The 72,089-nt window shown below is 42.3% G+C and overlaps 1 long non-coding RNA gene across 1 annotated transcript; it reads right to left on the reverse strand.

The window, feature by feature from the left end:
- Positions 1–751: 751 nt before the first annotated feature.
- Positions 752–26,752, reverse strand: LOC117356856. Its single transcript, XR_004538723.1, has 3 exons — positions 26,642–26,752; positions 6,811–7,118; positions 752–879 (listed from the first exon to the last, which is right to left on the reverse strand). It is a non-coding gene; the product is annotated as an uncharacterized LOC117356856 (long non-coding RNA).
- Positions 26,753–72,089: the final 45,337 nt, after the last annotated feature.

Raw genomic sequence — 72,089 nt, forward strand, 5'->3', positions numbered from 1 at the left:
CAAAAAAGTCATTACAGCGGGAATGAAAGGCAATGAATCAAAAGTAAATACGGACGGGAGGCGATGGATTGGAAGGGGATGGGGACCAGATTATGTCACTATGTAGACCTTGACATGGAAACTGGACACCAACACCTCAGCTTAAAAAAAAAAAAAAGATGAAAACTGGTGTATGCATTCAGCAGTTTTAACCATGAGGGAGAGACCACTGATTAATGAATATTCTCACCAGTTTGTTTATTTGTTTAGAGCATTTGGGCAGAATATAATTTCCATTGAGCTAGTCTCATCTATATGATCGATAATGACAGGGCAGGATTAACCAATAGGCCAAGTAGGCACGTGCCTAGGACCCGAAAAGGTCAGGGGGGCCCGATGAAGGAGGGCATCAACATTGTTTTTTCTAAATGACGATGGGCGCCTCCAGAATCGATTGGCAACACGGCCCCCCCCCCCCAATTCGGTAATGTAGGCCCCCCCCCACCCCCATCGACAGAAAGTAAGACAAGCAAGCAACACGGGTAAGAAAGGCAACGGGAACTGTAATTGTGCAAGCGGTGCTGCTTGCCCAAAGCTTCCCTCTGACGCAGCTTCCTGTTTCCGCCTGGGTGCAGGGGGCCCTTGACGAATTGATCCTGCCCTGGATAACGATAGTGATTATCATGCTGGGTTTTGAATTGGCTATGTCCACATCTCACCTAAGGCCTCAGTACTGACTCATTTCGCACAGGAATTACACCCTGTGACTCACCTGCCTTGTCTTCGAGTAGTAAAGCTGCTGCCTCAGAACCTTGAGGTTGTGAATCGAATCACAGTGCTGCTCCTTGTGATCCTGGTCAAGTCGCTTAATCCTCCATTGCCCAGGTACATAATAAGTATCTATATTGTAAACAAAATGTGTAACCACAATAAAGCAGAATAAGTCCCATTCACTTTACAATGTGTTCCAAACTTTTAAAGACTAGTCTTAATAGTTCACTTTTAAACATTATTTCTAGTATATGATAAACTTTTTATCTTATTTTAGCTTGACTGCAAACTTTGGCTCTCTTTTATCAAGCTATGTAAGCGTTTTTTAATGCAGACTGCTGCGGTAAAAGCTCCGATGCTCATAGGAATTCTATGGGCGTCAGAGCTTTTACCACAGTGGTCTGCGATTTAAAAAACAAAAAACAAACCCTTACACTGACTTGGAACATTGATTTAATAGAGTAGAATACCTGTAATAGTTGTATCCAAAATCCTCTTATTTATACTTTCATAATGTTCTTTCTCTTGACTAACACAGTGTTTTACTCCTCAGTACTTTTAAACCAATCCCATACGATAGTTTAACTTTAAAAGACCAACCACTAAAGGAAAAATTATAACCAATCCCAATGCACTAAACCTTTGGGCATTACGGTTTCCAAACTAAGGGCTCCTTTTACAAAGGTGCGTTAGGGCTTTAACATGCGGAATAGCATGCGCTAGCCGCTACCGCCTCCTCTTGAGCAGGCAGTAGTTTTTCAGTTAGTGCGCGCTAATCTGGTGCGCGCGCTAAAAACGCTAGCGTACCTTTGTAAAAGGAGCCCTAAATATCCATCACTGCTCCTTATACAGTAGTTTAAAAGCTGCTCAGAGTTTCCGCCCTCCCACCCATATCAACATACACACTTTCAAGTCTGGGGTTGGCTCACATCATAATGCTGGGTCACATTGTAATTCTGGGTCTAAGGAGAGTACACATCGTAATTCTGGGTCTAAGGGGAGTACACATTGTAATTCTGGGTCTAGAGGGAGTACACATTGTAATTCTGGGTCCAGCGAGAGAACACACATTGCAAACTGCATTAAAGGTGTCCAAATAGCTCAAGCGGGACCATCCCCACTGAAGAGTAACAAACGTACAACATGGAGGGCTATGTATGTAAACGCCCACATTCTGGGAAACAAGATCCTAGAATTGGAAACAGAAATGAGGAATGCCGACCTGGATGTGGTGGCGATATCTGAGACCTGGCTCACAGACTCCCAAGGGTGGGACATGGTCATACCGGGTTACAACTTGCTTCGCCGGGACAGGGAGGGCAAAATGGGAGGAGGTGTAGCATTATATACTAAAGATGACATTAAGGTCACCAGAATCACAGATGTCCACTACACTGGGGAATCCCTTTGGGTAAATTTGGCCAGAGGGAAGGACAAATGCCTGTATCTTGGCGTAGTTTACAGACCCCCAAGACAACAGGATGACCTAGATATGGAATTAATCGGAGATATAGAGAATATCACTTTGCATGGGGACACAGTATTGTTAGGTGATTCAACATGCCTGATGTGGATTGGGACACGCTTTCCTCTGCTTCCGGCAGCAGCAGGAGGCTATTAAACTCTATGAAGGGAGCAAGACTCAGGCAACTGGTGTTGGAACCAACAAGGGATCAGGCAATACTGGACCTGATACTTACCAATGGAGAAAGTGTCACAGATGTCTCGGTGGGTGACACTTTGTCCTCCAGTGACCACAACATGGTATGGTTAAATCTCAAGAAAGGTTTCACTAAATCTACCACACTGACCAAGGTCCTCAAATTCAAGGACACAAACTTCAAAGAAATGGGAGACTTCGTTCACCAGGCGCTACAAAGCCAAGCAGAAACCGATAACGTGGAAGAAATGTGGTCGACTTTGAAAGCCACCATACAAGAAGCGACTAACCGCTATGTTAAATCAGTAAGTAAATGACGAAGGAACAATAAGCCACAGTGGTTCTCTGCGGAGATTTCGGACCTCATCAAGGAGAAGAAAAAAGCATTCATCTCTTACAAACAATCAGGACTCTAGTGAAGTCTATCTGGCCAAGTCAAAAGCCGTCAAAACAGCAGTAAGGGAGGCCAAATTCCGCATGGAGGAGTCTCTAGCGAAGAACATCCAGAAAGGAGATAAATCCTTCTTCAGGTATATCAGTGACAGAAATAAAAACTCAGGCGGGATAGTACGTCTTAGGAAACCAGACGGAGACTATGTAGAAACGGACTCGGAAAAAGCCCAACTGTTAAATGAATACTTCTGCTCAGTCTTCACTCGCGAGGCGCCAGGACTCGGCCCTCAGCTACAGACAAGGGTTGACGCAGTTGACCTGTTTAGTAATTTTGAGTTTACACCCAGCGGTGCCTACTGCGAGCTATCAAAGCTTAAGGTTAACAAGGCAATGGGGCCAGACAACCTACACCCCAGGGTGCTCAGGGAGTTGTGTGATGTCTTGGCGGAAACGCTATCCGCGCTCTTCAATCTTTCCCTTAGTACGGGTAACGTCCCGTTGGACTGGAAGACGGCTAACGTCATTCCACTCCACAAGAAAGGCTCCAAGATGGAGACGGCAAACTACAGACTGGTAAGTCTCACATCAATAGTGTGCAAACTAATGGAAACTCTAATCAAACGCCAATTGGATATGATCCTGAACGAGGAGAATCTACGGGACCCCCGTCAACATAGATTTACTAAGGGGAGATCCTGCCAATCCAACCTAATCAGCTTCTTTGACTGGGTGACGAGGAAGCTAGATGTTGGGGAGTCCCTGGACATCGTATACCTGGACTTCAGTAAAGCATTCGATAGCGTACCACACCGCAGGTTGCTGAGCAAGATGAGTTCTATAGGATTGGGCGACACATTGACGAAATGGGTTGGGAACTGGCTTGGAGGTAGCAACCTTGAAAGAGACCTGGGAGTGATGGTAGACACAACATTGAAGGCGTCGGCGCAGTGTGCAACAGCCTCAAGGAAAGCAAACAAAATGTTGGGTATCATTAAGAAGGGTATCACGACCAGAAAGAAGGAAGTCATCCTGCCACTGTATCGTGCTATGGTGCGCCCGCACCTGGAGTACTGTGTTCAATTCTGGTCGCCGTACCTCAAGAAGGACATGGAGGTACTTGAGAGAGTTCAAAGAAGAGCAACTAAGCTAATAAAGGGTATGGAGGACCTCTAATATACTGACAGACTGAAAAGGCTAGGGCTTTTCTCCCTGGAAAAGCGGAGACTTAGAGGAGACATGATAGAAACCTTCAAGATCATGAAGGGCATAGAAAAAATAGACAGGGACCGATTTTTCAAATTAAGGTGATCAACAAGTACAAGGGGGCACTCAGAGAAATTGAAAGGGGAGAAGTTTAGAACAAACGCTAGGAAGTTCTTTTTCACACAGAGGGTGGTGGATACATGGAACGCGCTACCGGAGGATGTGATAAACAGGAGCTTTGGAGAGGTACTTGGAAGACAAAGGGATTGAGGGGTACAGACAAGAGTAGAGGTAGATTATAGGGATGGGATTAGAGGTAAGTTATAAAATTAATCAGGGATCACTGTTCAGGCACTAGGCCTGATGGGCCACCGCGGGAGCGGACCGCTGAGCAAGATGGACCTCTGGTCTGACTCAGCGGGGGCAACTTCTTATGTTCATATGTTCAGAGGATGGTGGTGAACGGCACCCCTTCCGAAACGACGGAGGTGATCAGTGGAGCGCCGCAGGGCTCGGTCCTGGGCCCGATCCTATTCAACATCTTTATAAGAGACTTGGCTGAAGGGCTGCGAGGCAAAATAACATTATTCGCCGATGACGCCAAACTAAGCAACATAGTGGGCAAAAGCACAACAGGCATAAATTTAATGCCTGACAACATGATGCATGACCTACTCCTACTGGAGCACTGGTCTAGGTAACTCAGCTTCAATGGCAAAAAATGCAAAGTCATGCACCTGGGCAGCCAAAATCCATGCAAGACTTACACCCTTAATGGTGAGATCCTGACAAGAACTGAAGCAGAACGAGACTTAGGGGTGATCGTCAGTGAGAACATGAAGACTGCCAATCAAGTGGAACAAGCTTCATCCAAGGCAAGGCAAATCATAGGTTGCATACGCAGGAGTTTCGTCAGCCGTAAGCCTGAAGTCATTATGCCATTATATAGATCCATGGTGAGACCCCACCTGGAGTACTGTGTGCAATTCAGGAGGCCGCATTACCGTAAAGATGTGTTGAGACTTGAGTCGGTCCAGAGAATGGCCACTCGGATGGTCTCGGGACTCAAGGATCTCCCATACGAGGAACGGCTGGATAAATTACAGCTGTACTCACTCGAACGCAGAGAGAGGGGTGACATGATCGAGACATTCAAGTATCTCACGGGCCGCATCGAGGTGGAAGAAGATATCTTCTTTTTCAAGGGACCCGCGGCAACAAGGGGGCATCCGTTGAAAATCAGGGGCGGGAAACTGCACAGGGACACTGGGAAATTATTTTTCACTGAAAGGGTGGTTGATCGCTGGAATAGTCTTCCACTACAGGTTATTGAGGCCAGCAGCGTGCCTGATTTTTTTTTTTATATTATTATGAATTTTGAATATATTTACAATATCCAATAATTCTAAAGGAAAAAGGATAAATACATAAAACAATACATAATCAAACCATACATACATAATTCCTTTTAAGCCCACATTAATAGGGAGCACATATTGCTATTTCTAATCAAATAAATTCAGGAAAATAAAGGACAATAATTCTCAATTCGAACTAAAGAATCTTGAATCATTCCTTAAAGTGGGATATTATTTAAATTAATTCTCCTCATATTCTCAGCTAAGTGAAACAAATCTCATTTCTGTTCTCTTGCAACTAAAAATTGTTGTAATTGTATAGGATCCCAGAAGACATACTCAATATCTTGTAACTTAACCAGACACTTACAGGGAAATTTCAGGTAAAAGGATGCCTCCAGGGCCAAAACTCTATCCTTCAATTTCAGAAATTCTTTCCTCCTCATTTGAGTGGTCCTGGATACATCCGGGAAAATCCTAACCAAATCCCCACAAAATTTCATTAACCTATTTTTGAAGTAAAGTCTCATTATCAACATTTTATCCATCTCGCTCATACATATTATTACCAGGGTGGACCGACTCTGAATCACATCCTGTGTATCTTCCAAGAATTCAGTCAAATTTACCTCTGGTGTGGTCAGATGGTCCACTTCCTGGGCAGATTCAACTTTTTTTGGAGGAATATAATAATTATTATTTATTGGAAAATTCTCCGCATTGGCCATTCCCAGTACTTCTTTAAAAAACTTCCTTAGTAAGATTTCAGGTGACAATAAGTGAGTTACTGGAAAATTGACCAAGCGGAGATTTTTCACTCTATTCATATTTTCCATTGATTCAATTTTAGAATGTATCACAGTAGAATCTTTTAACAGCTGATACCGAGACAGCTTGTAAATTATTACATTGAGTTTCAATAGTGTTTAAACGTTTATCCAAACAGACTAAGTTAGAATCCACATTTTCTAATTTAGAAGAAACCGACTGAGAAAAATCCCCCATTTGTTTCATTGTTACCCTGAAATACCCTTCAACTCTAGTTATTCCTAGCCATAAGTCCTTTAAAGTAATATCCTGCGTTTCCTCTGTTCGTGGATTTTCTTCCACTCCTCCAGAAAAAATCAATGGTTTAGGTATTTCAGCATAAACTAGTTTACTTGTCTGAGTAGATGATACCACTTGTCCATCGGATATAGTAGGGTTATTATTCCTACTATCACTGGATACTGGGTGAAGGGGAGGAGTCCATTCGAGGGGACTTATTGAAGCTCCTGACAAAGAAGATTCAACATTTAATGGTGCAAGTGGTGGATTATCAGATAATAAAGTTAAATATCTGTCCATGGGACCAGATACCATTGGTGTTGAGCTTTTGGGTTTTATTTTCCTTTTCCCCATATTCAAACTAACATAATAAGGAGTTTATAAGATAAATAATATTACCAGTCAGCTCCAGGTCCCGGACTCCCCGTGGCTCCAAGTGGCTCCCAAGGGGCCACGCCCTGCGGCCGCGCGGTTGCGGCCACAACCGCAGCAGCGGCTTCCTTTTAAAGAATAGAAGTAGGAGACGGACTCGATGACGTCAGGGGGTCCGTCTCTGTCACTGCCTGTCGGCGTTGGTGGTAATCGAGCAAGAACTGCTGCTGCAGGGAACCGGGATCAAGAAGACAGCCCCTCTGCCAATATCCACCCGTCAGCTCAGGCTCCCAGCGTGCCTGATTTTAAGGCCAAATGGGATAGACACGTGGGATCTATTCACAGAAAAAGGTAGAGGGAGGGTCATTGAGGTGGGCAGACTAGATGGGCCGTGGCCCTTATCTGCCATCTATTTCTATGTTTCTATGTTTCTAACTTTATCTAGCAGCCTCCAATTACTATGATTCTTGTCTAGCCAATGAGCCACCAGGGGGGTCTGTCAAAGCCCTATTTATTTACGATATATGTTCATTCAGCCTTAGTCAAACATGGGCAGGTAATTACATAAATAACATCTTTGCTATCACATGCAGTACTGACACTCACAGTCATGATGGGGTTGATGTACAACTTAATCCTTCAGTTGTAAGGTTACACCACCGCAATGCCCACATCGCAAATGTCCAACCACTAAACCTATAATCTTCCTTTTAAAAATCAACATCTCTGCTATGGTCTTTTATTAGGCTTGTGTGCTATGATTGGACACTCTGTGAAACACTGATGAATTTGCAAAATTGCCCAAAATTTATGTATTGCTGAAGTAACCACATAGCTTTCTATTATAAAAGGTGTTACCACTGTAACTCTTATTTTGTATTTCTGTGCTGTTATATTGAAGAAGCAAATCCTGCTGGGCATATTTAGCCTGGAGATGATTTTTTTCCGATAACACATATAGGATATTTCCTCTGTGAAAACTGCCTCTTCATTTCTAATGCCTGCTGTTCAAACTCAATCATAGTGATACAAATGTGTCCTACTCTTAGGAACTGGCTTCTAGGTAGGTTCATTAACACATTTAATGGGTAAATGTAATAAATTGTTTCTTGCTACTTCCTTACGATATACGGTGGTGTATAATTTGTAATCTTATATACATGAACAGCTAAAAAAAAATCTGTATCAGATTCATAGTTTGCAACCACTCCAGTGCCCACTGGACCATATCTTTGCATATCTCTCGCATTTGTCTGACGCAGGGCATAAGACAAACTCTGTCAGATATCCTCTATCAGCAATTTCAGCATACCACTCAGTCAACAATAAACCAATCTCACAGCATCCTCTTATTGTACATTTCCTGAGAGGTCTCAACAATCTTAGACTCCATTGAAAACTCCTACGCTAGCTTGGGACCTCAATGTAGTCCTGGATCAATTGGTGAAAGAGCCCTTCGAACCACTGGGTATTGCCTCTCTCACTTTCCTTTCCTGGAAGACTGTTTTTCTTGTAGCGCTCACATCAGCTAGAAGAGTAAGCAAGCTCCAAGCCTCGGTCACGTATTATAATTTTTTCCTGCACATGCTCAAGCTCAAAAGCTTACTATAGCTAGGCTCAGTCAGAGACTTCACCATCAAGTGTGACTGCATTCCCCTGCTGTCTACAGAGAACACCTATTACAGGTAAGCAACCTTGCTTTCTTGGTCCCACTAAGGTGGGGATGCTCCCTGGTAGGTAAATTTGTGATAATCCATTATCTTCTTTTCGCTGCCTTAATTAGATAGGGGTTCAAAGAGTTTCCAAGCACTCTGCATTCCAAAAATAGCAAAGCGTCAGCAAATGATGCTCAATTTCCCAGCAGTATTGAGGAGCCTTGGGCTTATGCTGCCTTTCCGCCTGGTGATACCACTTTCGCCCCAATAGATCTTTTTTAAAGTAATTTCTGTTGATTACACAGCACTTTTTTCATGATTCATGAAATAATATTCACCTAATTGGCACCAATTTTAATTTTTATTGCCATTTAGGGGGTCTTGTACTAAGGTGTGCTAGCTGATTTAGCACGCACTAAATGCTAACGCATCCATAGAATATAATGGGCGCATTAGCATTTAGTACACGCTAATATTTAGTGTGCGCTAAAACAGGTAGTGCGCCTTAGTAAAAGACCCCCCTTAATGCACTTATATTGATTACCTTTGGTTTGATCACCATTGCCCTTTGAGTTTACCAGTTGAACTGGATATTTGTGGAGGGGGGTTCCCCCCCACATCACTTAGCTTCACTACTCATGCACAGTTTCTTCATGTTTCCTACACACCATAGTATGAGGACTCCTGATGAAGGCTTACAGGCTGAAACACTGCCTGTGTTCAGGTTCTATGAAATTTAATATCATACTTCTGCATCCGAGTTGGGCTTTCATTAAAACTGTGTAAAAATGCCCCTCTAAAAGTAACATGTACATAATAACTCTAAAATGTAGAAAAACAGCATTAACCACCCCCTCCCCCCACACACAATTTTACTAAGCCGCGGTAGAGGTTTCTATTGTGGTGGCCCAGAGCATCGGAACATTTAGCGCCCCAGGCTACAATAGAAACCTCTACTGCGACTTAGTAAAAGAGGGCCTAACAAAGAATCACACCACCCAAAATAGGATCACAGTAAATTAATTTTCTTTATTTTCCTTTTCCTTTTTTTATGCTGTAAAGCCACCTTACTGTGCTTCTGCTTGAAGATCTATAACAATTGCTTATCTACTATAATAAAATGTTAAGCGCGCATGCGCACTCTTACCACCGTGTTCCCTGATCTGTCGGGCTGTGGCAGGTAAGAGTATGCATGCGCGCATTGTTCTTCTATTCTAACGACCGACAGCAAGTAACATGCTGCGACTCCCCCCCCCCCCCGCCCCCTGGCGCCGACCCTACCTGGCACACCCGAAACCCCAACCTCCCGGCTCCAGCAGTGTCCGAGGCACAGTAAACACGCTGCTTCGCATCCTTCTACTGGCCTGATTTCCTCTGACGCGTCCCTGATGACATCATCAGAGACGCGGCAGAGTAAATTAGGGCAGTAGAAGGACGCAAATCAGCGTGTTTACTTTGCATCGGATGCTGCTGGAGCCGGGAGGTTTGTCGGCCGTCTAACGGTGGGAGGATTGGCTGGGATGGTCAACATACTGCTGCTGGGTGAGTTACTATTTGAATTTTTTTTTTTTTCAATAAGAGCAATAAATACAAGTTAAATCGTCTGAAATCATTTTTGGAATGTTTTGCCGATTCGCTTTATGAGTCGTGACTAAAGACAACTTTCTTTGATTTTCGATCCGTCGGTAAAGGAAACAGCAAAGGGTTGTGTGATGTGCCTACTGTCAGCAAAGGCCTCGCTTAATGAAGTTCCCCAGCAATTGGGTTCCGACGCAAAAACTACTAGATTTACAAATAAACCTCCCCATATTCTCACTGAGGTAAACTGGCATGGCTTTTGCACTGGAGTAAAACTGACGACTCAAAAATAAATAAATGGGTTTCCCTCTCCCTAAAAATGTAACTCCCATATTCCTGCAGTGCTAGAGGAGCAGAAATAGATTAATTTATCTTCAGAGAGCTAGGCTTACAAAAAATGGGTAACAATTGAAAAAAAAGAAGGGAGTTGTGTGGGTGGGGTGGGTGAGGGTTGGTTGATTGGCCAGTACATGCACTAACGGGTTTTAGGTGTGCCGGATAGGGTCGGCGCCGGGGGGGGGGGGGGTTTAAATGGAAACATGCTGCTCAGGGTGATGGGAGGCAGGCAGGCAGGCTTAAATGGAAACATGCTGCTCAGGGGGATGGGAGGCAGGCTGGCATCGGGGGGGGGGCTTAAATGGAAACATGCTGCTCAGGGGGATGGGAGGCAGGCAGGCAGGCTGGCATCGGGGGATGGGGGTTAAATGGAAACATGCTGCTCAGGGGGATGGGAGGCAGGCAGGCAGCCTGGCATCGGGGGTGGGACAAAGTCTAGAAGATAATAATGGGGACATAGGAAGGAGGCACTAGGGCACTAAGGACATAGAAAGGGGCACTGAGGGCATAAAGGACATAGGATTCACTGAGGGCATTAAGCAGGACAGAGGCACTGGGGGCACTAAGGACATTGGAAGGAGGCACTGGGGGCATTAAGGACACAGTACACTGGCACTGGGGCACTAAGGACACAGTACACAAGCACTGGGGCACTAAGGACACAGTACACTGGCACTGGGGCACTAAGGACACAGTACATTGGCACTGGGGCACTAAGGACACAGTACGGAGGCACTGGGAAGGAGGCACTGGGGGCATTATGGACACAGGAAGGAGGTACTGGGGGCACTAAGAACGTAGGAAGGGGTACTAAGGACATAGGAAGGAGGCACTGAGGGCACTAAGGATATAGGGAGAGACACAGACAGAAAAAATGACAGACAGACAGGCAGCGTGTAAGGAGAGAGAGACAAAGAAAAAAAAATCCCAGACACAGATATCTACTCTAGCACCCGTTAATGTAAAGGGCTTAAACACTAGTAAATAAATATAAATATACTTCTTTTATTGCTTTTTCACTTACTCAGTCGCTTTTGGCTCCAAGCATGACCTGCTTCAGGAACAGTAACCTGCTTCAGGTGGCGAGTGTGTCTGGGATGGTACACTTGTCAAACCGTAATGCAGATGTCCTGAGGTGAGCTCGGGGCAGACAGAAATCTCCCATAGAGCAGAAGGGCAAAAGCTCACTTGATCTTGATGTTCAGAATGAATACAGACCATAAAAGGGGGCTCATAATCCTGACTTTTTTGAATTTTAAGCAAGAGGTGTCAGAAAAGTTATCTCAGGGATAATTGGCTTGTGGCAGCCAAGAGTTCATATTGATATTGCTTCAATGTTTACTTTTCCTTTCCTTACGAACATAAGAATTGCCATACTTGGACATACTGAAGGTCCATCAAATCCAGTATCCTGTTTCCAATAGTATCCAACCCAGGTCCCAAATAGTAAAATTTGTGAAGCAGAATGAATTGTTCACCTACTAATAGAGAACTTGAACTGGGTTTAGACCATTGTGAGACAGGTTAGTTTTACCCTACTGATGATGTGAGGCACCAATGAGTCAAAGTTACCATATGTGGGATTATGACGGAACGACTCTAAGTCAGAATCTCCCCTAAAAAGCAAGATACCACAATACATCAGAGTCTTGGTTGACCAGGGATAACTGACTATCCAGCTCAGGACCAGAGCAAGTACAGAAGGGGGCTGTCTCTCTCTCATAGTGCACGTTCATGGTAACCTGGTGCTAAAATATTCATAGACCTGATTCTGGATTAGGGTTTCATACATAGCAAAATCATTAAGTGAAGCTTTTGTCTTTCTCTCACCTTCCTTGCTCCCACTGCTGCCCCTTTTGTGATTCTGGGATGGTGGGAGGGGGAAAGGGGCCATACACCTCCAGGCATGGTGAAAGGGCAAGCCTTCTGCTGAGGCAACAGCTAACATCTCCTTTTAGTGGACATCATGAGAAATTGTTCTAAAAAGATTAGAATGGTCTAATGTTTGGCTGTTAAAATTTAATGTAAAAGTGTAGAGTGATGCACATGGGGTGTAGAAACACTAAAGAACTCTATTTGCTAGGGGTTGAGATACCAATAAACATAGACTGGGAGAGGGACCTTGGGGTGATTGTGTCAGAGGATCTTGAGGAAACAAAACAGTGGCTATAGCCAGAAGGATGTTAGGCTACCTAGAGAAAGGCATATCCAGCAGAAGAAAAGATGTGTTAATAACTTGTACAAGTCATTAGTGAGGCTTCATTTGGAGTATTGTGTTCAATTTTGGAGATCATATCTTGTTAAGGACATCAAAATACTTGGTGGTCGGAAGAAGGCATCGATGATGATATGGGGCTTGTGCCAAAAGACTTGTGAAAAGAGACTTGACCTGAATATGTATACCTTAGAAGAAAGAAGGGATGGGGAATATGATAGAGATGTTTAAATATTTAAAAGATATTAATAAGCAAACTAATCTTTTTCAGAAATGGAGAAGCAGTAGAACTAGAAGTCACGAGTTAAGGTTGCAAGGTGGAAAACATAGGAGCAATGTGAAGAAATACTTTTTCACAGGAAGGATCGTAGATGTCTGGAATATCCTTCCATGGGAGGTTATGAAGACAAAAATAGTGATGGAATTAAAGAATATGTGGGATAAACACAGGATCTCCATGTAGAAAACATATGGAATCCAGTTAAAGCAAATGACCTCATAACTGGAGTGAACTTTGACGGCAGCTTCAGAGGTTGGGATGTAAGACCAATGCTGGGCAGTGTTCTATAGTTTGGCTCTCATAAATAGCTAAGGCAGATCAGGATCAAGACTGGAAATAGGACCAATGTCAGGCAGTCTTCTATGGTCTAGAGCAGTGGTTCTTAACCTTGTTGGAGGTACTGAACCCCACCAGTTTCATATGCGTGTTCACCGAACCCTTCTTTATTGGAAAAATAAAATATGATTTTTACAAATTCAAAACATAGGTATACAGTGAGGGAAAAAATAATATCAATTTTGAAAACAAAAAAGTTCTATATTTCGAATAATAATAACATAATAATGAAATTTACTGCAAATCAGTGTGACTTCTACTGTTGCCTCTCAGAGACCTGTTCAGAAATGCGCAGCTTTACCTTGGCAAATGCCACTCTCATTTAATTTTCGCAACAAAGTCTGTTGCTTTTCTTCGTTTTTATGTCCAGCATCCTCGAAAAGGATTGCTCGCAAAGATATGTTGTAACAAACGGTATGAAAATTTCCAGAGCTCTCTTAGCAATAACAGGGTACGTTACCAATTGTTGACACCAAAATGTTGAGAGCGTTGTTGTTCTGAAGAGTTGCTGTTGAACTTGGCTGCTGAATTTCAATGATTTCATCGACGTATTCATCATTGACATCTGTTGTCTCAACACTAAAAGTGAACGGCTGTCTCACCCATGCTGGATATGACTCTCTTGTAGGGAAGTATCCATCGAGAGACTTTGCAAGCTCATCTAAGTGCGTGGCAATAGTTTGCTTCAGTTCCGCGGGTACAGAAATGTCTCCGATTCCAGATACATCTTCGATCTTACTTACACAGTTGTCTAGCAGGGGAAAGTTTGCGAAGTTATCGTTTTCTGTTCGTCATTTCCATAATGGTAGCTTTTTTTTAAAAGCTTTCAGGTTTTCTTCCGCTTCGATGATGTTGACTCCACCACCCTGCATATGCTTATTGAGATGATTGAGAGCTGCAAAGATATCAGCCATGTATGCTAAAATGAGAATGAACTCAGAATTTTTGAAGCAATCTGCATGACAATGTTGCTGCTCTTGCAAAAATAGAGCTAATTCCACACGCATGGCAAAAACACGATTCAGCACCTGTCCCCGGGATAATCACCGAACGTTAGAATGGTACAGAAGTACCTCGAATTCAGATCCCATTTCTTTACACAGCTCCTTGAAGCTGTGCTTCAGAGCATTATTTCGCACATAGTTCATGCATTCCACAACAATTTTTAAAACTTCTGCCAGTTTTGGAGGCAAGGTTTATGTTGCCAACGCATGCCTGTGCAGAATGCAATGCGTAACAATGATGTGTGGTGCATCGGCATTCACTAGCACACCAAAACCAGACTTTCTTCTGAGCATGGCTGTTGCTCCGTCTGAACAAACTGCAGAAACCATATCCCACGAAAGATTGTTGTCTTTGAAGAAGTCATCTACAAGTTTCTTCACATCAGTTGCCTTAGTTGTTGTTGTAAGAGGCTTACAAAATAAGAAATCTTCCTTTATCACGTCGTCTTTCACATAGCGCACGAATACTGCAAGCTGGCTTAGATTGGAAACGTCTGTGGTCTCGTCGAGTTGAAGGCTGAATTTTGCTGGGCTTGAAATCAGATCTGTAACTACTTGAGCCAAGATGTCTTTGCTCATGTCCTCTATTCTGTTGCTGATGATGTCATTTGAAAGAGGAATTTCAGATAACTGAACTTCAGCCGCTTTTCCCAGCATGATATTCGCCCATCTTCAACACAGCTGGTTTTATGAGTGTTTCACCAATGGTGTGTGGTTTGCGATCAGGTAAGCAACTTCGTACGATGCTGTGAGGATCGGTTTGTTGATGGGTACAAAGCCGAGAACAGGCAGAGTAGCCTTTTCATTGAATCTTGCTCTCTTCACCTTGAATTCAGCGAGCGTTGTGTTCTTGTATTTTCCATCTCCATGCAGCTTAAGGAAGTGTTCCCTTAGTATTGCCGGAGCTAGACTAGAATTACTCAACTTGGCATTGCAAATCATGCAATTAGGACGCTGACTCCCATCACATTCCGTTATACACGTGAATCCATATTGTACATATTCGTCTGACCACTTTCATATTTTGCTCGACATAGTTAGTAAGGGATTAAAATATTAAGATAGGTATCACACGACGTATCATCACAACAGTTACAATTTGACTACTGTGTGCATCAAATCCCCTGCAGCACAGATAGGCCAAGCGATGTTGCGTGATCACCTGCAGTCAATTATGGACAAGCGGGGCGTATCATCGCGAATCATAAGCACTTCGGTCACGTTCAATCATCTATCAGTTAAATCACAAATTTTGATCAGGAATTGATTGATGTATATAAGGCGTTAGTTACAGATTGATAGATCAAGAAACCGAGTACACGATCAGTCTTGATCAAAATCACTGAATAACTGATAGATGATTGAACGTGACCGAAGCGCTATATGAGTCGGAGGTGTGTTTTGACCTCCGCCGAACCCGCGAGACTGACTCACCGAACCCCTGGGGTTCGGTCGAACCCAGGTTAAGAACCACTGGTTTAGAGTTACTCAAAATTGTCAAGAAGAGATATAGATTAAGTATGCCAGTGCTTAATCATGAAGAAGTTGAACCTGTCCAGAGTGCCAGATACAACTCTGCCTACCTTGTTGGATCATGCAGACCTTATCTGCCAATGTATTCTATTCCACACTAATACTGTATTATTCATATGTGAAAAGACTGCAATGTTAAGTATAAATTATTTGTGGTTAAACCTGTTTAATTAGTATTTGATTTACATCCAGTGTCTAAGCATTATGTACACTAATGCATAATTGGTACTCATTTCCTGGGTTAATTTAAATAAGAAAAATAACTTTTACACAATTCTCATACATTATTTACTCAGGTTTTATTAATATAAACTGATCTATACTGGCATATATAGGAATATTTCAGGTAAATATTTGATTGGTTTGTCTGTAACAAATGTTCCATGTCAAATTAATATGGGAAAGAGACCAGCATACATACTTCATTCTGCTAATAACCAACATGAGTCAGGCAGCAAATATCCTAATTACTGATCAGTGACTAAGTTCCTTTCAACTGTATTTCTTAACATTGTTGAGAGCATATTGTTCAGAATGACATCATAATACCATCACCACAGATTAAGGCAGGGGTGTCAAACTCAATCGCAAAAGGAACCGAAATCTAAAACACAGGCTAAGTCGCGGGCTGAATTTTTTTATTAAGATACTTGGGGGTCCTTTTATTAAGGTACGCTAACCAATTTAGCTAATAAAAGTACCTTTTAGTTTTAGTAGAAGTATAGGATTACAACCTCTCCAACCCCACGCAAGCTCTGTGATGTAAACAAAATAAATAAAAAAGACTTTTCCTCTCTCTTTTAGGTCCTAGTTCACGCTTGCTGTCTAACACCAACTCTAGCAGGATATACATTTCAAATCTGACATATTGTAATCACAAAACAGAAAATAAAATTATTTTTTTTTACCTTTTGTTGTCTGGTCATTATTCAAATCATGTTGGTCCCAGGTTTATGTATTTACATGCCATTTTTTATTGAGATCTATAAAGCACTATTTAAATTCCTATTGAATGTTTGAGAACTTTCCTTAAGTTTTACTTATTCAAGTGTAATACTTGTATGATTTTGGTAAAATGCAAATAAAGATAAAAACAATGCTGTCCATGAAGATATATAGTTAACTATAGAAGGGCATGTGAAAAGTTAAATGCTTCACTGATGAGTATGTTTTCCCTCTTCGGCAGCAATGAGAACATTCAAAAACTACTGAATTTGATTGAACATAAACAAATGTAAATTGGCACTAAATAAATCATAACTGGCGTTAGATTACATTTGTCAGCAAGTAGTTTTATTTCCTTACCTGTATTTCATGCATGTTGTGTGGGCTGTACATTCTTCCAGATAGGTTCGCGCCGCATTATCTGTAGGTTCATGCGGCCTGCATAGGATTGCTGGTCGGCAGTAGCGATCCTAGCAGGCTGCCGTAGCCTCAGCTGCACGTTCCCTCTGGTGCGGTCCCGCTGACGTACAGGACCACGCCAGAGGGAACATGCAGCTGAGGCTACGGCCGACCAGCGATCCCTCTTCAGGCTGTGTGAATCTACAAAAGAGTGGCGCTTGTACCGGCGGGGCAGGCCAGCTTTAGGGGAAATTTGAAATTGTCTGGTGGGCCAAATTTCAGCCCACCGCAGGCCAGATTTGACCCGCAGGCCAGAGTTTGACATATCTGGATTAAGGTTTCTGCTGAGTTGTTATTTACATTCTGTTGCTGTCACTATTTGTGTAGTCACAACCTTGATCTATATCAGTGGTCTCAAACTCAAACCCTTTGCAGGGCCACATTTTGGATTTGTAGGCACTTGGAGGGCCGCAGAAAAAATAGTTAATGTCTTATTAAAGAAATGACAATTTTGCATGAGGTAAAACTCTTCATAGTTTATAAATCTTTCCTTTTGGCCAAGTCTTAATAATAATATTGTCATTTATAGCTAAAGAGACAAATGATCAATAAACTGTTTTATTTTACTTTTGTGATTATGATAAACATACTGAGGGCCTCAAAATAGTACCTGGCGGGCCGCATGTGACCCCCCCCGGGCCGCGAGTTTGAGACCACTGATCTATATCAATATTCACATTGTAAAAGACAAGGAATTTGGAACATCAAAAATACTGGAGTTGCAAAAGTTTTTTTAAAAGGTACCACATACATCAAAGGAAAAGACCAATCTATCCCCCAGAGAATTATTTTGGTAAATTTTAAAAAAGTAAAAAAAAAAAAAAGTCACTACAGAAGTTCCATGATGTCCTCTTGCCCTCAGTATAGCTAGAATAATAATCAGGAAACAACAGATTAAGGGGTTTCAGCTATAAAACCTGATGGCATCAGTATGCTTTTTCCAACTGTAGACAATTCAGGTCACAAGTACCTGGCAAGATCCCAAAAGAACATGACAGATTATATGCTGCTTATTCTAGAAATAAGACGTGCATTTTCCCAAATCCATCTTAATAATGGCTAATGGACCTTTCTTTTAGGAAATTATCCATACCTTTTTAAACCCTGCTAAGCTAACTGATTTTGCCACATTCTCTGGCAATGAATTCCAGATTTTAATTGCAAAGTGAACGAAGAAATATTTTTCTGGTTTGTTTTAAATTTACTGTTTAATAGCTTCATTGCATGCCCCCTATTCCTTGTATTTTTGGAAAGACTAAAAGAGCAATTCATGTCTACCCAGAATTTTTTAGATCTCTATCATATCTTTCTTGATCCATCTTTTCTCCAGGATGAAAATCTCTAGCCAATTTAGCCTTTCCTCATAGGAAAATTGTCCCATCCCTTCTATCATTTTCATCGTCCTTCTCTGTACCTTTTTTAATTCCACTATATCTTTTTTTCCAGACTCATTGCTAGAGGATGTAGTAACAGTAGTTTGCATAACTGGATTTAGTATATGATCTCTTCTCATACTCTCATAGCCCTACTCATGGCATCTTGGTACCTTTAAGCCTGAACCTCCTGAGAAAGCTTCCTGCATCCCTTATGCACTGTTCATTCCCTCAAAGACGGGTAAGATGGAGCATATTGGGTTTCCCCGCCCAAATGACTATATAACCTAAGACAGAGGTCTGAACTCATGTTTATCTCCATAGCTTGGAAACTGTGCAGGATAAGGGTACTTGCTGATGTAATGGAAGTAAGAGAGGCATCTTAGAAGGGCAAATTGGCTGTTTACCAAACAGTTGCAGAAGTGAATGCCATATAAAATGGTACCTCAAGCTTGCTTTCATTTTAAAGAATAAAATAAAAAAAGAGTATGGGAGATGTCAGCCCAGCCTTACAGTGCTAGCTGTCAGCAAAGGCCTATGGCAGATTATATCAGTCATATCTGTTATTGGGGGATGTCAGCGCAGATGGACCATCAGCCTCAGAATGCCTAAATTACATCTAAATTATCGGTGCTTAAAAGTAACACAAGACCTTGGCACAGCCCTGAGGTTCAAAAAATGCGCTAAGTTGGACAATAGCCTCAGCTGTATGTTCTGGCACAGATAGTTATGGTTAATCAAAAGCCATTGTCAGAGTGATACTGGAAATTAACAGTAACTCCAGTCAATAAGGGATAGTTTCTCTCTCTTTTCTTTTCCAGTCTCTCATGCCCCACACACCTTATTTACACCTAGTTTACAAAAAGATATGGGTACTTAACAACAATAGATTCTATTTTTAGAACAAGTCTCAAACTTATAAATATAAGAGGTAAAAATCCTTAACCTCTCTCTGGAGCCTTGACCACCTTCTTTTCTCTGGGATTCTCTCTCTATTTTCTCTGGACTCTTTGCTCATTCCCCTGTCTTCTCACACACACAGCCTCTCACCTATCCAGACACACAAATTATTATTATTTTATTTATTTATTTACAATATTTCTTAACCGCCTATAACTAGGCAGTAGCAGGTAAACTGTCCTTTCTCACACAGAGAAGCAGTCTCTAAATCCACTATATTTTTAAAGCTTATTTCTATCTCTTTATGTACATTTGTAACCAAGCATATGCTTGCTGTATCTTTCTAAACAGTCAAAATATTAAATCACTCCTGTAAACTGTTCTGCCTTCACATCTCTATCCTCATCTACCAGGCAGTACTAGAGAGTCGGGGAAGGCCTCCGAAGCCACGGGCCGAACATTGCACCGGAGCTATGAGTAGGAGCTAAGGAACCTCAGCAGCCCCCCTCAAACTTCAGTCACAGTACCCCTCTTTCATACTTTTTTTTTCTGTTTATCCTTTTTTTCTTTTTTAGAATTTACTTTAAATCTTCAAGCACTGGCACATTCCACAATAAACATGAACAAGCAAGCTAATAATTGCTTATCTTATCTACGATGGTTTGCTGCTTGCTCTGGGTCTCTTCACTTCCTTCAGACCATCTTTGTGCAGGTCATATTGAAAACAGGAAATCCTCCTGATTGTAGATCTAAACAGTGCCTTTCTCTAATATTAAGCCTATTTCTAAACAATATATTCTTTATGCAATCACTCTTGGCTATCATTGTCATTAATTTCACTTCCTACTGAACCTTCTATGAGGGCATTGAACCCGGGACCTGGCAAATTGTAAGGTCGCCACCTTACATCATTTGGGGCTTGTCTGCTGCAATATCACCCCCTGCAAAACCTTATAATGTCCTCTTTTTAGAGGACTGTCTTGGTGTCTGGACGTTGGGTTTTTTTTAAAATGGGGGAGTCTGTCCGGATTTAGCCAGCTCTCCAGATTCCCCCATCTACCTCCTTTCCGGCCACTATAATTCAATCTTCAGGGAGTCGACAGCAGCAACAAATTGAGCCTGCTGCTGCCAGCCTGGCCTGGAAGCCACCTCTCTGCTGGTCCCAGCTATGCAGGAACAGGAAGTTGCTGCAGAGAGGCTGGCAGCATCAGGCTCATATCGTTGCTGCTGCCGGCTGCCTAAATATTGAATTACAGCAGCCAGGAAGGAGGTAGGTGGGGGAGTCAGGAGCTAGAGAGGTCATAAGGGGAACCAATATCAGAGGTAGAAGGAGGGAGGGCTGAATAATCAGCATTGGGAGGGGAGGGGGCTGGAGAAACAGCATAGAGGGAGGGAGGGCTGGAGAAACATCATAGAGGAAGGGAAGGAGGACCAGGGCCTATTGCCTGAGCAGTGGTCCCTGACTATTTCTATAACCTACCTCTACTCCTATCCCTATAACCTACCTCTACTCCTATCTGTACCCCTCAATCCCTTTGTCCTCTAGGAACCTATCCAAACCTTCTTTGAAGCCCTGTAACGTGCTCCTACCTACCACAGCCTTCGGAAGCGCGGTCCATGTATCCACCACCCTCTGGGTGAAAAAGAACTTCCTAGCGTTTGTTCTAAACCTGTCCCCTTTCAATTTCTCCGAGTGCCCCCTTGTACTTGTGGTTCCCCATAATTTGAAAAATCTGTCCCTGTCTACTTTTTCTATGCCCTTCAGGATCTTGAAGGTTTCTATCATGTCTCCGCTTCTCCAGGGAGAACAGCCCCAACTTTTTTAGTCTGTCAGTATATGAGAGATTTTCCATACCCTTTATCAGCTTAGTTGCTCTTCTCTGGACTCCCTCAAGTACTGCCATGTCCTTCTTGAGGTACAGCGACCAGTACTGGACACAGTATTCCAGATGCGGGCGCACCATTGCACGATACAGTGGCAGGATGGCTTCCTTCGTCCTGGTCGTGATACCCTTTTTAATGATACCCAACATTTTGTTTGCTTTCCTTGAGGCTGTGGCGCACTGTGCCGAGGCCTTCAATGTTGTGTCTACCATCACTCCCAGGTCTCTTTCAAGGTTACTTACCCCTAGCAGTGATCCCCCCCATTTTGTAAGTGAACATCGGGTTCTTTTTTCCTACATGCATGACCTTGCATTTCCCTATGTTGAAGCTCATTTGCCACTTTTTGGCCCACTCTTTCAGTGTCGTCAGATCCTTTTGGAGATCTTCGCAGTCTGCCGTGGTTTTAACCCTGCTGTATAGTTTGGTGTCATCCGCAAATTTAATGACCTCACATTTTGTTCCCGCCTCCAGGTCGTTAATGAATATATTGAACAGGAGTGGTCCCAGCACCGACCCCTGTGGAACTCCGCTCGTGACCCATTGCCAGTCTGAGTAATGGCCCTTTACTCCAACCCTCTGTTTCCTGTCTGCCAGCCAGTTTTTGATCCTTCGGTGGACCTCCCCTTGCACCCCGTGGTTCCATAGCTTCTTAAGCAGTCTTTCGTGTGGTACCTTGTCGAAGGCTTTTTGGAAGTCAAGGTAAATGATGTCTATGGAGTCCCCTTTATCCACCTGGCTGTTTACCCCCTCAAAGAAGTACAATAAGTTTGTGAGGCATGACCTACCCTTGCAGAAGCCATGCTGACTCGACTTTAGCTGTCCATTGTTTTCGATGTGTTCACAGATGCTGTCCTTAATCAGCGCTTCCATCATCTTTCCCGGGACCGAGGTCAAGCTCACCGGCCTGTAGTTTCCTGGGTCACCCCTTGAACCTTTCTTGAAGATGGGCGTGACATTTGCTATTTTCCAGTCCTCTGGGATCTCTCCAGTTTTTAACGATAGGTTGCATATTTGGCGAAGTGGCTCTGCTATTTCGTTCCTTAATTCCTTGAGTACCCTTGGGTGAATGCCGTCTGGACCTGGTGATTTGTCGCTCTTTAGCCTGTCTATCTGCTTGAGGACATTCTCTTGGCTTACCTCTAGTTGGACCAGCTTATCATCCTGATCTCCATTTACGATCTCTTCGGGTTCTGGAATGTTGGTTGTGTCTTCCCTCGTGAAGACTGACGTGAAGAACTCATTTAACTTGTCAGCTATCTCTTTTTCCTCTTTTACCACTCCCTTTCTGTCTCCATCATCCAAGGGTCCCACTTCCTCCCTTGCTGGTTGCTTCCCCTTAACATACCTGAAGAATGATTTGAAGTTTGTTGCTTCCCCCGCTAGTCTCTCTTCATATTCTCTTTTTGCTTTCCTAACCACTCGGTGCCACTCCCTTTGGTGTTCTTTGTGCTCTTTTTGGTTGTCCTTTGTTTGGTCCTTTTTCCATTTTTTGAACGATGCTTTCTTGTCACTTATCGCCTTTTTCATTGCATTTGTTATCCACACTGCATTTGTTATCCATTTTTTGTAAGCCTAGCCCTCTGAAGTTAAATTAATCTATTTCTGCTCCTCTAACACTGCAGGAATATGGGAGTTAATTTTTTAGGGGGAGGGAGACCCGTTTATTTATTTTTGAGTCGTCAGTTTTACTCCAGTGCAAAAGCCATGCCAGTTTAGCTCAGTGAGAATATGGGGAGGTTTATTTGTAAATCTAGTAGTTTTTGTGTCGGAACCCAATTGCTGGGGCTCTTCATTAAGCGAGGCCTTTGCTGACAGTAGGCGCATCACACAAGCCTTTGCTGTTTCCTTTATTGATGGATCAAAAATCAAAGAAAGTTGTCTTTAGTCACGAATCGGCAAAACATTCCAAAAATGATTTCAGATGATTTAACTTGTATTTATTGCTCTTATTGAAAAAAAAAAAACTCACCCAGCAGCAGTCTGTTGACCCTGCCAGCCGATCCTCCCACTGCTAGACAGCCGACAAACCTCCCGGCTCCAGCAGCATCCGAGGCACAGTACACACGCTGCTTCGCGTCCTTCTTCTGCCCTAATTTCCTCTGCCGCGTCTCTGATGATGTCATCAGGGATGCAGCAGAGGAAATCAGGCCAGTAGAAGGACGCGAAGCAGCGTGTTTACTGTGTCTCGGACACGGCTGGAGCCGGGAGGTGGGGTAGGTTCAGCGCCGGGGGGGAGGGGGGGTCGTGGCATGTTACCTGCCGCCGGTCTTTAGAATAGAATAACAAATGCCCGCATGCGTACTCTTACCTGCCACAGCCGACAGATCAGGGAACACGGCGGTAAGAGTGCGCATGCGCGCTTAGCATTTTATTATAGTAGATGGAAAGGGTTCAGAGTTAAAGTCCTGGGTAAGTAGGTGGGAAGGAAGAGGGATGTGTTCAGAGATGTTTGGGGGTTGCAAAGAAGAAAAACTGTACATCTTTGTTTTGAATTAAAAAAAAAAAAAAGAAATACAAGTGGAAATAAATAAGTAAATAAGAAAACAGATAAATGGGGGTGGGGGTGTGGGCTTGGCAGGGGGGCCCAGTGTACTTGTATGCCTAGGGGCCCTCGAAGAATTAATCCTGTCCTGGGGAGGACTGGAGAAACTCCATGGAGGAAGGGAAGGCTGGAGAAAGAGCATGGAAGGAGGGAGGGTTGGAGAAGCATTATGGAAAGGAGAGAGCATTGGAAAAAAGCATGAAGTAGGGTAGTGCTGGATGGAAAGGGTGAGACAGAAACAGCAGAAGAGGAGGTTGGGACACCCATGTGGAGGGATGCTGGGGATTGGAATTTGAGAGAGAAAGAGAGAGGCAAGCACCCAAGGGAAAGGAGGGTTGGAGAGAGGGAAAGAGAAAGAAGCATTAAAAGGTACAGAAGTTGGAAAGGGAGGCCAAGGAAATGGGTGAAAGGTGTGCATGTGTGTGTGGGGGGGGGGGGAGGGATGTGGGTAGTGGCATGTGTCCTTTTCTTTTATCTTCACAAATATGATAACCCTACCCGTTCTTTGCTTATTTATTGCTCTCCAGCGCTTCTCTTTTTCTACCTTAGCCACTAAACAAATTACTGTGTCAACACATATAGAAACATAAAAAAAAAAAATGAATGCAGATAAAGACCATAAGGTCTACCTAGTCTGCCTAACTATGCCATCCCCAACCCTTCCACTCCCATTACTTTGGTGTCTTTCATTCCGCCATTACCTTGCAGTTCTTAGAAATCCAATGTACTTGTCTTAAGCTTTTTTTTTAAATTCAGATACAGTTTTCATCCCCACCACCTCCACAGGGAGGCCATTCCACACATTTACCACCATGAAAAAGTATTTTCTGAGGTTTCTTCCGAATCTATCCCCCTTTCATAGGGTTACCAGACATCCATGAAAACTCGGACATGTCCTCTTTTTGGAGGACTGTCAAGGTGTCTGGATGGACTTTTCAAAACCCAGCAGTTTGTCCAGGTTTAGGAAAGCCACGACGAGCTCCAGCTGCATCTGAACATGGGTGGATGACATTACACACATCCACTCATGCTCGAGGCCATCCAGATGCGGCCTGGAGGTCGGGGAAGAAGTATGGGAGCGGGACTGGGGGCGGAATGCAGTGGGACTGGGGGCAGAAGAAGTGGGGATGGGGCGGGGCCATGTGTCCAGATTTTTGTGTTTCTAAATATGGTAACCCTATCCTTTCACCTTCATCCTATGTCCCCTCCTTCCAGAGTTTCCTTTTAATTGAGAGACTTTCCTCTTGTGCATTTATGCCATGTAGATATTTAAATGTCTCTATCATATCTCCCCTCTCCTGCCTTTCTTCCAAAGTATACATATTGAGATATGTCATGCCAATAAAGTTATATGGCTCAGTCTCATTTCCTTTTCTTAGTGTCTTTGTGCTGTTTTTGTCTTTCCTTTGGCAGGTGCAGAGAGGAAGTGCCTCAATTCTTGGTTATAGCAGGTCCCTTCCCACTCCTGTCCAACAGTTATACAGTTGGCCAGCAGGCTGCAAACAGCTCTCTTGTACCCATTGGTCAGACATTTCAGGTAATAGGCAACAGCGGGCGCTAGGAATAGAAACTGGGATACAGAAATACTTCTTTCCTGCCTTGTTTTCTTACTGTGCAGCATGGAGATTTCTGCTCAAAATTTAATAAGTATCATAAAAATATTGGGGTGCCCAGGCACCGACAACACTCACAAAATCCTCTAGCTTTCCAATTCAACAGGGCATAAGACAGGACTGACCTCTTTTGCCCTTGCTGTATGCATTGTTTTTAGAGCCTTCTATTTTTTTTCGGTTTAACTTAAATTGAGACATAACCCCTGATTTCAGGAGTATTTCTTGGAGACACAACACATTTTCAGATGACATCTTTTTGTTCCTGACAGATTTACCAAGCTCTTTACTTGAAGTATTGAAGGAATTTGATCATCATTAGCCTTACATGTGAATAATGTGTGGTGCCAATTTTCCTTTTCAATGGAGAGAGGATATAGTTCAGTACTTGGGTATTCAGTTACTATTTATCCAGGGAAGCTTTATCAAGCCAATGTAATACTAATGTTGGAACATATGCACATATTACTGAATAACTTGGCTACCTTGTCTCTTTCTTTGATGGGTAGGATTGCAGAATCTCGGGCTATATGTGAAGGCTTGCCAACTCAAATGGATCATGTTACTGATTGCTTAAGAAACACTCACCCTTCAGACCCACATATTTTTGCATGCCCCAGCTAACAATTACCATAGGCTGTTGAACAGAATAGCTTGGCAAAACCTATTCAGAGGGATTGGAAGCGATATTCTTAATAGAAGCAAATAAACTGAGCTGTGATAGATTGCTTATACTGGGAACCCAGACTTTTTAGCAGGCTTGTTTGTCAAAACCTTTGAAAATAAAGTGGTGAAGGACCTAAATTTTATTAAATACATGTGAGTGAGGAAGGTTAAGTGTTGCCTTATGAACATCTCAGATCTACTTACCAGTTGAAAGAACATGATCACATATCCCCTATTTTTAAGTAATTTTTTAAACAATAAAAATTGTTTCACTTTTACCTATTCTACACCACTCAGAATTTTGTAGACCCTATAGCCCTCTCAGCTTTCTTTTGATTTCTGTATACTGCGGTGAAAAAATGAGCATTATCTTTAATAGGCTAACTCAACTAAATAAAGGAATCTGTAGTCTAACAAATTGTACTTATATGCAATGAGTTAACATCTAATATAACCTCTAATATAATATCATTGTAGATCATGAACTATTCTGGGCCATTGAATCAATTGTATAGTATCCTGAATAAATAACAGTGACTCACCTTAGTTCTTAAAAAAACAATTGGATCAGTTCTTAATCCCTGAAGTCAGTGTTTGTCAAAAATGCCACCCACAGCATCTAAACAGTCCATAAATATTCAGTGCTGGTATCTGTAGAAGTCACAGTGCTGAACATAATGTATGTACAATACACAGCACTGACTGCTGCTACTATACTCAGCTGCAATCAATAAAGCTGAGTGGTTTAAGTTAAGAGCATGAATACCTCAATCCACCTTTGCTCTGGTTTTACATTATACAACAGTGCTTGGGTGGTCATAGTACTGCTGAAAATTCACTATTTGTGTAGTACTGCTGAAAATTCATCGATAAGGGATTTATACATGGAAAGGGTGATTCTGTAACAAGGTGCTCATGGGTACACAGCCCTTTCTATACATAAGTACAGGGAAAATAGCACTTAAGCTTTATTTTATAAAGGTGTATAAGTGCTACAATGTGCATGCAACTCTAAGAGGGCATACACATGGGTGGGGATCAAAATTACATGCATAACATACAGAATATTGTGAATTATACACACCCTTGCCACTTTTATGCATCCACATAGAAACATGATGGCAGATAAAGGCCAAATGGCCCATCCATTCTGCCTATCCGCAATAACCATTATCTCTTCCTCTCTCTAAGATATTCCATGTGCCTATCCCAGGCTTTCTTGAAATCAGACAGTCTCTTTCTCCACCACCTATTCCAGGAGACTGTTCCATGCATCTAACACCCTTTCTGAAAAAAAAAGTATTTCCTTAGATTACTCCTGAGCTTATCACCTCTTCATTTCATCCTGTGCTCTCTCATTCCAGAGCTTCCTTTCAAATGAAAGAGACTCGACTCATGCGCATTTATGCCATGTAGGTATTTAAATGTCTCTGTTGTATCTTCCCACTCCCGCTTTTCCTCCAAAGTGTACAGATTGAGATCTTTAAGTCTGTCTCCATACACCTTATGACGAAGACCATGCACCATTTTAGTAGCCTTCCTCTGGATTGACTCCAACCTTTTTATAACTTTTTGAAGGTGCGGTCTTCAGAATTGTCCACAATATTCTAAATGAGGTCTCACCAGAGTCTTATACAGGGTAATCAATACCTCCATTTTCCTACTGGTCATACCTATTCCTATGCACCCTGGCATCCTTCTAGCTTTTGCTGTCACCTTTTCAACCTGTTTGGTCACCTTAAAATCATTTTATACAATCACTAATTATTAGTTGTATAGCACTGAAAGGCATGCGCAGCACTGTACATTTTGACATTTATAGACAATCCCTGCTTGGAAGAGTTTACAATAACTTGGAGAGACAGACATCACATATAGGGTTGGGGATGCAGAACCCAAGGTGAGAGGAGTTAGGAGTTGAAAGCTCTCTCGAAGAGGTGGGCTTTTAACTGGGCCTTGAACATTGCCAGAGACAGAGCCTGCCGTAGGGATTTGGGCAGCTTGTTCCAAGCATACAGCGCAGCAAGGTAAAGGGATGTAGTCTTGAGTTGGCAGTTGAAGAGAAGGGCACAGATAGGAAGGACTTAACAGCTGAGTGAAGCTCACGGGGAGGGGGGGAACACAGGATGAGATAAGCGAAGAGAGATAGTGAGGGGCAGCTGAGTGAGTGCATTTGTGGTCAGTAAGAGGAATTTGAATTGTATTCGGAAACGGATGGAAAACCAATGAAGTGACTTTAGGAAAGGGGTAATGTGAGTATAGTGGCTCTCCCGGAATATGAGTCATGCATAAGGTGACCATATGTCCCATTTTCAACGGGACTGTCCCATTATTGGACCAACGGTCTCGTTGTCCCGACTTTGGGACGCCAAAATGTCCCATTTTCTGCCACTGCCATCATTCGCGATCCTGCTGCCCTGATCCTGGATCAGGGCAGCAGGATCGCGATGGTGGCAGTGGCAGAAAACAAACGGGACGCGAATCGCCAGTGCAGGAGTGCAGCAGTGCTGAGGACTGAGGAGGAATTGAAGCAGGAGCACTTGAAAGAGGAGTAAGTAAGTAAGTAAGGCCGGGGGACAAATGCTGGAAGGCAGAGAGGGGCAGAAGGCCGAGATGATTTTTTTTTTTCCATATGGTGGTGGTGGTGGAGGGGGGGGGGGATATTGGACATAGTGATGCGGTAAGTGTTTCTGGGGACAAATGCTGGAAGGCAGAGAGGGGCAGAAGGCCGAGATGAGTATTCATATGGTGGTAGAGATGGAACAGAGGGGGTGGGGGATATTGGACATAGTGATGTGGGGACTGCTGCTGGGGACAAATGAGCAGTTCAACAAGGCAGGGGACAAGAAATGCTGGAAGGCAGTGAGGGGGAGGGGGCACGAACTCAGGACATAGGAGGGAATAGAAAGGGACAAAGGTTGATTTTTGGTGGTCAGTAAAGTGGGAGCCATGGTCCCGGTCTTTGCCGAGGCGAGGGAGTCCAGGCCGTGCAGAGGAACCTTCACTCCCCTGACGGAGCAGGTGATGGTAGTTGGCCTGGCGGTGCCTGCTTCTCGCCAGGCACAGAGTTAGATGGAAACCCAAGTGCGCAAAGGAAGAGGCAGTAGGGCCCAAGGTGCAGTGCTCGGGGTGGGTGTGGGTGAGGATGCTCGGGAGGGGGGGGATGCTTGTTCAAGAGTCCTGCTGCACGAGGGATAGGAGGGAGGGAAGGGAAGCTGGGCAAGGGTCCTGCTGCACAAGTGATGGGAGGGAGGGGAGGAAAGATGCTGCACATGTGGGGGAGAGAAAGAAAAGAGGAAGAATTGGGGTGAAGGAGAAGAAGGGAGAGATGATCATGTAAATATCTCGAAAATAAGACCTAGTGCATTTTTTGGGCCTAAAATTAATATAAGACACTGGCTTATTTTCGGGGAAACACGGTATTTGTCTGAAGTTTTGAAGGTTCCAGAGTCTTCTTACCCACCAATATCTAAATTCTATTATATACCATTTGGTAAGAAGAAGTCAGAGAAGGGTCAGTAAGATCTCTCAATGGATAGTTTGGATTTAACAAACTTTTTGGAAAAAATCTGAGACAGAAATGGTGACCTCGGCCACACTTTTTGTCCAGTTCACATTGGATTAAAAATGTTCTTTAAATATCAGAATAAATTGTTTATGAATAGAAAAATTGGAATGTTTCCGGATGTGTTGAGGGTTGCCCAAAAAAAGCGGAGGCAATTTTTGCTTCTACGGCCCTAGGTCATAAAGTTGGGGGCAACTTTTACTCTCAGATTCCCCTGTAAATGTTTGATTAATCTTCAGGGAGTTAAATATATATTTTTTGAAGTATCACAATTAACTAAGGGCTCTTTTTACTAAGGTGCGCTAATGTTTTTAGTGCACGCACAAAATTACTGCATGCTACACCATGTGGTACGCTCCTAGAATAACACCAGCTCAATGCTGGCGTTTAGGTCTAGCACGTGTGGCAATTTAGCATACACTATTCCGCGCGTTAAGGCCCTAATGCACCTTAGTAAAAGGAGCCCTAAATTTTTAGAGAGTAAAGTGGTTGGTTTTTCTAGTACCCCATTTGAAAAGGAAGGCTAGCCCATAGTAAGGTACTCATCTTTTACCTTTTAAAAATTAGAATATAAATTTACATTGATATCACCATCATAGAAACATAGAAAGATAGAAAGATGACGGCAGAAAAGGGCTACGGCCCATCAAGTCTGCCCACTCTTCTGACCCACCCCATCAAGTCTGAGTGCTAATGACCCAGTTCCTTAGCTCGACCCCCGTAGGGATCCCACTGGATGTCCCATTTATTCTTAAAGTCGAGCACGCTGGTGGCCTTGACCACCTGCACCGGAAGTTTGTTCCAGTGATCTACTACCCTTTCTGTGAAGAAATACTTCCTGGTGTCACCATTAAATTTCACTCCTCTGAGTTTGAGCGGGTGCCCCCTTGTGACCGAGGGTCCCCTGGGGAAGAATATATCGCTTTCCGCCTCGACACGACCTGTGATGTACTTAAATGTCTCAATCATGTCTCCCCTTTCTCTACGCTCCTCAAGAGCATAGAGCTGTAGTTTGCCCAGTCTTTCCTCGTATGAGAGACTCTTGAGTCCGGAGACCATTCTAGTGGCCATTCGCTGGACCGATTCAGCTCAAAGCACATCTTTTTGGTAGTGTGGTCTCCAAAATTGCACACAGTATTCCAGGTGAGGTCTCACCATGGTTCTGTAAAGCGGCATTATGACTTCAGGTTTGCGGCTGATGAAGCCTCTATTGATACATCCCAACATTTGCCTTGCCTTGGATGAGGCCTGCTCCACTTGTTTGGCAGCCTTCATGTCTGCACTGACGATTACTCCCAAGTCCCGTTCTTCTGAAGTCCTAGCTAGTGTTTCTCCATTCAAGGTGTAAGTTTTGCATGGATTTCCGCAGCCGAGATGCATGACCTTACATTTCTTAGCGTTGAAGCCCAGCTGCCATGTCGAGGACCAGTTTTCCAACGTGATCAGATCCTGCGTCATACTATCCTTGAGATTGCTTTCACTTACTATATTACATAGTTTGGCGTCATCGGCGAACAGTGTTACTTTACCCTGAAGCCCTTGGGTCAAGTCCCTTATGAATATGTTGAAAAGGGATGGTCCCAGGACTGAGCCCTGCGGTACTCCGCTAGTCACCTCCGATGTCTCAGAGAGGGTGCCGTTGACCACCACCCTCTGAAGTCTTCCACTCAGCCAATCACTGACCCATGCAGTTAGCTTCTCGCCTAAACCCATCGATTTCATCTTGTTTAATAGTCTGCGGTGTGGGACACTGTCAAACGCTTTGCTGAAATCCAAGTATACTATGTCCATAGACTCTCCCAGGTCTAGCTTTCCCGTCACCCAATCAAAGAAGCTGATAAGATTGGATTGGCATGACCTACCCCTAGTGAATCCATGTTGATGGGGATCCCTTAGGTCTCCCTCATCCAAAATCGTGTCTAATTTACCTTTAAGTAGAGTCTCCATGAGTTTACACACTATTGATGTGAGACTCACTGGTCGGTAATTCGCAGTCTCTGCTCTGCATCCCTTTTTGTGCAGAGGAACGACGTTAGCTGTTTTCCAGTCCATGGGGACTCTCCCCGTACTTAGGGAGAGATTGAAGAGCATGGCTAACTATTTCACTAGTACATCGCACAGCTCTCTGAGCACTCGTGGGTGCAAATTGTCCGGTCCCATGGCTTTGTTCACCTTGAGTCTTGACAGTTCCCTGTAAACATCAGCAGTTGTATTATTGGGGGCTAACAAACTGTATAATATAAAGATTGTTTCCTGTTTTATTTTGTAATAATTATTTGTGGTGTTATAATTTCCATTGTACAGTTATTGTGTTTATGATTTGTTATGATCATGAAAACTTGAAATTTAATAGAAATAATTACAAAAAAATATAATTAACATTTTCTCTGCATACAGTGTGCTTTTTTTAAATTTTATGGTTACCATTATCCTCTATAATAAAACCCTTACCCGCGCATGCGCTGTTGACACAGCGTGATCCCTGCTGCCCTGATTACTGCTTCTGTGCCGTGTTCCATTTGTGTGTGACTTGCGGTGGCTTGAGGCGCGTTCGGGCTGCTTGCAGCATGAAGCGGTGAGAGCAGGGAAGCGTCTCAGTGTACGAGGGAAAAGGCTGGCTCACACAAAGGCAAGGGGTGGGGGGGGGGGGAAGCGATCTGCAGAAACAAAAAAAAAAAACCAAACCCATGGCTATGGAGAAAAGAGACGAAAATGTGTGGAATATGTGGCAGAAATGACCACTAGCACAGCGAAGCGAGGGAGGCTCTCACAGACCGAAGAATTAAAAGACTTCTAGAATTGGACCCCTAGAGACATTTAAGCTTCAGACAGAGTTGCCAAATCCATTGAAAAAAAAATAGCTGAAAAAAACCCCAGTGGAATGCAGAGACTTAAGTTCTGCTTCTGAGCATGAGTGGAGCCGAGGCCTTATCTCGACTTGGCTCTTTATCAGCATTTCAGAAGTAATGCCATGAAAGCAGAGAAACAAATTTCAAAAATACAAAAGAGATTTCATGTTATATTAAATCATGCAGTGAAAACTTCCAGGTACGAGACCCAGGCCATGAAGTGATTAAAAGCAGGTGCCTCTTTCTGATGGCAATGAGGGAGAATGTCAACCGGCTCTGATATGACACCATAATGTATACAGCGATATGGTTGCAATTATGGGGAGTGCGATTTATTTTGGAATGTATACACACCCTACATGTTGGAGATAACCTGGGGTAGGGGAAAGGAAGGAAGAGGTCAGATTTGGGAAATGGATCAGAAGGACAGAGGGGCTACAAGGGGGACAGGGAGAGATGGTAGGGGATAGAGAGGGAGATTGGAGGGGGAAGGAGAGGGAGAGATGGCCTCGGGGTAGGATGGAGGGGATGGGAAAGATGGCAAAAGGGGGGAAACAGGGTCAGAGAGAGATTAGAGGGTGTGAAAGGTGGAAAAGGAGAGGTAGGACTGCTGCTGCTTTGGGGCACAGAGGGAGGGAGGAAGGAGGGGTTGGTACAACAGGGCCGCTGCTGCCGCCTCAGATAAGTAATGGGGGTCCAGGAGGCCAGACCCATGTGCAGGGAAAGGCCCTGTTGGGGCAGCCCGCGAATAGCCTGTTTATAGCCCTGCCACTGCTGGTTTGGGTAAGGAATGGGGGGTTGACGGGTCAGGACTGCTGCCACTGCTACTGCTTTGGGTGGGGTACAAGAGAAAGGGTAGAAAAGGAAGAGAAGCTGGGTGGGGATGGAATATAGGGACAGGAAGAATGGCCTGGAGGGAAGGAAGGATAGATAGGAATGGAGCTGGGACTAACGGTGATAAATGCAGTGGAGGATCTATGAGGGCCAAAAGGGTACAGAGGACTAAGGAAATGGTGAAAGGTGAGGTGGTGTGACAGGGATCAGTGGGAGGCAGGGTCTGGCCATGGCAGAGGTGGGGCATGGGTAGGGTCAGGGTATAGGAGGGGCTATTCTAGCACCCGTTACTGTAACGAATGTAACAGGCTTAAACACTAGTGAATTAATAAGATATTGTGTATGCATGAAAAATGAATGGAAGAAATTATGGGCGGGATTGTGGGCAGGGATAGGTGGGATTGGGGCGAGGTTGGGGCAGGGCTAGGGTGGGATTGGGGGTGGAGCTGAAATTAGTAGATGTCCCCCTTTTGAGGAAAAAAAGAAATGGTCACCTTAATTATAACATCCTCAGAACAAAAGGTAGGATCAAAATTATAGGACTATCCCTGAGCCTTGGGTGAGGTGACTGCTTGCTGCTTTCCAGCCCTGTGCTGGAGTAAACTTCCTTCAGGACCATTCAGTCTGTAGTTGGGAACTAGGATGAGCTTCCCTTGGTAAGCTCCCTGCTTCCTACTAACCACTCTCTTTTCAGTTCCCTGGGACTGATTAGCTTTCCAATCACCTGAGCTCCCCTTGCTCAGGCTATCCACTCTCAGGGTTGTTTTGGGCTGATTACAACTCCTTGCATATGAGTTGCTTGGGCTACCCATTCCAGCCCTGGTTTGCCTTGCTCCAACCCTAGGGTATTCTGGGACTGGTAGTTCCTGCCTTTTCCCTATGGTTTGCTGTTTAGGGAAAACACTTGGGCTAATTAGGCTACTCACTCCAGCCCTGGTTTGCCTTGCTCCCACCTTGGGGCATTCTGGGACTGGTAGTTCATGTTCTTTCCCTGTTAGCTGTTTAGGGAGATTAGAACAGGCTTTGAATAGTTTACCAGTTTTAGAACTGGAGGTTAAAGGATTCTGCTGGTGCTTCAGTGCTGCCTTGACAGGCACAGGGGTGACACCGTGATAAATTGACTACTACTGATTCTGGTTCCTCTGTTATCTGGTTACGACAGTCTATCTCATGGAAATTTCTAATTGCCTCATTTTGGATGTGAACAGGGATATTGTTCTAAAAAATACGTATGTACAGCTAAACTTGAACTCTCAGATGAGCCAGAATAAATATTAAAAGTAATTCTTTTGTTTGCAATTTTATAGTCACTATTTATCTAAGGATAAACATTCCCATGATCATAATCCTTTTCATCTTGAATACATTTAACCATTTTCTGCTTCTGTAAATCAGTCTTAAATAGTTAAATCTTCTCCTAAACCAGTATATCAGATAATTGTTTACCAAAGACAGCTGGGACACCCTTAGTTTTCAGTTTGGTTAATTTAAGCCTATTTCTTTTTGAATTCTCTAACAAGATTCCTTCATTTTCTTTATAATTAATGTTGTCAAATCTAAGGAAAATGTGTTCAAAATAGAGACTCACTGGTTCATAAAACATTATCTAAATTAAGCTTAAGTTCCTTAATCTATATATATAAAATCGGAGGTATGTATGTGTGTGTGTATGTATGTATGTGTGTGTGTATGTGCCGCGATCACGCAAAAACGGCTTGACCGATTTGAACGAAACTTGATATGCTGATCCCTCACTACCTGGGATGATATGTTCTGGGGGTCTCGCGGCCCACCTGCACACGTGGGCGGAGCTACAAACAGAAAATCTTATTTCACCCATTCATGTCAATGGAAAAAATGTAAAAAGCTGCCATTCTCACAGTAATTCAAAAATGGCTTGACCGATTTGAACAAAACTTGGTATGCAGATCCCTCACTACCTGGGGTGATATGTTCTGGGGGTCTCGACGCCCACCTGCACACGTGGACGGAGCTACAAACAGAAATTCACATTTCACCCATTCATGTCAATGGAAAAAAATGTAAAAAGCTGCCATTCTCACAGTAATTCAAAAACGGCTTGACCGATTTGAACAAAATTTGGTATGCAGATCCCTCACTACCTGGGGTGATATGTTCTAGGGGTCTCGCGGCCCACCTGCACACGTGGGTGGAGCTACAAACAGAAAATCAGATTTCACCCATTCATGTCAATGGAAAAAATGTAAAAAGCTGCCATTCTCACAGTAATTCAAAAATGGCTTGACCGATTTGAACAAAATTTGGTATGCAGATCCCTCACTACCTGGGGTGATATGTTCTAGGGGTCTCGCGGCCCACCTGCACACATGGGCGGAGCTACAAACAGAAAATCAGATTTCACCCATTCATGTCAATGGGAAAAATGTAAAAAGCTGCCAACGGAAAAACGGCTTGCCCGATTTGAACGAAACTTGGTATGCAGATCCCTCACTACCTGGGGTGATATGTTCTGGGGGTCTCGCGGCCCTCCTGCACACGTGGGCGGAGCTACAAACAGAAAATCAGATTTCACCCATTCATGTCAATGGCAAAAATGTAAAAAGCTGCCAACGCAAAAACGGCTTGCCCGATTTGAACGAAACTTGGTTTACAGATCCCTCACTACCTGGGGTGATATGTTCTGGGAGTCTCGCGGCCCACCTGCACCCGTGGGCGGAGCTACAAACAGAAAATCAGATTTCACCCATTCATGTCAATGGAAAAATTGTACAAAGCTGCCAACGCAAAAACGGCTTGCCCGATTTGAACGAAACTTGCAACACATCTTCCTTTTCAGTTTAAGAGATTGAAAATTCCAGTGATACTTGCATTCTCTATCACAATCAACAAATCACAGGGACAGACTATTACATACTGTGGAGTGGATTTAAGATCCCCCTGTTTTTCCCATGGTCAACTCTATGTTGCTTGCTCAAGGGTGGGTTCACCCAAGAATTTATATGTTCTTGCTCCTGGAGGTGAAACTAAATATGTTGTTTATAATCAAGTTTTGTGTTAGTTGTATTGTATTCATTTTGTCAAATATTTCACATTATAATTTGAATATTGTACTTTTTATAAAGCTGTAAAAAAATAATTTCATTCACCACTATAAAGTATCTTTATTTGAATCCATTTATAGTGTTATTGCTATAATTAAATACCCGTGCAACGCCGGGGCATCAGCTAGTAATTTATAAACCATGAGAAATTATTTCTTAATATATGCAATCAATACAGTCTTATGTAGCTCTGCATATATTTTTTTCTGTTTTGCATATTCAAAATCAGTCCAAACCGTAGATGTTGATATTTCTGGCGTCTCTCCCAGTCTCTCAATCCCCTTCATCTAGCGTACCTTTTAAAAACTTTTAACTTCCAGAGAATGTCAGCAGTGATCAGTGATTCACATATGTTGTTTGCATCAGTCCCAGAGCCTTCCCTGTAACTGAGGTCCCTCCTATGTGGAAATAGGACATTGTGATTTGCTGTTTGCTGTGACTTCTAGAAGTGAAATTTTAAAAAGGGGGGATGGGTACAGTTCTGAGAGACTGGAAGAGATGCCGGATCACCGGCAGGGGAGGGGAGGAGAGGGATAGAGAGATATAGAGAAATATAGAAACTGAAAAAAGAAGACAGTTAAAAGGCATATGGCCTATCCAGTCTGCCCATCCATGCCCTCTTTTATCACTTCCTACTACTACTATTTATTATTTCTTTTTTTTTGAATTACAAAATTATTTTCCAAACTTTAAAATCTTGTACAGAAAACATAATTTAAGGTAAGACAAATTAAACTAGAATCATCAAGAATAAGGAAATAAGACATTTCTTAATTACACTCAAGTCCTCATAAGTGATCGAAGAAGTAAGAAAAAAAGTAATTACTAAGATATAATATTAATAATGAAGATATGTATATCTGCTGATGAAACAAAGAGCTTATTCAATTTATACAGGAGCTGTTACACCTTCATTCTCCAAGCGTTTTAGGGGGAGAAAACTAACTAAATGTGAGGGGTCTACAAAAACATATTTTAAAAAGCGGTATCCAATAATACACTTGCAAGGGTAACGTAAAAAGAAAATATCCCCTAATTGGGTCACCCCTGGTTTCAAGATTAAAAATTATCTTCTCCTCTTCTGCATTTCTCTCGAAACATCAGGGAATATCTGTATTTTGAACCCCAGGAAGTCTTTAACTCTATTCCTGAAGAACAATTTAAGAATCCAATCTTTATTTGGGGATAACACGACAGTCAACAAAAAAGTAGCTGGAATAGCTGCTTCTATATCGGATTCTTCCAAAATTGCAGTAGCATCCAAAGGACCTTCCTGATGGTCACGATCCTGGTTCTGAATTTCTTGAGAATTTATAGGTAAATAATAAGCTCTTGTTATTATTGGATCAGTGATCCAAGATGGCCGCGTGCTGATGAGAGTGAGTGAGACGCCGCCAGAGATTCTAACGAACAACATTTACCTAGTGCTGTTTCGATGCCGAAAAGAAGAGGGAAAGGCGCTTCTGGAGCCTCGAGGCACTTGGAGACTCCTCTTCAGATGTCCATGGAGGATTTTTTGCGGCGTCTGAACCAAGAGGCAGTAGCTGCATCGGGGAGTCGCCCGCTGGAATTGCCGGGAAAGAGTGAGGTCGCGGCAAGCTTCCCTGGGCTAGAGTCGACTCTGAGCCCCGACGCTAGAACCCCGCCCCCTCAGCCGCAGTGTGCTAGCACTCCACGGGAGAGTAGTCAGTCCGAGGAGGCAAACTTCGTTTCTCGGGAGGCTGGAATGGGCGAAGCACTGGAGGAAGATGAGACTGAGGTGAGAACAACAAGGGGACTTGAAATGGAGCAAGGTTTCCAGAGAGAGAAGACTGCCACTGCTGTGGAAGCTGGGACAATGCAAGCAAGAATATTCTCTGTTCCTAAACCCATGAATGTTACCCTAGACTCAATTTGGGACTTGGTAATTACTCTGGGACAAACATTGTCACCACAAATTAAAGTACTAGAAGAGAAATATTTAGAACAAAGAAATGAAATAAATGGACTTAAACAGGAAAATATATCGATGAAAAATAATGTGGGAAAAATAGATAAAAAGATAACTGAAGTAACTCAAATCCAAACGACACTGATTAAGGACAATCTTAACCTTAGGAGAAAGGTGGAAATGATGGAAAATAATATGCGGTTGAATAACCTTAGATTTTTGAACTTCCCAAAGATTCCTTCTTTATCAGCAAAAGAAGTTTTGAAAAAGTACTTTTGTGAAGTTCTAAATGTTCCTAATGATGCCTTTCCTCCTTTTTCCAAAATATATTATTTGCCAACATCAAAAAATTTGGAAAAACAGCGTCCACTAGAACAACAAGGTCAGGGTGAACAAATGGATATAACATTATTATTGGAATCTTCAATGAGGGAGGTAGCTATTCCAGCTACCCTATTGGCTACGGTGGTTTTATCACCAGATAAAAATTGGATATTACAGCTTTATTTTAAGAATAGACATAAAGAATTTCATGGACATAAAGTTCAAATATTTCCGGATGTGACAAGGGAGTCTCAGAAACGAAGGAAGGAATTTTTGCTTCTTAAGCCTGGGGGTCACTGCAATGGGGGCATCATTTCTTTTACGATACCCTTGCAAATGCATTGTAAAGTACAAATCTTGTAATTATATTTTCTTCGAACCCTCTCAGTTGACAGGATTTCTCTCCAGGAGGGGCCTTGAAGGGGATAAAGAAAATCTCAATGTATAAATTTACTCTTGGTCCATTCTCATCTGACTGCCTAATTGCAATTTGAATTTATTCTTTTTCTTTTAATAGTTTCTCACTCAGGAACATCTTGGATCTCAATTTTGGGACTTTAATTTTGATGAGTAAATAGTAATTTTGTCATATAGTTGTTACTTCATTTGTTTTATATTATGCTGACTCAATCATATTCTGTACAAGAAGTTTATTCTTGATAATATGTTCAAAATATAAATAAAGAAGAAAAAAAATAAAAAATAATAAGCTCTTGTAAGAGGAGGTAGAGAATTTTCTGGTATTTCTAACACCTCCATAAAATAGCGTTTAATCATATCATGAGGAGTGATCAAGGAAATCTTGAGGAAATTTATCAGTTGCAAGTTATTAACACGATTACTGTTCTCAAGAGCCTCGAGCTTCTTCCTCAAGATAACATTGTCTTTCACAATTAAGTCTTAATTTTGTTTAATTGTGGTTATCTCTTTATCCATTTTTTGACTATCTACTGTCACCAAAGTCAAATCCTGTTTTAAGGATTTAATTTCCTCTTTCTGAGTTTTTAATTCTTTGTCCAAATACTTTATATGTGGGCTAAGAGAATTGCCTAAATTCACCACCAAATCCCAAAGGGCGTATAGGGTAACCTCCGGGAGTTTAGATGCAGAAAAAGCTACTGCAGGTGTAGCAAGATACAGTTCTTTAGGTTGTTTTACCTCCTGAAACCCTTGTGCCTCATTAGCACAACTGGAGTTCTCTAGCAAAGTCCTGGGCATCACCATAGATTCCTCGCTATCCTTCAACGACCACCTCAATTCCCTGATAAAAAAATGCTTTTACAGCCTTCACATGCTGAGGAAAGTGAGGTCCTGCTTCCACCAAAAACACTTTGCCGTGCTCGTACAGTCCATCATCCTCTCCAGATTGGATTATTGCAATTCCATTTACCTTAGCTTAACAAAGAAAAGCCTCCACAGACTCCAACTAATCCAGAACACAGCGGCCAAACTTATCTTCTCAAAAAGTAAATTTGACCATGTCTCTCCGCTCCTGTCCAAGCTCCACTGGCTTCCTGTCATCTCCAGGGTCCACTTTAAATGTGCCTGCTTAACCTTCAAGATCCTCCACGGCATCCTTCCACCTCTTATTCCTCTATCCTGGAATTCCTCAAATCCATTCTTCACTAGATCCACGCAAAAACTAAAATTATCCCTCCCCTCCTTAAAAGGTATCTCCCTCGTTGGTAAACTCGGTTCCTCCCTCCACTTCAGAATCGCTCAGTTATGGAATAGTTTCCCTTCCCCTCTCCGCAACTCGAGCCCCCTTCTACCATTCCGTAAGCTTCTGAAGACCTGGCTCTTCTCCAAAACGTAACCTCATCCCCTCCCTAGTATTATCACACCTAACCTCTCTTCTTACCTACTTCTATAAATCTATTGGAGTTCCGTTCCTTCCCTAACCATGTAAACCGTGTCGAGCTCCACCTGTGGAGATGTTGCGGTATATAAACCCAAGATTTAGTTTAGTTTAGTTTAGTTTAGCATGAGATGTTCAGACCGCATTTCCAATCAGAGGGGAAATACTTCTCCGTGTTGTTTCCACCAGCAAGCCCTCCGATATATTGGCCTCCGAGATTGAGAAAACTTCCTCTTCTGGGGTAATCTCATCTCGCAGGGAGCTTGTTCCTTGCGGTGTCGGCTGTAGAGGCTGAGGTTGGGGCTCAGAGTAACATCTAGCCCAAGGATACCTGCTGTGGCATTACTCACTGCAGGCGGCTCCAGCGGGCAATTCCCCTACGGCAATTGCCCTTGTTGGAGGCATCTAAGAAAGTCATCTATAGTGATAGGTGGTGGTTCCCCCTTCTTTTCGGCATGGGTAGAGAACACTTCTCACTGCTTTACAAGGAAAATAGGACAAACAATCGAAGGCGTCCTCACAGCTAGCAGGTAGTACTACTATTTATTATTTCTATAGCGCTAAAAGGCGTACGCAGCACTGTACATTTTAACATACAATAGACAGTCCCTTGTCAGAAGAGCTTACAGTCTAATTTAGACAGGTCATTTCAGGGTTGGGGGGGGATTATGGTAGAGGAAATGATACAGTGGGTATAGGTATCAGACAGCAGTGAGTGGGAGTTAAGAGTTGAAAACAGTTTCTAAAAAGTGGGCTTTTAGCTTGGATTTGAATCCTGCTAGGGATGGAGCATGATGTATTGATTAAGGCATTTTGGATGTGAACAGGGATATTGTTCTACAAGAGATGTGTGCACAGTTAAACTTTAACTTTGAACAGATGAGTCAGAATAAATATTAAAAGTAATCCTTCTGTTTGCAATTTTATGCTCACTATTTATCCAAGCTTTCTTGAATTCAGATACAGTCTTCAAACCCATCACCTCCACCAGGAGACCGTTCCATGAGTTCATCCATGATGAAGTATTTCCTGAGTCTGTCCCATTTCCTCTTCATCCTATGCCTCCTTATTCCAGAGCTTCCTTTCAATTGAAAGAGACTTGCCTTCTGTACATTTATGTCGCAGAAGTATTTAAATTAGAGAGCAACAGAGACTGAGGCTTTTGGTTTGGCTGAAACCAAATTTATGGCTGAAATTTGCCACAAGGTTTCGGCTGGAACTGAAGTTAAAACTGAAACTGTTGCCCTGCCTCTTCCCTACTGCCACAAGTCCATACCCACTAGGTCAGCCTCCCCCTGGCAAAACAACCATTCCCCTGGTCTACCCACAAATTCTACCCTCCTCCTACCCGTAGACCTTCCCAGGAGTAACTGAATATTTCTCTTGACTATGCTGATTCTAATCTCAAAATGGCTGCTATAACTCCCTTTGGAAATCTTCTGGGGCTGCTTCAGGAAGTCACAGCCATTTTGACTATGCAGCTAATGGAGCATGAGGAACTTGGAATTGCTCCTGCCTTGAAAAGGCCACTAGATCCGCAGGGGTTTTCAAAAGTAGGCCTATAGTTGGAGTGAGGAAAGAGTTGATGGGTGTCCTAGAGGGACATATTTTCTGCTGAGGAGATACTGACCTGGGAGAAAAGACTTTTGATGGTGGTAGGAGGCTGTAGCAGCGTAAAGTGGCCATTGAGGTGGGAAGTGTTGGTTTCAGCTAAAAATGTACTTGCATTTTTGACTGAAAATGTGACATGGCTGAATCCAGATTTTGGGCTGGTTTGCAGCCAAAGTCAAAACTGAAACTGTAATCAAAATTTGGTCAGCCTCTAATTTAAATATCTCTATCATATCATTCTAGATGGTAAAGTAGATTTGGATCAATTTATGATATATGGTGCCAGAATAGTTTTTAGAGACTCAGTGAAAATCCTTGGAATTACACTAAATAAATTTCTTACATTTGAAATGCATATCTCTGGTTTGGTTAAAAGCAGAGGCGTAGCAAGGTGGGGTGCAGGGGGAGCAAAGAAAATGGCGCCAATGTGCTATAGGTGTCAGTATAGGTGCCACCCCAGAAAAACAGCTTACAAATTACCTGTCAATCACCCTCCCATACAGTCCTCTATCTATCTCTCTTCCTGGTCCACTCTTCCTCTGCGCCACAGTTCTCCAATCTGCTAGGCTGTCTGCAGCAACAGTGCCAGCAATGAAGGCACACTGATTTTTGTCAGCCTTGGAAGTGAGAATTCACAGGAGCCAGTCAAAAAGCCACTTAGTACTGAGCAGGAGCGCCAAAGCACGCTCATGGTTGTTGCCGCTAAGTGGTAGAAGAAAATGCATTCCGCAGCTGCTGCCACCCACCTGGTTAGCAGTGAAGTAGGAGGGCAAGGCAGGGAGGGGGCTTGTTGCAGAGTATGACAGGAGGGAAGTGAGGGAAGGGGGCTAGGTGCAGAGTCTGACAGGGGGGAAGTGAGGGAAGGGGGCTAGGTGCAGAGTCTGACAGGGTGGAGGGGAGAAAAGGGGGTTGGGTGCAGTGCCTGACAGGGATGGAGGGAAGGGGGCTGGGTGCAGAACCTGGCAGGGAGAGGCTGGGTGCAGGGGGTAGGGATTTGGGAAAGCAGGGAGGACAGATGCTCAGGGGGTTAGGAAGACAGATACGGCACATACTGAGAGAGGAAGGACAAATGCATAGGTGGGGGGAGGATTAGGAAAAGAGGAAAAGAGAGATGGTGTACAGGTGGAGTAATGGGAAGGGAGAGAAAGAAATCCTGCCAGTGGGGAAGGGAAAAGGAACGGAGAATTGTTAGACATAGGTGTGTGGTGTGAGAGGGAATGAGAGATGATGTATATGGGGAAAGGAAGAAAGAGGAAGAATTGTTCGACATGATAGTGGTGGAAAGGAGGAAGGGAGAAATATTACACTGGGAGGGAAGAGAGATAACCCAAAGAAGGGAGAGATGTCAGACCACTGGAATAGGAAGGAAAGAGAGATACCAGACCACAGAATGGAAGGGAAGGAGGGAAGAGAGAGATGCCAGACCATGGGAGAGGAGAGAGATTCCAGGCTATGAGAAGGAGAGGAGAAAGATGTCAGGCCTTATGAGGGGGGAAGGGGGAAGACAGAGGTGTCTGACCATGGGAGAGGGATGAGATGGTGCATAGGGATGGAGGAAAAGGGGAGACAGAGGGAGGAGATGGTGCACAGCAATGGGTGCGGCAGGGAAGAGATAAGAAGAAATGCTTCTTATGAATAGATGGGAGTAGGGGAGAAGAAAGAGGGAGGAGATAGTACACATGGATAAATGGGAAGGGAAGGCATGGAAAAGTAGATTTTGAGAAGAAAGCAGAAAAATGGAAGAATGTTGAAAGTTAAAAGTTAATGCTAAAGATGGATGTATTTTGTACAACTGACCTGAAAATATTGCAAAATTCGTGGGGAGTGATCAAAATAAGATTTATAAAATTGTTCAGAGATATGGAACTCTATAAGGAAGGCTTGACAACCTCCCTTGGGTGAAGAGTTCACCTTCCAGTCATTGTAGTTTAATAAAAACTTTGATCACTAACGCCACAGAATGTTGCTTAAAGCTGTTTCAAAAAACGATTGCTTCACATTTATGGCTCCACTCCAGGTTTTCTCTCTTGTCACTTTCATTTCCTGATAATTGACGTCGTGATGTCATCACGTTCGTGACGTCATGATGTTTTTGACGCTTTTTTCATGTGTGTGCATTAAAAAAGGCCAGCAATTTGCCTTCTGCCTGGCGGTTTTTTGAGCTTTCAAGTACTAACCAACCGTTTTTTCCAGCAAAGGTATGTCAGTTCTTAGGAGTGTTTTATATATTATCTTTTATTTGTGGCGTTTTTCACTTTTCCTTGCTGTTGCTAAAAGTATATTACCTCCAGTCTAGGTGTGGGTATCAGAGGTTTGTTTCACTCACACCTGACTTTGATTTTTACTGTTTGTTTTTCACCAGAACCAATATCTAGTCACGAGTGCTAAACTACCAACTGCATATAACCAGGAACTTGTCTGAACATTTTCATTCGGGTCCCCTGAGGCAGGGAACGAAACGGGGCCACGTTGGGACCCCCAAGTCCTGCTTAAAGCTAAGTGCTATATTTTTGCTTACGTTGCCATCTATAGTGACTTTTAAAGATATTTGAATTTACAAGTGTTAAGAGTTTTTTTGAAACAGCTTTAAGCAACATTCTGTGGAGTTAGTGATCAAAGTTTTTATAAAACTACAATGACTGGAAGGTGAACTCTTCACCCAAGGGAGGTTGTCAAGCCTTCCTTATAGAGTTCCATATCTCTGAGCAATTTTATAAATCTTATTTTGATCACTCCCCATGAATTTTGCAATATTTTCAGGTCAGTTGTACAATTTATAACTTTAGACCCTTTCTGACTTTGTCTATAGTCACCATCCCTGAACATATATTAGTAAAAGATGGATGTATGGCAAGAAAGTGAAGGAGAGAAAACCAGCAAATGGATAAAGTGGCCCTGGATACACAGTTAAGAGCACAGACAGAAGGAAGTGCAGCCAGAGATTGGGAAAGATGGTTTGAAAACCAAAATTATCAGACAACAAAGGTAGGGGAAATGATTTTATTTTCAATTTAGTGATTGAATTGTGTCAGTTTTGAGAAATTACATCTGCTGTCTATATTTTGCACTGTTCAGGAAGAAATGCATTTGTTTCTATTTCTCTGGAGTTGTATTGCACGCAGGGTCTTGAATCTTAGGGTTTCGTTTTTATACCTTAGTACTTTTAGTTTATGGTCCCGTATTTGCATAGTGTTTATCTGTGTTCTGGTAGGAATGAATGTTGAGAAACATATGTACAGTGTGCTTTGTGTAGTTTAATTTTGTGGTTAACCATTATGTATTGTTAATAAGATTATATTGTGTGTATATATGAAAAATGAATGGAAAAAATGGTATTACAATTAGTACTATTATGGGTGCGGGGTCTGGGGTGAAAATTGGGTGGGGTCTGAGGCAGAGCTTGCGGGTCCTCCCCAATAAAAAAAGGGTTCCACTGCCTATGGCATAGCTCATCTACTGGAAACAGATTGCTAGAAACACAGATTGTAAAGAGGTAGTTCTTATGGACTATAAACAATTACCGGTAAACGTGTTTTATTTTTATGGGAGTGTATGACGCAGTGATTAAAGCTACAGCCTCAGCACCCTGTGGTTGTGGGTTCAAACCTACGCTGCTCCTTGTGACCCTAGGCAAGTCACTTAATCTCCCCATTGCCCCAGGTGCATTAGATAGATTGTGAGCCCAGCAGGACAGACAGTGAAAAATGCTTGAGTACCTGAATAAATTAATGTAATCCGTTCTGAGCTCCCTTGGGAGAATGGTATAGAAAACTGAATAAATAAATATTTGGGAATTTTTTGTGATTTTTAATATTGTAAACTGCTTATATTCTCTGTATGGTGAAATGGCGGTATATAAATAAATAAAATCTGTAAACTTGTAAACCTGTAAAAAAAACGAAGGAGGATAAAGCAAGGAGAACAAATTAGTAACATGAATTACATTGTATGAAGTCTAGAAGGAAACTGTTTTTGGCACTATGCAAGTATTGAGGCATTAATTAGCAGTAAAACTTGAGATATCGTGGGGCTCATTGTCAAAGCACACAAAGTACCTATGGATCCTTTGGAACTTTGTATGTCTAAGTGCTTTGAAAAGGAGCTTCTACATCTAGTAGTGTTCATGGTATGCCCAAAATTAGCCCGTTGCAGACATTGATCCAACTATGAAACATTATCGCCGACTTTTACAAAGATCCTTTCCGCGGCTGGTGAGGTACATGCTACCCTGCTCAAAGAATTTCTACTGGCCTGCAGGAGAAACCTCTATCATGGCTTTGTAAAAGGAGTCCAATACCTCTTCCCACTTAGCTGCTGAAAGAGTCACAGACAAATGGGCACAACCTACCCATTAGGTTTTCATTTTTAATCTGTTACTTTTTACTTTGTAAATCATTAATTTTTTTCTAAAATGCTTACAAATGAGAAATGTAGAGATGTTGTTAAATGATGCAGGCAAGCATTTCTTTCCAGTGTAACTAGATCTGGAGCATTGTCAACAGGAAAAGGGATTTAAAATTGAAAAATTAAAATATAATATGTATACATTTGTGCACTTAGTGGCAAATTCTATAAACGGCATCCTGATTGTAGGCGGGATGCAAGTTTTTTTTAAAAAACAAAAAAACCCCCACCAAGGCAGGCTACCAACATTGTAGGCATTTTTGCGAGCTTTGGGAGGCACATAGGGCTGCTTAAGCTCACCCAAGGCTAGGCGTGGGCGTGGTTTTGCCTGGAGGTGGCCTTAGATGAGCTTAGGTGGCTCTGGGTGTCTCCCTAGGGCTGCGATAGTCTCCTGAAATATAGGCCATCAAAACGCTGGTCTACATGTCAAATAGACGTGGCTCCTGAGCCGATTGTGGCAACTATCAATGGGACTCCAAAAGGGTCAGGTTCATTTGTAGCAGAATTAAAAGATCACAACAGAATTTGGAGGGAACAAATATTCTGGGTCAGTAGTTCTGGAAATAAAATATGAATAATGTAGCCTAGTCTACCAACTGAGAATTTTTTTCCCTCTAAATTCTGTCTTACTCTTTTAATTCCACCTAAACTGAGCAGTTGCCTAGTTTAAGACATATAAGAAGAATGATTCACAAAATGCTGTTGATTACCTAATTGACGAAATACTAAAGTCTAGTGTAATTAGCAGGGTAAACAGTATGACGGAGTTATTATTTTAGTTTGCATTGTACAACTGCTGTGTATGATTTTATGTAATACTCCCAGAACTTTGGATGGAGTGGGATATACATTTGATCAATCAATCAATAAAGATGGCCTTGAACGTTGGCCCCTTTAGATCTACTGATTTGGAATTCCAGTGAAATGCTTGCTGCCCCTGAACTTTGGTTGTTAGACTATCTCTGATGTCAAATCATTCTACATTCCTCAGGTCTGCCTCACTATCTATATAGCTGTTAATGTTACGTAAAAGAATCCTGACAGTGGCTCACTGATATCAAAGTACTCTCCGTAGAGCAGGATAGCTTTATACAGCTGAATGGGTTGTGGACAGTTCTGAAGTAAGGAATGTGCTATATTAAACCATGGTGAAAAGTTTAGAGGGGGGGGGGGGCGGAAGCTATCAACATGGGTTACTCTTGAGGTTATTTAAGCATAGTCCCGTTGCATAAAATGGGATCTTATGCTAAAATAGTATGACTTGTGGTAAAGTAACCTGTCTTAATGGTAGCCCATTCTGATTATTTCCTCTCTTAGGGGTCCTCTAACATGCTAACAGCTTTGGCACACTAACAATCTCATAGCATGTGCTAATCGTTATCATGACACAGTGACAAAATTCATCACTGTTCCTGTGGGAAACCATCCTGTGTCTATCTCAACCTTATTCCTTCTATACCAGCATTCTTCAATGCAAGGCTTTAGGGTCCAGTGGCTTTCTATACTGTTCTCCCAGGAGAGCTCAGAATGGTTTACATTCAGGTACTCAAGCATTTTTCCCTTTCTGTTCCAGTAGGCTTATAATCTATCTAATGTACTTGGGGCAATGGGGGGAGGGGGGATTAAGTGACTTGCCCAGGGTCACAAGGAGCTGTGTGCGTTTGAACCCACAACCCCAGGGTGCTGAGGCTGTAGCTTCAACCACTGCGCCACACAGGCCCATCTAATGTATACTCTGATTCTTCCCTCCCTCCTTAAAGAATGACGGGATGGTTTCTCGCGGTTATCCGCAGGGACGGGGTCGGTGATGAATTCTGTCACCATGCCATTCTCTAGTGCTAAATCCGTTAGCACACTAGCAAAAGGACCCCTTAATTACTTAAGTTCAGGTTTATTATTAGATGTTTATATACCGCCTATCAAGGTTTAACTACAATCAGGTACTGAAGTATTTTCCCTATCTGTCCTGGTGAGCTCACAATCTATCTAATGTATCTGGGGCTATGGAGGACTGAGTGACTGGGTTTATCAAGTTTATTCAAGTTTATCAAGTTTATTCAAATTATTTGATGAAACGCTTTTCAAATTACAAAGCGTTTTACAAAAATAAAAATGAGATTTTAAAGAAATCACTGATACATAATATTTATAACTAGACCAACAGGGGTAATTAAACTTGAGAAACAATAGGAATGGAGGGCAGAAATACAATTTTTTAAGAAAAGTACATAAAAGGGAAGTACATTGGGAGGGTAAGAGAAAGTAGAAAGTGGATGTGAGAGATCGAAAGAGAAAAATACTGGTGAACTGGTTTCATGAATGAGAAAAATCATAAGATGTTATCTCATGATAGACTTAGTAAATTCAGTTGAAGGCTTCTTTGAAAAGAAGACACTTTAAACTACTCTTGAATTTCTGCAAATCTCACAGCATCTGTTACTAGTATTATATGTAGTTTGACAAAAGTATCAGAACCAAAGTAATAAATGCTTTAGTCCAGGGGTGTCCAACCTTTTGGCTTCCCTGGGCCGCATTCGCTGATAAAAAATTTTCTGGGACCGCACAAACGCGCAAACGCTGCAGCAAGACAGAGTAGGGAGCCAGCAAGATGGTAAACAACCGAGGCAGCAGAGGAAAACACTGCATCGCCCTCGACCAGGGCCACACAAAATACTTCACGGGGCCACATGCGGCCCTCGGGCCACAGGTTGGACACCCCTGCTTTAGTCTAACCAGTTTCATATTGTTGCACAGAACGTTACACCCCATACCATTGTAGTCACCTATTCTGGGAATACAATTTTCTATATGTGGTTAAATCATCTATTGAGCATGGCTGAAAGCATTCTAGCTGTTAGTGTTTCCAAGTTTCCAAGTTTATTATAAGATTTGATTAATCGCCTATTCAAGGTTCTAGGCGATGTACAACATCAATTACAGATTTCGGGTAAAAATACATATTTATAACAACTTAAAACAAATCAAAATAGTCTGAAATACTTAACATGATTAAACATTACAATATAACAATAAACATACGTGACAACAGTAGGTAAGGTAATGGAAAGAAATACAATTCAATATAAAAGAAACATTTAAGGATAAAAACAATAGGGAGAGGTACGGAAATTTGAAATGGACTGAAAAAAGATTCAATATAAAATGTAAAAAAATCTATTAATCGCTAAAAGCATCTTTAAAAAGAAATCCTTTAAGGTTGTTCTTAAATTTATCTAAAATTCTTTCTTCTCTTAAATAAATTGGCAAGGCGTTCCAGGCTAGAGGAGCCGTAACTGAAAAAATAGAATGTCGTCTTGTACCTATAACTTTTAATGATGGAACAACTAATAAATGTTGATCAGTTGACCGTAAAACTCTTGAAGTTTTATAGGGAATTAAAAATTTATAAATAAAAGCCGGAGTCTTAAAAATTATTGATTTAAAAGTGAGCAAATTCAACTTATACATTATTCGATATGAAACTGGCAACCAATGAGCTTTCTCGAGCAGTGGTGTAACGTGGTCAAATTTCTTAGCGTTTTCAATAAGTTTAATCGAGGTATTTTGGATAATCTGCAGGCGCTTAATTTCCTTTTGTGCTATTCCTTTAAATAAGGCATTACAATAGTCTATCTTTGAAATTACTAAGGAATGTATCAAAATATTCAGGGATTTTGGACAAAGAAATTTTTTCATTGAACGTATTTGGCGGAGACTATAAAAAGTAGATTTCACAACATGACTAATATGATCATGATAAGTTAATTTTTCATCAAAAATTACTCCGAGAATCCTGATCTTATGAATAAGTTTCAGAGGAATACCTCTAATAGTAATTGGGTTAATGAGAGTAAAAGTATCTTTCCATGGGAATAGTAAGACATTTGTTTTATCAATATTTAGAGCAAGTCTATTTATTTCCAGCCACTGATGAATCTGGTCGAGTTTGGAATTAATATTGGCTATTTCATAAGAACTGTTGGGATCCAAGGAATGTAAAAGTTGTATATCGTCCGCATATGCGAATACAGTAAAACCTATGGATTGACAGAGGGTCATGAGGGGGGCGAGAAAAATATTGAATAAAAGAGGAGAAAGAATAGATCCTTGTGGGATTCCATATGGAACTGAGATACTTTCCGAAGTGGTATTATTAAAGTTGACTAGAAAAACGGTTGTCAAAGTAGGAGTGGAACCAAGCAAGTACCTGATCAGAGATGCCGATAGATTGAAGTCTATTAAGTAAAAGAGGGTGATCAATGGTGTCGAAAGCTGATGAGAGGTCGATTGAGATCAAAAGGACAGACGAGTGATGATCGAGATGATATAGTATGGAAGAAGTCATGCCAATCAAGGAGTGTTCTGTGGAGTGGTATTGTCTGAAGCCTGTTTGATTAGGATGAAGAATATTTGTCATTTCTACAAATTCTGAAATTTGATTATATACTATCTTTTCTGTTAGTTTTATTATATAGGGAATATTAGCTATGGGCCTATAGTTTGATATTTCTTCAGGGTTTTTTAAAATCGGACGAATAATAGCTTTTTTCCAATCTAATGGCATGATACTTTGCTTCAGACTTTCATTAATCAAACTTAATATTAAAGGGCCAAAAATTGCAAAATATCTTTTAATAATAAAAGGAGGGATTTTGTCAGCCTGAGATCCCTTATTGTTAAAATTTTTTACGAGGGCTTCTAGCTCTCCTAAAGTTGGAAGATTAAAGTGAGAGCATTTTGCCGACAAGGAAGAATTAGGTTCAATGTCCAAGATTGAAGTTGAGTTGTTTGTTTGTAAAAGATTTTCTCTTATATTTTTAAATTTTTTAAAAAAGTAATCTGCAAGTTCTTGCGCAGAGGGAACTGAATTAGTAGAGGGAACTTGTTTTTTATGAGAGGGAGAAATAGATTTAAGGATGGAATACAACATAGAAACATTTTTGGCTTTGAAAATTTGGTTAGAATAAAATTTCATTTTTGCCTGATTAATTTTGTTTTTGTATATGTTTGATTGCTCTTTAAATTTATCCAAATTTAACTGGTTCTTATTTTTCGTCCAATGTCTTTCTAATGATCTAAGTTGTTTTTTAATTAAGCAGAGTTCTGAGGTGAACCAAGGGTTAGCTTTTCTCCTTGCTGAAATAGTTTTAGTTTGTATTGGGACTAAAGAATCTAACAAATTTTTGATGGATAGATCCCATTGAAGTAAAAGCTCTTCTATTGAATGAGTTTTTAAGTCCTGAAAGGTTAAATTCAAGTTATCAACAATTAAGTCTGATGATAGGCTGTTATAATTTCTGTATGTAATGGTTTGAGGTATAGTATCTATTTTTGTCAGAGAAGTAAAGTAAGATATTGATATAAGAAAGTGATCAGACCAAGGAATTGGAAGACAGGATTCTAATTGATAAAAATTTTAGTATTAAGAGAAGTTATAATCATATCTATAGTATGACCGGCTTGATGTGTTGGAAAATTTAATAATGGATGTAAATCTAGATCATTAAGGAGAGAGAGCGTATCCATAGTGTAATTATTATTCTGGTCTTCAAAATGAATATTGAAATCTCCTAAAATCAAAGGATTAGTAGTAGAAGATGCAAAGTCAAAAAGGAGTGAATGAAGTTGAGATAGATTTGCACTATTGATTGGTGGTGGGAGGTAGATAAGAAGTACATCAAGTTTAGGTTTAGTTTTAATGATAAATTGCAAAAATTCAATTGGAGAATTTATTGGTGAATAATCAATTCCTATTGCTAGGGAATTTTGAAAAATAACTGCCAGTCCTCCTCCACGTTTAGAGAGACGGTGATTGTATAGATAAGAAAAGCCAGTAGGACAAGCATAGGAAAGGTATGCTTCTTCTCCTTCAGTAAGCCATGTTTCAACCAAACAAAGAACATTGTAAGAAGATTGAGTGATAAGGTCCTTAATTAGATGGTATTTGGTTTTTAGAGAACGAGTATTAAGTAATCCTATTTTAATTTGTTTATGATTTAAACATTTTGGAATTTCAGATTTAGATTTAGTAAAATCATGTTGTTGAGGAAATAGAGGGATATTATAACTTTCTCTAGCCTGAGAAGAAAGTGATTTATTGAATGATTTGTTTAAACGGTTACTATATAAGACAGGAATATTAGATGGATAAGTAGAATACTACATGGTTGTTCATGCCTCAAGGTATGTTGTATTGCACAACACACTGCAAAATCAGGTATGTTTTTTGTCATATCCTGAGCTAGCTTGATATTTTTTTTCCCTTTAAATAACAGGGTCAACAGAAACAAATAAACAGGCTCTCTCCTCAGCACAGGGATTCAAAACTCAAATGCAAGCTCTCAAAGGGCATGGAGCAGGAGCAGTTCAGCCTCTTAGCAACAAGTTCAAGTACTGTTAGGTAAGGCATGTCAGTGCTAAGTAGGCATAAATAGATTCTGTTTAAAGTGCTGACAAAACACGTCCAGTCTAAGCATTCCCAAACGACTCACACAACATCAGCTATGCGTAATTCACATCAGCCTCATGGATGACAGTATCTGGGTTCTGGAGCACAGCAGCCCTGACAGTTCTGGGAATAACTTTCTTCTTTCAAGCAATTTCTTTTGTAGTCCATAGGACCAACCCAATTCTTCAAGAGTGGTATTACTGAATTATACCAGATTTATTTAAAGAGGCCACAGGGAGTTGACCATGGAATATTTATTTATTCTATTTTCTATACCATGGCTATTCTCCTGGGGGAGCTCAGAATTGTTTACATGAATTTATTCAGGAACCAAGCTTTAGCTAAGTGATTTTTTCACTTATTGAATGCACTTGAGAGATTAAGAAATTCACTGCATTTTTTGATATATATAACAAGCTTAAAAGTATGAAGGATTAAGCAATGATTGGGTGATGAGGTGGGCAGGGTTTTTTTTTACCCTCTGTTGTGCCCCTCCATGTCTCTGAGCTATCCTATCATATGTAAAGCTTATATTCAAAGTCTATTGCCTATTGAGGGAAGTGTTCTTCATAATATGAATTGAGTTTTTTCACTCCCTAATTTGGATACCGTTTGGTATTTACTAGATTTTCCCTGTTATTTTTGACTGTCTTTATAGCTAACAAAGCATTTCAGTGGACCATTGAGGAAGGCAAGTTCGTTGAAACACATACGGTGTTGGGTCCTCCTTAATCCACTTTGTGCAATTGTGGACTTTTTTTCTTGATTGAATAAAAGCTTGCATCAAGAACACCATCTCCACAGCTTCTTTTGCTTTTGGTTTTCCCCATTATCTGTGAAACTATTGGGTCTTTCTTTTGCTTTTGACACAGTAACATAGTAAATGACAGCAGATAAAGACCTGAATGGTCCATCCACTCTGCCCTGCAGGTGCATGCATTACAAATCCATGATCAATTGTCTTTGATTGTTGATATTTCTGGGTTGTAGACTGTAGAAGACTGCCAAGTAATGTGCTTAGGTTCCAACTTCTGGAGTTGCCGTTGAAGCTCACTCCAGCTTATCTAGACCATCCCAAATTACTGGAGTTCCCATCAAAGCCCTCACCAGCCCATCCTATGCCAAATAGCCATATACGGGGCACAGACTGTTCAAGTCTGCCCAGTACCGGCCTTGGTTCGTCCAATTATACCCTTCATTTTCTGATTAGAGATCTTCTATGTTTGTCCCATGCTCTTTTGAATTCTGTCACTGTTTTCTTCTCCAATACCTTCCTCAGGAAGGCATTCCAGGCATCCACCACCTTCTCCGTGAAATTTTTTTACTAACATTACTCCTAAGTCTACCACCCCGCATCCTCAATTTATGTCCTCTAGTTTTACCATTTTCCTTTCTCCGGAAAATATTTGGTTCTATATTAATACCTTTTAAGTCTTTAAACATCTATATCATATCTCCCCTGTCCCTCCTGTCCATGTACATCTTTTGGCTCAAACCTCCTACCATCTTTGTAGCCTTTTTCTGGACTGCTTCAAATCTTCTTATATCCTTCACCAGATACAGTCTCCAAAACGGAACATAATACTCCAAGTGGAGACTCACCAATGACATGTACAGGGGCATCAACACCTCCTTTCTTCTACTGGTTATGCCTCTCTCTTTATTAGCCTAACATTCTTTTTGCTACAGTCACCGCTTTATCACACTGTTTCTTCATCTTCATATCCTCAGACACTATTACTCCAAGGTCCCTCTCCCCTTCAGTGCATATTAGCCTCTCACCTACCTGCATATATGACTTCCTCAGATTTATATTCCTCAAATGCATCACTCTGCATTTCTTTGGATTGAATTGTAGTTGCCAGACCTTAGACCAGGGTTTCTTAACATGCGGTACGCATACCCTAGGGGGTATGCAGACCACCTATTAGAGGTACACAGGCTGACCACTGAACCCTGTGATCCGCAGCTGGTACTCCCTGCCCACTGGTTCCTGCCCGCCACCCACCCGCTCGCTCGTCTACTCGGCACCGCCGCAACTTCAGGAAGAGAAGGGTGAGGCGCGTGCAGCCATTGCACACCACCAACCCACAAGCCTTCCCCCAATATCAGAATTGACGTTGGGGGAAGGCTTGTGGGGCAGTGGCATGCAATTGGTGCACTCACTGGCCTTTCCCTTCTCTTCCTGGAGTTGTGGTGAGTGGCGGTGGCAGCGGACCGGGTTGGGGAGGAGCAATCGTCAGCAGGTAGGCAGACTTCAGCATGGCAGGGAGGGAGGGAAGCAGGCAGGCAGGCTTCAGTGCGGCATGGAGGGAGGGAGTAAGGATAAAGGCTGGAAAGCAGTGAGGGGGAGGGGGCATGAACTTGAGACATAGGAAGGTGAGATCCTGCTTTCATCATTCTCACTTTACCGTCCTTGTTCAATCTACTATCCTCTCTAGACTGGATTACTGCAATTCCATCTATATAAGCCTAACTAAGAAAAACCTCCATAGACTTCAGCTAATTCAGAACGCCGCGGCTAAGCTTATTTTCGCAAAAGGCAAGTTCGATCATGTCTCCCCACTCCTCTCCAAGCTTCACTGGCTCCCAGTATACTCCAGAGTCCTCTTTAAATGTGCCTGCTTAGCCTTCAAGATCCTACATGGCGTCCTTCCTCCCGTTATCCCACTCTTTTGGAATTCCTCAAAACCACATTCCACCAGACCCTCCCAAAAACTGAAACTATCATTCCCCTCTATAAAAGGTATATCCCGCACAGGAAAACTTGGAACATCTCTTCCCTTTAGAACCACAGAACTCTGGAACAACTTCTCATCCCCACTCAGAAACTCAAGCTCCTTCCAATCCTTCCGCAAACACTTGAAAACTTAGCTCTTTGCAAAAATCTAATCACCTCCCATTCTCCAGTATTCTGTCCCTCTCTTTCCTCTTAGTCCCTCTCCTGTATCCCTTATTGTAGTTCCTTTCATCTTAACTCTGTAAACCGTGCCGAGCTCTGCGCTTGCGGAGATGGCGCGGTATACAAACCTAAGGTTTAGTTTAGTTTAGTTTAGAAGGGAGGAAGGGGACAATAACTTGGGATATAGGAAGGAGGGAGGGAGGAAGGGGGCACTAACATGGGACATAGGAAGGAGGGAGGGAATAGAAAGGGACAATTGTTGGGCTTGAGTGTGTGAGTGAGAGGGAAAGAGATGGTGCACATGGGAAAAAGGAAGAGAAAAATTTGGCATAGAGAAGAGTGAGGTAGAGATGCATGGGGAATAGAAGGATGAGAGGGAGAAATATTGGATATGCTGGTGGAGAGGGAACAGAGGGATAGATTGAAGGAGATGCAAGGGGGAGGAATGTTGGGCATAGTGATGGAGGGAGAGATGTAGTATTGTGTTGGAGAGGGGTGATAGATGGAGAAATGGGCATGGGGCTGGTGGGCCATGGTAAAAAATTATCTGGGGGATAAGAAAGGAAGAAAAGTTGGACTCATGGAGGGACAGATAGAGATGTTGGTTGGAGAATGGAATGAGGTCTGGAAGAGAGGAAACATGCAGGAGGCAGAAAGAAAGAAAGAAAGATTGAATGCACAGTCAGAAGGAAGTGCAACCAGAGACTCATGAAATCACCAGATAACAAAGGTAGGAAAAATGATTTTATTTTCAATTTAGTGATCAAAATGTGGCAGTTTTGAGAATTTATATCTGCTGTCTATATTTTGCACTCACTCTCTACCACAGCATTTAGTATCTCTTCCCTAGATTCTCCCTTTTCTTTCCTCGCTCTAGCACCTCCCCCTATACACATGGTCCAGCATTATTCCCTCTCCATTCCCTTTTTCCCACAGCAGTCCTCCAACCTTTCTGTGGGTTGCTGGCAACATCACCAATGACGGTAAGCTGCCTGGCCAGCTCCAGGAACCTTCCTTCTGCTGAATCCTGCCTTTTCTCTATAACATCACAAAATATGTGTCCCTTTCTTTCTGAATACACTATCAAAACCGTTATCCACATTCTTACAACATCACACTTAAATTATTGCAATTTGCTTCTCACAGGTTTCTATTAAGCCATTTCTCTCCTTTTCAATCTGTTCAAAATTCTGCTGCACGACTTATCTTCTGATAGTGTCACTACACTCACATGACCTCTTTCTTCAAATCACTTCATTGGTTCCCTATCTGTTTCCATATTCATTTAAAACTTCTCTTGATGACTACAGATGCATTCACTCTACAGCTCTTCAGTATCTTACCTCTCATCTCTTCCTACACTTCTCCCCAGAAACTCCCTTAATAGTCACTCTTACTATACCCTTCTATTCCACTGCCAATTCCAGACTGTTCCTTTTATCGTGTTGTGCCGCAGGCCTGTAATAGATTTCCTGAGTCTGTACATCATGCTCAATCTCTAGCCCTATTAAAATCTAGACCAAATGCCCATCTTTTTGATGCTGCTTTTAACTCATGGAGGACCATTTTCAAAAAGGATGTCTAAGTCTGGGTATCTTGCAGGAAATGCCCAAGTCAAAGTCGGGGGTGGAGAAAAGTCCAAATTTTTTTTTTTTTAAATTGTCTACTTGGAATTAGAAAAGATTCAAAGAAGAGTGACCAAGATGATAAAAACATAGTAACATAGTAAATTACAGCAGGTAAAGACCTGAACGGTCCATCCAGTCTGCTCATTAGTTACATGCATTATAAATTCATGATTAAATAAAATTTGTCCTTGTTTCTTTGATATTTCTAGGTCATAGACCATAAAGTCCACCCAGTACTGTTCTTAGGTTCAAACTACTAGAATGTCCATCATAACTAACTCTAGCCAATTCAACCATCTCATTGCGGATATAAAGTCTGCCCAGCAACGTCCTCATGTTCCAAGTTACTAGAGTTCCCATCAATGTCTTCCCTAGTCCATCCTATACCGAGTTGCCATATATGGGATACAGATCATGCAAGTCTGTCCAGTATTGGCCTTAGCTCTTCAATATATATCATTCATTTACTAATTAGAGATCTTCTGTGTTTATCTGCAAGGGAAGATCGTGCCTAATGAACTTATTGCACTTCTTCGAAGGAATTAACAAACGGATGGACAAAGGAGACCCCATAGACATCGTATACTTAGATTTCCAAAAAGCCTTTGACAAGGAAACTGAAGAACCATGGGGTGGAAGGAGATGTACATAGATGGATCAAAAATTGGTTGGCGGGTAGGAAGCAAAGGGTAGGAGTGAAGGGCCACTACTCTGACTGGAGGAGGGTCACGAGTGGTGTTCCACTGCTGCTATTCAATGTATTTATAAATGATCTAGAAACAGGAACGAAGTGCGAAGTAATAAAATTTGCAGACGACACCAAACAATTTAGTGGAGTTAGGACTAAAGAGGACTGTGAAGATTTGCAAAGGGACCTGAACAAACTAGGAGAGTGGGTGACGAGATGGCAGATGAAGTTTAACGTAGAAAAATGTAAAGTCTTACATGTAGAAAACAGAAACCCGAAGTACAGCTATACAATGGGAGGGTTGGTAAAAAAGTACCCTAGAAAGGGACCTGGGGGGTAATAGTGGACAAGACAATGAAGCTGTTGGCAAAGTGTGCAGCGGCCTCAAAGAAGGCAAATAGAATGCTAGGCAACATGATTGATAAAAGGTATGGAAAACCTTTCATATGCTGAAAGATTAGAGAAACTGGGGCTCTTTTCCCTGGAAAAATGGAGACTTAGAGGGGACATTATAGAGACTTACAAGATCATGAAGGGCATAGAGAAAGTGGAGAGGGACAGATTCTTCAAACATTCGAAAACTACAAGAACGAGAGGGCATTTGGAAAAGTTAAGAGTGGACAGATTCAGAACCAATGCTAGGAAGTTCTTCTTTACCCAGAGGATGGTGGACACCTAGAATGCACTTCCAGAGGGTGTGATAGGACAGAGTATGGTATTGGGATTCAAGAAAGGATTAGACAATTTCCTGAAGGAAAAGGGGATAGAAGGGTATAGATAGAGGATTACTATACAGGTCCTGGACCTAATGGGCTGCCGCATGAGCATGGACCTCTGGTCTGACCCAGCAGAGGCACTGCTTATGTTCTTATGTTATCCCATGCTTTTTTGACCTCCTCTTGGAAAAGAGATGTCTAAGGAGAGATATGATTGAGGTCTACCAATTCCTGAATGGTGCAGAATGGGTACAAGTGAACTGATTTTTTACTCTATCAAAAACTACAAAGACTAGGGGACAATTAGGGCTCCTTTTACTAAGGTGCGCTAGCATTTTTAGCGCACCCGGCATTGCTGCGGATGCTAACCCCGCGCTATGCGCCAAGAACTAGCGCCAGCGTGTGCTAAAACCGCTAGCGCAGCTTAGTAAAAGGAGCCCTTAATGAAGTTACAGGGAAATAAATATTTTTAAGAATAGCTATACTGGGTCAGGCCAACGGTCTATCTAGCCCAGTATCCTGTTTCAATGGTGGCCAATCCAGGTCACAAATACTTGGCAGAAACCTAAATAGTAGCCAAATTTCATGCAAATTATCACAGGGCAAGCAGTGGCTTCTCCCATGTCTGTGTCAATAGCAGACTATGGACATTTCCTCCAGGAACTTGTCCAAACCTTTTTTAAACACAGCTACATTAACCGCTGTTGCCACATCCTCTGACAAACGAGTTCGGGAACTTAACTATTCTTTGAGTGAAAAAATATTTCCTCCTATTCATGTAGGGGTCCTTTTAATTTGGCGCGCTAGCCGTTGTAGTGCACACTGAATGCTAACGCATCCATTATATCCTATGGACGTGTTAATGTTTAGTACATCCTAACATTTAGCATGCGCTAAAACGGCAAAAGGACCCCTACATGAATAGGGGTTTCTCAGCCAGTATATAGCAATTGAATGAAACTCATTTTCATTCTGTATTTCTTTATTCACCATTGGTAAAAAAATCTGGAATCAAAATTTTGTTTCCATAAATCTGTGAAAGCAAAACAAAAAAAGACAGATTTTCCTTAGTGAAATTAACTCTGTAGTAGTAGAAATAACCGAAATAAATTTGGCCACTGATCCTAAAATATTCCATGAATGGAGGAAGCATATTGTACAGTACCTAAAACAACCTATTTCAATAGATGAGCATGTCTATTGCTATTTTTCTTTTAATTTTGTGAGCTTAGAGAACGGTTTGTTCGTATACTTTTGAAAAGGTGGGACAATCTCATTTTCTGATTGTAACACATTTTTGAGAACAGATTTATTAATTCTAATGAATATTTAGTAGGATTCTCACCATACTCTGCAAGTGTTTTCCCAGCTCCTTGCCTTCTAATTGGCATTTGCCTTTTATCTGATAAGCTTCTCCCTAGAGCCTCATTACTATCTGCATTTTGTAGTCTATTTTCATCTTGGACTCTTTTAATTAGGATCTGTGATACATCTAGCCATGTTTGTTATGCACAAGTTAATGACTAAATCTGCTCTGTAATGAGAAAGATTGTGTCAGATTCATACACTGAAACTTTATGATGGTTCTTGTCATAAAACGATTGTTCTACTATATTCCACTTCAACTAGATTATTGTTCATCTATGATTCAGTTCAAGAGGGTTTAAATGCTATATCCATCCCAATAGATTGGGGCAGTCTCCATCAAGAGCTATACACTCAGTCCAGTGATTTTTCACTTTTTTTGTTCCGTATTTTTCCGATGGAGACTGACCCAACATTGTTGGTTGGGCTGAGAACTTTTCAGCAGCCCCTCGTATACTAAGCAATGATGTAATCCAATTCAGAATAATGCCCCCCAATTCAAAAACACTAAAAGGGGGTGCTGAAAAGTTCTCAGCCCTACCAAGAAGAGAATGATGTGGACATGGTTCAATCAATGATCTGAAACAATTTCAAACCAGAATTTTGTTTCTGCAAATTGGCACTTAATAAAATAACACTCTTTTCAACTACATTGGCAAAATAACACTCAGAATTTAAGAAGTTGAGAACTTTTCAGCACCCCCTTGGGTATTGAGAACTGAGAACTTGGGCTGAGAACTTTTCAGCACCCCTTCGTAAGATGTTGTAGGAGTAGTCCATAGTTGAGGGCATTGAGGGTAGGGGGGATGTCCAGTAAGACTATTAAAGAGTCCATATGCTTTTCCACTAGTATTTATGTTCCAACTAGTAGGGCAAACAAAATTATTTCCACACTATGACCAGTATTAAACTCTGACTGGCATGAATGAAAAAAAAAAATCCTTTCTGGCTCAAATAGTTGCTTATAAATTACTCTTTCTATTACCTTGCCTACAAAAGACGAGTTGTAACGGTGTGGTAGTGTCCCAATGCTGTTAGGTGTGATTAATTTTACTCATGTAAGTCAATGAATATTCTTATGCTAGAAAAAGGCTTGACTCCCACATTTGAGAAAATGCAGAGCTTTTTCATTTATTTCCATTGATAAGCATTTGTCTAAAGCTCCCTCAAGGTTGTAGCATTTTGGGGGTACTGCTTGAGTTAAGAGAATTAACAAAGTGATATAGAAACATAGAAACATAGAAAAAAGCAGCAGAAAAGGGCTATAGCCCACCAAGTCTGCCCATTCCAAGTATCCCCTCCCCTGAATTTACTCCCTTAAAGATCCCACGTGAGCAGTGTTCCCTCTAAGCGGGCGGGTGTTGTGAGCAAACTTTTTTCACTGTGAGCTAAAAATATCGGGCGCCAGCAAGTTATGAGCCAAATAAATATGTTGCTTTCTACCACAGAACTTCCTTACGTTTGTATGGAATCTATCCCCTTTCAACTTTAGAGAGTGCCCTCTCGTTCTCCCTGCCTTAGCTACTAAGTCTATTCCCTTCAGTACCTTGAATGTTTCTATCATGTCCCCTCTCAATCTCCTCTGCTCAAGGGAGAAGAGGCCCAGTTTCTCTAATCTTTCGCTGTACGGCAACTCCTCCAGCCCCTTAACCATTTTAGTTGCTCTTCTCTGGATCCTTTCGAGTAGTACCGTGTCCTTCTTAAAGTACCAGTGCTGGACGCAGTACTCCAGGTGAGGGCGTACCATGGCCCGGTACAGCAGCATGATAACCTTCTCTGTCTCTTCAGTCCAGCATCTGCCCCTTCCATTCACTGTCTGTCTTTCCCTGCCATCTCTCCTCCTGCCCCCCCCCCACCCCCCAATTTGGTCTAGCATCCATCATCTTCCTTCTGTTCCCCTCATGGTCTGGCATCTCTATCCTTCCCTCCCCCCTGTGGTTTTTAGCATATCTCTCTTCTCATTTCCTCCACTCAGATCTGATCATTCTCTGCTCTCTCTTCCCTTTTCTTCTCTGGTCTTCCTTCTCTATTTTCTGCCTCCATCTAAATTAAATTCTTTCTTACTATTTAGTCCCGTTTCCCTCTTTTCACTGTGTCTACACACAGCTTGTCACCCCTTTCCCTCACCCCTCCATTATCTTACTATTTTCTTCCCCCTTTATTTATCTCCTCCTTCCATCCAGTATGTGTTCTTTCCCCACTTCCATTCAGCATCTGCTCTCCCTTCTCAACTGACATCCATCTGCCTTCTGCTCTCTCTCCCTTCTTCTCACTTCCATCATCTGTCCCCTTCTCTCTCTCTCTCATCTCCTCCATTCCATCATCTGCCCCTTCTCTCTCTCTCTCTCTCTCCCCCCCCCAACTTCCATCATCTGCCCCCCTTCCCCTCACCTTTGTGGGTCACTTTCTTTCCCCTGAGGGTGGCTCATGTCACAGGGGAAGCTTTGGCCGAGCAGAACCGCTTGATTGACAGTGGAACTTACTTGATTGATGTCGATGCTGGGGCCCGTTGCCGTTTGAAGGAAAAAAAAAAAGGTGGAAAAAAGGAACCTGTAAAGGCGAGAGGAAGGGAAACCTCCAGGACAGCTGCTTTTTGCCCTCCTTCAGCGGCCCAAGAGTTCAGACCAGCAGCGGCAGCTCTGTATGCTTTTAACTTCGGCACAGAGCTGCCCCTAATCAATAGTTTAGCGCGGTTTCATGAGGCAGCCTCGGGGCCTTTGATAGCCGGCCCGCTTCGATGATGCGATGTGGGCCGGCCTAGCAAAGGCCCCGAGGCTGCCTTATGAAACCGCGCTAAACTATTGATTAGGGGCAGCTCTGTGCCGAAGTTAAAAGCATACACAGCTGCCGCTGCTGGTCTGGAGGTGCGGAGACAAGGCAGGAGGCAAACGCGGTGGAAGGCAGGAGTCCCGGCGAAGGCAGGAGTCCCGGCACAGCGACTGCAACAGGAAGTTGCAAGTCAGCTGACGCCGGCCTTTCGTTGCGGCGGGGACCGAATCCTTCGCGGACCGGCAAGATTTTGTTTGCGGACCGGCGGTTGAAGAACTGTGCTCTACACTGGGTGCGCTGTGACGAGAAACTTGTGCGCTGCGAGGTAATATTTTGTGCGTCAGCGCACCCCAGCGCAGCTTAGCGGGAACACACTCCTAACCAAGGTCTCACCATTTAGTACATAAATTCTTCGCGGGTTTCTCTTACCCAGGTGCATTATCTTGCATTTTTTAGCATTGGAGCCTAGCTGCCAAGTAGTTGACTATTCCAGCAACAGTAGGTCGTGTGTCATATTATCAGGTAATAAGCTTTTGCCTACTATGTTGCAAAGTTTGGCGTCGTCGGCGAACAGTGATACCCTTCCTCTAAGTCCTTGCATCATATCTCTTATGAATAAGTTAAATAGAATCGGGCCCAGGACCGAGCCCTGCGGCACTCCACTGATCACGTCCGATGCTTCGGATGGGGTACCGTTCACCACCACCTTCTGAAGTCTACCGCTCAGCCAATCCCCAACCCATGTAGTTAGAGTGTCTCCTAATCCTATCGATTTCAGCTTGTTCAGTAATCTTCGATGAGGGACGCTATCAAATGCTTTACTGAAGTCCAAATATACCATGTCCAGTGACTCTCCGGCGTCCAGTTGTCTAGTAACCCAGTCAAAAAAACTAATCAGATTAGATTGGCAGGATCTACCCTGGGTGAACCCGTGTTGGTGTGGATCACACAGTTTTTCTTCGTCTAAGATTGTGTCAAGATTCTGTTTGATCAGTGTTTCCATGAGTTTACACACTATAGACGTGAGACTCACTGGCCTGTAGTTTGCTGTCTCTGTCCTGCAGCCCTTTTTGTGGAGTGGGATTACGTTGGCCGTTTTCCAGTCCAAGGGGACCCTTCCTGTGCTTAGGGAAAGATTGAAAAGAACAGATAATGGTTCTGCCAGGACTTCCCTTAACTCCCTGAGCATTCTGGGGTGTAGGTTATCCGGTCCCATGGCTTTGTTTACTTTGAGTCTTGATAGTTCGTCATAGACGGTACTGGGCGTAAATTCGAAATCTTAAAATGGGTCTTTCTGGTTATCTCCCGTCTGCAGCTGTGGGCCAGCTCCCGGCACTTCGCGGGTGAACACTGTAGAGTCGATCATAAATCTGACATAAGCATTTGAAATTGTGAGCAATATGCACATTTTTTTTGTTGTTAAACTTCAAAGAGTGTTCTTTTTAAAATATTTTTTTGATTTTCCATTTTTAACACGTGCTATTTGTAATAGGATATACTATGATGAAAATGTAATGAAACAGAAATGAATTATATTATATTACATTGAGCTACTTATATATATAGTATTGCATGTATCTTTGACAGTTCAAAGCTGTTTTACAATAGGAATGACTAACCCCCTCTTTTACAAAGGTGCGCTAAGCTTTTTAGCGTGTGCTAAATATTAGCACGTGCTAAACACATGCTAAATGCTAACGTGTGCATATTATCCTATGGACGCATTAGCAGTTAGCGCAACTACCACACCTTCCAACTACCGCCCAATAACAAATATTCCTCTCCTGACCAAGATGCTAGAGTCCATCATATCTACCCAACTCTCATCCTATTTAGAGAGATTCTCCATTCTCCTTTTTTTACCAATATGGCTTTAGACCCAACTTCAGCACCGAATCCCTATTGGCCTCATTAATCTCAAAGGATCAACAACTTCATTCTCGTAATAAGTTTGCTGTTCTTCTACAATTCGACCTTTCTGCAGCTTTTGACGTTGTCCATCATGATATTCTTATTTTCCAACTTTCTGAGATTTGCATTAACTCCACAGTCTTAGACTGGTTCTCGAAATTCTTACGCTCCTGCTCTTACACTGTCAACATGAATGGCACCTCATCCTCTCCTTGGAAGCCGATTTGTGGAGTCCCGCAGGGTTCACCTCTATCCCCTATTCTTTTCAACATCTATATGTCCTCCCTGAAAATCCTTCTATCCATGAAAATCATCTATCCCCCCTGGAAACACTTTACACTTATGCTGATGACATCCTTGTCCTCCTCGAGACTGATTCGAACCTCACCAACCTCTCTGAGAACATATCCTCATGTATAACGAACCTCCAATCCTGGGCCCTCACCGTACAAATGAAACTGAACGAGTCCAAAACAAAACTACTTTGGCTCAACACAAAATTAGATCAGCTACCCACCCTCATCCCACTGTCCTCTGGCACCACACTGCAGCTTGAGTTCTCAGGCAAAGTTCTGGGCATCATCATTGACTCTACACTATCCTTCAACGACCACCTCAACTCCTTGGTAAAAAAAATGCTTTTTCAGCCTTCTCATGCTGAGGAAAGCGAGATCCTGCTTCCATCAACAACACTTTGCTGTCCTCATACAATCCATCATCCTTTCCAGACTGGACTATTGTAACTCCATCTACTTAAGCCTAACAAAGAAAAGCTTTCAAAGACTTCAGTGGATTCAGAATACTGCGGCTAAGCTAATCTTTGCAAAAAGTAAATTTGACCATGTTTCCCCGCTCCTGTCTAAGCTTCACTGGCTTCCAGTAATCTCTAGGGTTCACTTTAAATGCGCCTGCCTAACTTTCAAGATCCTACACGGCATCCTTCCTCCTCTTATCCCACTATCTTGGAATTCCTCGAATCCTAATACCATCAGATCCACCCAAAAATTCAAACTATCCTTCCCCTCATTAAAAGGCATATCCCATGCAGGAAAACTAGGGACATCCCTCTCCTTCAGAATCACAGAGCTCTGGAATAACCTTACTACCCCACTTCGGAATCTGGGCATCCTCCAACTTTTCCGAAAACATCTGAAAACTTGACTATTCTCAAAAATGTAATACTTTCTCCTCTTTGTTATACTAAGTCCCTCTAAACATTCTCTATACTAAGTCCTGTAACCCTCATTGGAGCTCCTTCTCTATACCAATTCCTGTAAACCGTGCTGAGCTCTACGATTGTGGAGATGATGCGGTATACAAACTAAAGGTTTAGTTTAGTTTAGTGTTGATTTAGCATGCGCTAAATCTGGCTAAAACACTTAGGGGTCCTTTTATCAAGCTGCGGTAGGGGGTTTAACATGTGTAATACCGCGCGTTAAACCACCTGCTGCGCTAGCCTCTAATGCCTGCATTGAGCAGGCATTAGTTTTTTAGTCGGCCACGGGGGTTAGCGCGTGATGAAATATCCGACACGCTAACCCCACTAGCGCGGCTTGATAAAAGGCCCCTTTAGAGTGTCTTTGTAAAAGAGGGCCTAAGTATACCTAGGAAATACATGTTCTAACAATTCAACTATATCCTTTAATTCTTACAGACTCAGACCCTACCCAAGCTCCACCCCAGAATCCACTGAACTCTACCCTATACCCCACCCCCATAATAATAGTTCTAATTGTAATGCTATTGTTTCCATTCATTTTTCATATATGGAAACAATGGCATTACAATTAGAACTATTATTATGGGGTTGGGGTCTAGGGTGGAGCGTCGGTGGGTTCTGGGGTGGAGCTTGGGTGGGGTCTGAGGTGGAGCTTTTAGATCTCCCCAAACAAAAAAGTGTTCCCCTGCCTTTGGGATAAACAAGGGTGGTTTTCCATTCCAAAGGAAGTGAACCTGAAGATAAACTATCAGGGTCTAAAGAATAGGTAGTTTTCCTAATATTATGCAATATCTTCTTGAAAGTTATTAAAGACGGCAAACTAAATTGTTTCTAGTTAGTAGGGATACTAGCAGTGTGAGCTGAAGTGGCAATGTCGGGGGAAACAGTGTTGGGTGGCGGAAATGGTGGAAAGTAGGACCGAAGAGAGGAGAATTTAGATAAAAAGTCATTTGTAAATTCTTGAGCTGTCAAAGAGAAAGCTAGTGCAGGACCTGTGACCCGGAAGTGATTTCAGAGGGGAGCCAGGCCGGCACAACTCATGCTGGCAAAGATTTAAATAGGTAAGGGGGGGAGGGGGACATGAGTGTGGCACAAGACAGCGCCCAGGGCGGCCCACCCCCTGCCTCCTCCTTACTACGCCACTGAGTTCCAAGTTTGCTTGTAAGCATTAAACTGAAAATTTTTCAAATGAACTATGTCGGCAATAGCAGACTTAAGTGACAAATTCCAATTGTGAGCTTGATTGGGGAGGGGGAGCAATATGAAGGCTGGGGGAAAATTAGGAAATAAAGTTGCCAAGGTGGAGGAGTCACAGGATCGAAAATCTGGTCTAGTAGAGAAATTTACTGGAGGACAGGTAACTACTAGGTGAGGGAGAGAAAAGGAGGTCTTTAAGATATGATGATCTAACCAAGGTATGATGATGACAATAGGAAAAGTAACAGACCAGGGGTCTGTAAAATGTGTAAAAATAAGATCAATGGTTTGTCCTAATATATGGGTTGGTAGAGAGACGTGCTGCATCAAGCCAAGTTCAGATGCCAGAGAGAAAAGTTGTGGATTATCATAATGAATATTAAAGTCACCAAGTACAAATTGGGATATTGAAGAATCATATCAAAGCAAAAGGATACAAAAGAATCTTGTATCTGCACAGAAGGAGTAGGTGGTAAATAGATCAGAAGGACATGTAGTGTTGCCAAAGGAATATAAAAAAACATAGTCTCTGATGATATTGATGGCTGAATGGACAAAACGTCAGTTAGAGGACATGGGGTAAGGAAATGTGGCCTAGGAGGAACACTGGGATGAGGAAAATGTCACCCCTGAACAACCGGGATGAAAGACGTAGCTGAAGACAAATAGAACAGGGTCAGCAAAAACAAAACGAAAGTAGTCAGATGACTACTACACCAAAGCATAAGCATGAGGAAATCAACTAGCAACTTAAAATAGGAAGATGAGTCGCCCAAAAGTCGCCCCAAGGAGCTCGCTAAAGGAACACAATCTGCTCCTTGTGTACACTCCTTCAGTCACCACTACTAGTGTGAAAGAAATAGCAATGATAAGGGCAATGTCACTCAGTCACATCAAAGGGGGTGGAGTCAGAAGCACACGGACCAAGTATCAGGAGAGTCCAATGATCATGCAGTAACTGGAGGAACACAAAAAACACAGGTAAAAATTTTTTCAGATATATTAGTGAAAGGAGGAAGATAAAAAATGGAATTGCTAGGCTAAAAGATGCTGGGAACAAATATGTGGAGAGTGATGAGGAGAAAGCAAATGTGCTAAACAAATACTTCTGTTCTGTGTTCACAGAAGAAAATCCTGGAGAAGGACCGAGATTGTCTGGCAAAGTTACACGAGAAAATGGAGTAGATTCTGCGCCGTTCACGGAGGAGGGTGTTTATGAGCAACTTGAAAAACTGAAGGTGGACAAAGCGATGGGACCAGACGGGATCCATCCCAGGATACTAAGGGAGCTCAGAGAGGTTCTGGCGAGTCCTATTAAAGACTTGTTCAACAAATCTCTGGAGACGGGAGTGATTCCTGGGGATTGGAGGAGAGCGGATGTGGTCCCTATTCATAAAAGTGGTCACAGGGATGAAGGCAGGAAACTACAGGCCAGTGAGCCTCACTTCAATTGTTGGAAAAATAATGGAAGTGTTGCTGAAAGAAAGGATAGTGTATTTCCTTGAATCTAATGGGTTACAGGATCCGAGGCAACATGGCTTTACAAAAGGTAAATCGTGCCAAACGAACCTGATTGAATTTTTTGATTGGGTGACCAGAGAGCTGGATCGAGGACATATGCTAGATGTAATTTACTTGGATTTCAGCAAAGCCTTTGATACAGTTCCTCATAGGAGGCTGTTGAACAAACTTGAAGGGCTGAAGTTAGGACCCAAAGTGGTGAACTGGGTCAGAAACTGGCTGTTGGACAGACGCCAGAGGGTGGTGGTTAATGGAAGTCGCTCGAAGGAAGGAAAGGTGACTAGTGGAGTCCCTCAGGGTTCGGTGCTGGGGCCAATCCTGTTCAATATGTATGTAAGTGACATTGCTGAAGGGTTAGAAGGAAAAGTGTGCCTTTTTGCAGATGATACCAAGATTTGTAACAGAGTAGACACCGAAGAGGGAGTGGGAAATATGAAAAAGGATCTGCAAAAGTTAGAGGAATGGTCTAATGCCTGGCAACTAAAATTCAATGCAAAGAAATGCAGAGTAATGCATTTGGGGATTAATAATAGGAAGGAACCGTATATGCTGGGAGGAGAGATGCTGATATGCACGGACGGGGAGAGGGACCTTGGGGTGATAGTGTCCGAAGATCTAAAGGCGAAAAAACAGTGTGACAAGGCAGTGGCTGCTGCCAGAAGGATTCTGGGCTGTATAAAGAGAGGCGTAGTCAGTAGAAGGAAGAAGGTGTTGATGCCCCTGTACAGGTCATTGGTGAGGCCCCACTTGGAGTATTGTGTTCAGTTTTGGAGACCGTATCTGGCGAAAGACGTAAGAAGACTTGAGGCGGTCCAGAGGAGGGCGACGAAAATGATAGGAGGCTTGCGCCAGAAGACGTATGAGGAGAGACTGGAAGCCCTGAATATGTATACCCTAGAGGAAAGGAGAGACAGGGGAGATATGATTCAGACGTTCAAATACTTAAAGGGTATTAACGTAGAACAAAATCTTTTCCAGAGAAAGGAAAATGGTAAAACCAGAGGACATAATTTGAGGTTGAGGGGTGGTAGATTCAAGGGCAATGTTAGGAAATTCTACTTTACGGAGAGGGTGGTGGATGCCTGGAATGCGCTCCCGAGAGAGGTGGTGGAGAGTAAAACTGTGACTGAGTTCAAAGAAGCGTGGGATGAACACAGAAGATTTAGAATCAGAAAATAATATTAAAGATTGAACTAGGCCAGTTACTGGGCAGACTTGTACGGTCTGTGTCTGTGTATGGCCGTTTGGTGGAGGATGGGCAGGGGAGGGCTTCAATGGCTGGGAGGGTGTAGATGGGCTGGAGTAAGTCTTAACAGAGATTTCGGCAGTTGGAACCCAAGCACAGTACCGGGTAAAGCTTTGGATTCTCGCCCAGAAATAGCTAAGAAGAAAAAAAAACAAAAAACAAAAAACAAATTTAAATTGAATCAGGTTGGGCAGACTGGATGGACCATTCGGGTCTTTATCTGCTGTCATCTACTATGTTACTATGTTACTATGTTAGGTAAAGTTGATAGTAAGGTTACAGTACAAAGCCAATTCACATCTAGGCACTAACAATGAATTATTCATGTGAATTGGCAACAATTTGGATTTGCATCTTGCTATGAGCTATTCTATAAAGATGCATGCACCAATTTTATAGCATGTAACTGAAAAGGGAGGGGGGGCATGGGAGGGACACTGGCAGATCGGGGCATTCACTAAAGATGCAAGCAGTATTATTGAATTTGGTAGATGCATGCCTAATTTACACATGGGGCTTTATACCAAGCTTTATTTGATGCAACTTCTTGTGCCCAAAAGATGGGCACAGATCCTGATGCTACGTTCTACTCTATAAAAGGTACAAACCAAAACATAATCTGCATCTTGTACGCTCGTCTGCAGTTTCTTTTTGTTTTGGTTTGTGCTGCTTCTGTTTTAATGCAGACTGTGTTGGACTGTCTTTTTTGATTTTCGTTTTGCATTTTTTTCACCCAACTTGGAGTGCCATTTATAGAATAGCGCTCATCGCATTATTTTTTTCAGTGCTCAAATTTGGGCACCATTTCCTGAATCCAGTCCTTAGTGCCCTTCTGAATGGGGAATAAACGTCTATCAACATACCATGCTCTCGTCCCACCCAAAACACTCCCAGACTATACAAGTTTTCAAGATTCAAGTTTTATTAAAATTTGATATAATCGGCTATCAGAAGATTTCTAGCCAAATACAAAAAATAAAAACTATACAGTATTACAGTGCTTAGACATAATTCCAAACTAACCCAACATACTGGAACATGAGGGGAAGACAGGGAGGAATTACAATCATTACAGGATAGAAAAACAATGAAGGTAAGAACATCTAGATAAGAGTAGTTTGAGACATATATATCCTGGCTTTGAAAAAAAATGGGACATACGTTTATGTAAGATAAATGTTTAAGTGCCAATTTATGCATATCTCAAATGTGAATAGAGCCGTGGTATCTGTGCTGGTGTGAATACAAATTTTGATATCTCCCATAACAATTCAGGTTGTGCAAACTATCATGCTGTCAAGAAAAGCCTAATATTTCCAGGTCAGCTCTGTCACATCCTTCATGAGAATCAATGACAAAAAAATTAGGATGTGGCTTACTCAAGTTGGGACCTCTCCTTATTTACGTACCTAGAAAGAACACACCTTCAAAGTATACAATTTTTTGGCATGGAAACATTATACTTCACTTAGTCAACTAAAGTGATGAATCATTACTCAGAGCCTTCTGGCTAAAGCAGTATAAGCCCGGCTTAGGCAGCACCTGCATATCAAAAGTCTCCTTTTCCATGAGTTGGCTGTCAGGTAGGCTCAAATCACTTCTCACTTACACATTGTGCAACATAGCTTACACACCTGCTCTGATACTATTGCAAGCAAGCACCCACCAGTGTCATCCAGACTACAGAAATAGAGAATGACACAGTGACAAAATTCATCACCGTTCCCGTCCCCGCGGATAACCGTGAGAAATAATCCCATGTCATTTTTTAGTGTCTATTTCAGCCTCAGTCCTTCTACACCAGCATTCTTCAAAGCAAAGCTTGAGGGTCAGTGGTTGTGGCCATTCATACTCTGATTCTTCCCTCTCTCCTTAAAGAATGACATGAAGATTGTTTACCGCACTTATCCGCGGGGACGGGA

Source organism: Geotrypetes seraphini, chromosome 3 (genome assembly GCF_902459505.1).
Source record: "Geotrypetes seraphini chromosome 3, aGeoSer1.1, whole genome shotgun sequence".
Taxonomy (NCBI): Eukaryota; Metazoa; Chordata; class Amphibia; order Gymnophiona; family Dermophiidae; genus Geotrypetes; species Geotrypetes seraphini.